Here is a 72089-nt window from a genome sequence, read left to right as displayed (position 1 = left end):
GCTTACACTCACTTTTTACCTATAAGTGGAAATAGGGATGGGGAGGGGGGGGGGGGGGGGGGTACCAATAGGCTATTTGCTTATCCTAAACAAAGCAATGCATTAGTTATGTGAGTGATGCAGAACATATCTATTCACAAAACTTTTTTTCTCTTCAAAATGGGATATGAGGGGGGGGGGGGGGGGAGATTTAACAGGAAACTGGATTATGCAACATGAAACTAATTCAAGTAAGAAGCAAGAATAAGTACTTGAAAAACAGCAACAAGCAACATGAAACCATAAGCAAGAAGCAAGTATAAGTAAACTAAAAAGAACATTTAAAAAAAAATTGATATATTTGTGTTCATTTTATTAGCTATGTTAATGATGTTTAATTTATTCTTTTTATTCATTTTATTTGTTTTATTAATATTGACATTTTATTAATTTCATTCATTTGATTTATCATTTTGAGAAAAAAAAATTATGTGTGTGAGTGTGTGTGTGCATATGTAGGAGGGGGGGGGGGGTAGAAATGCTTTATTCTATTGGGTCACTGAAATTACTTACTTTGGCCAGGGGGTGGGCACTGGCGGTAACATTTGATTTTAAGGCATGAACACTATAAATATTTGGGGGGGGGGGGGCTGACAGCTAATTAAAAATATAACACAATATCAATACTGACCATAACAAAATGCTATTACTAATAAACTAATGATACTATTAAATGCAATACCAATAACCCCCCCCCCCCCCCCAACAAAACAAAACCAACAATCTAACAAAAAACAATAATATAGTAGCAGTACTGCAGCAGTAATGTAGGTCACTAACACCAACTACAGGTGAGGTAGCACCAGCATCTAGTAGACTAGTCCGGACTAATACCATCATCCAGTTGACTAGTCCAGAGTCGTTCCTACATTGGACAATTAATCATCTATGATTTCTACCCTGACAATTAACCATCCATTTTTAAATACTATCACGTAGGACAACTACCGCCTCTGCCTCTTTGTGCACTTTGTAAGATTATTTAAACACATTTGAGTATCTCACCATCAATTGATGAAATGGCAGCAATAGCAATACCTTTCTTCTCGAGACCATGGCTAGTTGGTGACTCACCGTTCACAGTTGGGTCTCAGCCAGGCTTAGTGCCCAATTCAATAGACCTAGTAGCCATTATTTCTTCGTAAAAACTCGGCTTAAAAAAAAAAATTGTATCTGGAACATTAACAAACATCTTGCACCTATCTAGGATCTAGCTAGTCAGGGCAGGTACGTATGTACTAGATCTGGTGCATGTCTGCCCTTGTTTGAAAGCTACTAGATAGGGAACAGATGAATGTTGATTGGCCAGATGAATTCCTTTGTAAAACAGCAGCATTTTTATGTGGTACTACAGTTCACTTAGCTACCTTAGAATGAAAAAAACATCTCCCTCACCAGGAATGGCCCTTTGTAAATCTAAGTACTAGTCTTTCAGGCAGTGTACAACACCTTGCATATCTGTAGACTAAAGATCCATCTACAGTACAATTCTGCCCTGTCCTTTACTAAATACTGACACATGCATATATCTAGACTTTATCAAGTGTGGGCATCGACTTGCTGCTCGGTGTCCATTCTCAGAGTAACCAATCTGCCAGAAGACTTAGATAGAACCCAGCGCCCCATGGTTATTCTTTTTAGAGTGAAAAACATCTTCCTCGCCAAGTATAACCCCTTTGAATCTTAGTACCAGTCTTCCAGATACTGTTCAACATCTGACATATCTGTAGAATGAACACTACTGTACAAATTCTTCTTTCCACTGCCATTTCACTATTCCTGGCATATGCATCTCTGGACTTTACCAAGTCTAGTCACAGACTTGCTGCTTGGCATGCTGCTTGGCGTCCATTTTCAGAGCATCGGTCTGCTAGGCATGACAATCTTGATAGAACTCATTGCCCAGAGATCATTCTTTTTAGAGTAAGAAAACATCTTGCTCACTTAGAATGACCCTTATAAAATCTCAGTACTAGTCTTCCAGATGGTGTACAACATCTTACACACCTGGAGAATAAAGAGTTGAAGACCACTCTGCAGAATGCTTCTTTCCACTGTAAACATATCCACAGACCATATTACACATCAGGGTTTCATATATGAAAAGGTAAATGTTGCTAAATATATAACTTCAAATGTCAACTCATTTGAAATAAGAAATATTGAATATTTTTGAAATAGTTTGAATGATGGTGCTAAACATACATTAATCTCAATTTTCCAAGGTTGCAGTCATATTTTCAATAATACATGCAGACCTACAAAAGTAGTTAAATCCAGTAGATGCAAAGAACAAATATCTCTCAAGTAGATATTGCTATTATGAAGTACAAAGGGTGAAACAAAAGTCATATTTCAAATAAAATAAAATTAAAATTTGTTTACGTGTATCATGTTTGTTGTTATTGTATCATAAGCAGGTGACAGTTTAAATCTTAAGAGACCGAAGAGAATTTAGTTTTCGATATTTCTTTGTTTTTTATTAAATCTGATGCAGAAAATTTATTTGTACGGTTTCTAAATGAAAATTTCACAGCCTGGCCTATTGGCTTTGGGCAATGTGATCGACCCTGAGAACAATCATATACTGACTGGATGTACAATATAAGTTCTCATGATTCACAGACAAGATGCATTGGACTGCCTCTCTTACCCCTAGCGGTTCTTGAGATATTGCAAGAACAAAAATAATTTAAATTAAATGACCTTTGACATTAGACCTACTTACTCTGAAATTCAATCACATCATCTTCCTATGGTGATACATATTATCACTTATGCGGTGGTCACATCCCGCCGTACTTGCAAGTGCGTGCTGTCTACGTGCAAAAACGTGGGCAAAATTTGGGTATCCGTACGTGATGAGTACCGCCTCCGTACGGATTTGGGAGCACGCAGACACACCGTAGCACTTTTAGTACATGAGGAACTTTCGCTGCGTTCGGGCTGCGTTCGGCTACCGATTCACCCCAGTACGTGTGACGCGCGTTGCCGGTACTCCCTCCCTGCCTTTGCCACTCCCTCCCTACGTTTTCAGAAAAACGTGGCGACCGTGGCCTCCCCAAAAACCGTACGGACTAAAAACACGCACGGTGGGATGTGACCAACGCTTAAAGGAGGCAGAGAGAGAGGTGATAAGAGTAGAAAGACCAGCTACGCTAGAGGGTCATCTAAGTCTTCAATGACAAATACAGGGAAACGATGAAGATGTGCCAGGTAACTTATACGGAATATGGAAAAAGGTTTTGAGTCCAGTTTCTTCATATCAAATAGAAAATCAATATCATCTTGCGACACAGAACGCAGACAAAACTTCATCAATGCATCTGAACTAGACTTCACAGAGTCAATGAAGTACAAAGGAGGAAGTGAAAGAGGTGATAAGAGTAGAACGACCAGCTACGCTAGAGGGTCATCCAAATTTTCAATGAGAAATACAGGGAACAATGAAGATGCTCGAAGTAACTTATACGGAATATGGAAAAATCTATTAGGTTGGTGAATTACCAGAAGGAATTCATTTCAAAAGCCATCATATGGAAGGAATACTTTCCTTAGAATCCTGAATTGCAAGGCCTAGTACAGAGATGCCAACTGTTCAGTTTTTGCTGTATTTGTTCCATTTTTTTGCTATGAATACGGCAGAACGTTTTTTGTATTTTTTGTTCCGTTTTTTAGTGTTTTTTGCCCTGCGCTATGTATTGCATACAAGCCTAGGCCTAGCCCTGTACTGTATGCACGCCAAATGGCCATGCATTGTACGTTCTAAAAAAGATGTTTCACTGCACGATGTGAGCTGTGTATTTCTGAATTCAACATTTTACACGGAAGTGCGAACGATATACAAGTACACTTGCAACAGAAAAAGCATGTCAGCTTGGCTTCAAGTGCTGCAAGTTGTCAGGATCTTGGACAATTGTTCAAAAAGACTGATTATTCAACAATCAGAGCAGAAACCAATAGCGATATGTTAAGGTGTTTTTTTCCTTCTACAAATGTTTTTTTTTGGGACGAAGGTTGGCATCTCTGCTAGTAGAGCAAGCAGATACTAATACAGGGAAGAAGGATAACAGAGAAGAAAAAAAGAAAAGGTAGAATAAGTGGAAAACTTCTCCAGCTCCAGCAAAGCATGAGTCTTCAAAAGAAAAAGAGGCTTCCGACAGGCTGGCTTATTCAACATTGTTTGAAATAGCTCAGAGGCTACCACAGGACAGCAAGCGGCAACTATTTTACAGAGGCTTCCATAAAAAGGTTCTGAAGGGATCTCCAAGGTGATTTCTAACAATGAATATATATGCCCTAGGCCTGAAGCAGGAGATCATGGACATGGCTTGCATGGTCATGGAGATACTTGTGGACATGCTGCAAATAAAAAGGCATCTAGAGATGCACTGGAATCAGCCTTAAAAGAACGAGTTTGAGATATCATAAATATCTCCAGTAAGCAAAGAATGCATATAATAAATAAGATGTATTGCTACTCAGGATTATTGTAAAGGGAAAATGAGAATGATCAATGTTAAAAGGCAAATGTTCAGTTTTAGGCTAAGTGGCTTAAAATGATTTTAGACAATACAAAAAGAATTTGGAAAGATATATGAGTCAACATTGGTTTGACTTTTTGGTAGGCCTGCATCTACTGCTGAATTGCAATTATACTGATGATGCATTACATCTCTTGAAACTTAGAAATGTGCCACACTTTTAGATAGAAATATTACATGCATGGTGCCTCATACAAAATTACACACCAGTTGAATGTAAGGCACAGAAATATGTTGACGAAAAGACTACGGGTTAAAAATAAATCAACATGCCTGCAAATTTGCTTAAACTGTAGTGAAATCTGAAATAAATATGTGTATAATTGGTGTTCCATTGTTTTGCTAAATTGTTTGTGAAATTATGTTATTGTTGAATATTGAATAAATACCTCATTAGAGGAAAAGAGAGAAAGAAAAAAAAGATTTGTTATTTCTAACAATGGATACAGATGCCCTAGGCCTGAAGAAGGAGATTATGGACATACTGAACGTGGCTTGGATTGTCATGGAGATATTCATTGATATGCTGTGAATGAAAGGCAGCAAGGCATGCACTGGAGACAGCCTTCAATGGAGTGGGAGATATCTTAAATATTAGGAAATCAGAGCACCAATGTCATGTTATCATGCATCCATATCAGAGTATATGACTACTTGTGGTAAAATGCTAGAAATGTCCAGACAAGGACCAATAACAAGTGGGCAAGAGTGAAAAGGTTTCTAAAAAAAACTTCCAAGGGTTTGGTAAGAGGAATACACCAGACAAAAACTGGATGCTAGAGAGAGATACAAAAGTGAAGAAAGTGGCTGGATAGATGCAGACAATGTACACTGAACTGCAGAAAGAAGGTTTCAACCTTGTACCCTCCTATCAATGGAAACTACACATCATCTTGAGGCTCAGAATGTGGGCAAAAATTCATCAATGCACAAGAACTAGACTTCACGGACTCAACAATGTACAGAGGGGGAAGCGAGAGAAAATGAGAGAGAGGAGATAGGACATTTCATTTCTCTTTTGGCTCCTGCTTGCACCTGTATATTTATCATTTTCTAGATGAATATTGAGTTGAAATAAAAACAATAAAATAAATCGGCATATGACTTGTCTATCTTTTATATAAAAGAATAAATCTTTTAATCATAATCATATGACATGTTCTGAAAAAGTGTATGGCTATATATGATAAAATAATCTTTAACAACAGTATTGCTATGGGGTGTATTTGTCATCTGTATTTTATGAGAGAAGTATCCATAATACCTTTCAAGTTGGAGAAAATGAATTGAAGGCTTTTGTGGTTATACCACATGGTGGAGGTAACCCTGAAAACTTAATCAACAATTCATATTCTCCATTTAACATAGAACGACAACGTCATTTCTTACAACATTTTAATTCTAATGTAATCTTTCATAGGCCATACAAATTTGAATATAGGGTTATCTGAATGGTTTGGCAAAAATCAAGACTTCCATGAATGATAATATCTGACATTTATCCCATGACATAAAATGATAATAACCTGAATTTGATAATGAAATGGTTAAATTTTCTCAGCTAATTAACCCCCCCCCCCCCTAAAAAAAATTAAAAAGATATTACTACATGCTTGGTATTTATTTGAATTATTGTGGAATCTCTTTTAAAAAAAATTGTTCCCAGTCTGTAGTAATGGAATAAATATTACCACAATATACACATCCATCCACTGAAGAAGATTTGATATCACAATGTCCAACTTGCATGGAATAGTGACAGCTTTTGCTTTGCTTGAGATACCCAGCCATAACTGTAATCTAAGCATGTCATGGAAGAAAGTAGATTCAGCTGCAAGATCGTAGTAAGATTATGACTGGTTCTGAATAGTCATCACAAAAAAAATAGCTTCACCTCCTCAGAATTGGTCCACTTTCAAATTTCACAACTGCTGTTTTGCCTTGATAAGCTGCTGCCTAAAAGGCTTTCCAGGGCTCACCATCTGTCCAATGAGCCCATCTCACTCTCTTCTATCAATCCATGACTGTCCAACCCTGCAGCCAGGGCTAACACTTCCAACAGAGCTCGTGTCATGCTCTCCTTTAATCTGAATCTGATGATTATCCAATGTCAGTGTCACCCATGTCCAATCCAATACCTGGGCTTACTATTAATGTCCATCATGTTCATCATCTAGGTGTGTCTGAATCAGTCTGAATCTGATGATAAACCACTGTCATTTTTTTCATCATCATCGTCCTCCTCGCTCCCCTCCTTGTCCCAGTCTTTCATCCCCGCCCCAAGCATGAAGTCATCTCGTAACACTCCCCATGATGGCTGATCCCCAGATAATGGTTTCTGGGAAAATAAGGACAAAATTGTAAACGGTAAAAAAGGAACTAAGTTAAAATTTGTATTAATATTAAAGTATTAATAAATAAGCCAAACTACGAGCACGCCTCTTTCATTATATTTCTCCAATCTCTGAGTTAATAAGAAAATGAAAATTACATATTGTGTGTAAACTTTTTCAGCTTCAGGAGCAGATGACAAGTTTGCAAAAACAGGTAAAATGTAATACATTGTTGATGCCTTCCATTATTCTACTTGGCAGTATGTCATCCGAGAAGAAGAAAAATCAAATGATGCTTTTTGACAAGGTATTGAATAGGTTGCATGGAACATAGAGCCAACACAGTGAAGGCTAGCAAGTTCTTGATATTCTTTCTGTCTGTCTTCTATTTCTTTAAAACTTTAAAATAGAAAAAGAAGAAAACTACTACATAGCTGCCTCCTCTTTGGATCTATTCTTTGAAAGCAACAGCTTATTCCCTAATGAAAAATTGAATTCATAAAATTCTGGAAAAAGCAACTTTGCACCACACTGACACTGCAACGGTTCATCAATGATAGAAACTTACCTCTGCTGATGTAACGCTTCCTTTTGCCTTTGATGAAGGGTCCACACTTGAAGGTGCTGGCGTGCCTTTCAACATATCCAAGAAATTTCCCTTCGTTAGTGATGCCTCTACTTTAGCTCTCTTTCGTTGTGAGCCTCCTACTTTTTTCAGCTTATCTTCTCTAGTCTTCTGTTGCTTCTTCACTGCGTTGAAGAGTTGCACCACACCTCTGTAACATGAGGGAAATCAGAAGAAAGAAATAATTAAAATATTAAAGGCAAAGACCAGTTTTGGAAACGCCCCCTCTCAAAAAATGAAATGGAAGCTCTTATTACAAATCATGTGTAAGAATATGTTTTGACTAATACGTGATGATACAAATTTTGCAGAGAAACCGCCTACTTATTAAAGGGATAGTTAAACAATGTTAAATCTGAGATACACGGCCCTACGTACTATCAGTGTCTGTGATATGGTGTAATATTGAAGCCCTAAAAAAGTTGCGCTTCAAAATGATCAAGAAGTGCCTCAAAAAAGTAAGAATCTTTGAGTGACCGGTTTTACCATACTCGTTTTCCCCAATAGACTGTAGTGTTATGAAAACCGTCAGGCGAACGGTTTTCAAAATTTGTAATTCCTATCATAAATATCTTGATAATCAGACAGGCGATCGGCTTGTAAAAGTAATGGGGTTCCTGACTGACCTAAAGGTTTATAATTATCATTGCATCATGACCTAAATCCAGAATTTTGTTTCAGAATCTGAGACAAAGTTACCGGATCCCTTTAATATATTTGGTAAATTATCATATCTATTTAGACCTGATAGATATTACACACGTGCACGTAGTCCCATATACATCTTTCTGTGTACAGTGCTTGTAACTTTACCGAGACTTTCTTATCATTTTGATGATTCCAGAACCTTGCAGTACATAGCAACATTTTATATATGCTAGATGATCAACCTTTTCTGATTGATTCCATAACGTTTCTTTCACAATGTAATCGCATGACCATAACTGGTCTTTATCTCTAAGGGATAGACTTTATTCATCTAAACCTACTGTGTCATTGTTTAATTCATCTTGAAAGTAACATAAAAAAGCATGGTATGAAGTTGGCATAAGATTATGAGTAGTTCACAGTTTAGGATAAATCGTTCATTCATAGAGCATCATTCAAGAAATTTGCCCTTAAAAATGGGAAATATCTGCTTCCCTCATTAGGAAGATATGTAGACAGCTTTATTAAGGAAGAAACATTAAAGAGATTCATCTCTTTTTTCCACTATCACATGTTTTTTCAGGAAAAGTTGTCCCCAAACTCCTTATAAATAAGGAAATTACCCAGTGCCAGGACAGCACAAGATCAAAATGACTTACTTTGTAGCTATTCTTTGGAGAGATTTTTCAAATTCTCTGTCTGTAACTTTGGGTATCACCTTGGACATATTCTCCCATTTCTTCCTGCTTTGTTTCTGAAATGAAAAATGAAGAATTAAAACAATTGTAGAATTGTAGAAATAATGTATATTATACATTGCTACAATCTGACCAGGTCCTACAAAACCTTCTTCAGCAGCCACCTGTATAGAAAGACCACATGCCAAAGTCACATCCCTAACCCTGAACAGTATTCCACACTGAAACCTGGATGACAGTAACCTCTACAAAGACCGATTTCTTGTACCCATTCTGTAGCCTTTATATCAGGTTTGACTGTACAAAACTGTTAATAAATTGTGTGAAGCACATATGATATTCCAGGAGCTCCAATATGACAATCATAATAAATTTACCTAATATGCCTGGTTTCAAGAGAGCATGTTTTAAGTGAAGCACAAATAGTTGTGCACTTCCCAACTTCTACAAAGAAATTATAAACAATGAAAATCCAACAAAACAAAACTTTTTAAATGTTTATTCCACTCTCTGAAGTTTTAAAAGATCCCAAACTAGTTTTTTGTTGTCATGTACATAATGAGATGCTTGCTTTACCTCTTTTATTCTCTCCATATAATCCTTCATCTCTTCCTCCTTTGCTTTGGCATAGTCTTTTGACTTGGCAAGGACAGCTGAGCCCTCTTCTGGTGCTTCCTTCCTGAGGATGCTTGCCATAGCATCAGCCCATCCTACTCCTGGTATCTCTTCACCTTCTTCCTCCTCATCACCATCGTCTTCCTCCTCATCACCATCGTCTTCCTCTTCCTCGTCTTCTTCCTCCTCATCACCATCATCTTCCTCCTCCTCATCATCTATATCTTCATCGCTCTCATCATCCATCTCATTTGTTGTTAGTTGTTTCTTTGGTAAAGTCTTCATCTTTCTTTTCAAGACAGTTTCTATGATGATAGAGAAGAAAAAATAGAGTCTTTGAATCAGTTAAGGTCCCATTTGCAGGCCCCAAAAATAAAAAAGTTAAATTCCACTAGCATTTGATACCATTTTAGAACTTCCCTCAAAACGAAAGGCTTGAAAATATCTTTTTGTGGGAAAATATCTTTTTGTGGGAAAATAATGACCGATAGTTGTCGAATCGACTTTAAGGATTGCAATCCTTTTAGTGAAGAGATCTAGAACTAGATCTAGAACTAGATCTAGAACTAGATCTAGTCTGATTTTCAGATACTTGTTCAGAATTGTGTACGTTCTGTGAATGCGCAAAGCATTGATTGAAAGATTCAATACCGGTACGGCGTAGACCCCTAGAATCTACCTTTAATTTTGGCCATTACAAAGTCATTAATACAAGAAGTGGGTTGTTGATGTAGACACATGCTCATGTACCCTTTACAGCTCATTTTTAATTTTGCATGTAAGTCGGTGACAAAATAAATCTTGTACTATCATCTATGTAGCCTGTTGGGTTACTGTACAACGGCTATCGACAGCATGCCTCTGCCTGCTCGCCTGGGGAGCAACACGCAGCGGCGGCCGTGTGGCAGTGCTCGTTTTTCATTACAGTCCCATACAATATTAAATGGCGTTAGTAGGAACGCAAATAATGTATGACAAATTGAATGGTAGAAATCTTTAAGTATACGTACTTGTCTTGACATCTTCATCACTCTCAATATCTCCATCACTTCCAGAATCATATGACACTTTAACATGTGCCATTTTTCTTTTATTAACCGTTAAAGCAGACATAGTTTTTCGCACGTGGATATCAATTGAAATATAAACAACGTGGATTAAAGTTCGTTGACCTTTATACTCATTTGTTGAAAACTACATCGGTCGTGGAACGTACGAAATTCAATTCAATTTTTTTCTCAATTCAATTCATTTATTTTTCCTCTTTCAATCGTTCATATACAATGATGTTACATTTTAACATATTCACATATTTATATACATATAGATCAATTTGCACATGAAATTGAAAGGGAAGGAGGGCCGACTAAAAAGCAGAGTTTGTATGGTGTTTTTTAGCCCCCCTGTACAGTAATTATTATGAAACACATATCAATAGTTCAACATATTGATTTGTTATGAGTTTATTCTTCTGTTATTCTATAAGTTAGACATCTTTTTCTTCCCACCCCCCTCCACCCCCACCCCCCCCCCCCCCCCCCCATTCCCCCCTTTCCCCATAGGCGCTCTCTCTCCCTCTTTCTCTCTCTCTCTCTCTCTCTCTCTCTCTCTCTCTCTCTCTCTCTCTCCTCCCCTCTCTCTTTTCCATCTCCATGATCTCCCTCCTCCTTCAGTCAAATGACTTCCGAATTAACTTCTGCTATTAACTGATTTGATTTTTTTTTTAAAGAGTCTTTTACTTTTTCAGAAGTTGTCATTAGCAAATTTTGGTAATTTCACATACCGGTAAAAGTCACAATTTTTGTTATCTCTCTAGACTCTCGTCCGCAAACGGATCTTATGACTAATCCAATTTTATACACCGTCGCTCATAAAGGTGGAATATTTTAGTTTTATCCCAATTTATGGGATTATTCTAAAAATTATTTAAAAATAATAGATCTAGATAATAGTTTACATTTCCAGATTTTATTGAATAATAATTTGCCAATGTGTGCTTTACGTGACTGCTAAAGCATATGTATGCTACTATGCTTATCAACTAGAGGACCTATGCCCTTAAGTCATAAATGACAGTAATGAGGATTAATGCCCCACAAAAGGGCACTAATATAGCACATCAACACGGTTTTGATCCTGGGGCCTCACAGTTACGAGGCCATTGTTTTGTCACTGAACCATGACTATACGCAGCGGGGACTAGGGTAGGCTGCAGTTTCCATAAATTAAAAAAAACCCAGAAAATTCAATAAATTTTCAATAATTTATTGCATTTTACCCCGGTTCCCAACATAAAAAAATCTTCTGTGTACCCATGCCTTGAGCCATAATGCATGGCCTTCCAGAGAATTTTTTTTTATGTTGGGGACCGGGGTAAAATGCAATAAATTATTGAAAATTTATTGCATTTTCTGTGTTTTTTTTAATTTATGGAAACTGCCGCCTACCCTATTATAGTCCCCGATGCGTATAGTCATGGTTCAGTGACAAAACAATGGCCTCGTAACCGTGAGGCCCCAGGATCAAAACCGTGTCGATGTGCTATATTAGTGCCCTTTTGTGGGGCATTAATCCTCATTACTGTCATTTATGACTTAAGGGCATAGGTCCCCTAGTTGATAAGCATAGTAGCATACATATGCTTTAGCAGTCGCGTAAAGCACACATTGGCAAATTATTGTTCAATCAAATCTGAGAATGTATACTATTATTTAGATCTATTATTTTTAAATTATTTTTAAAATAATTCCATAAATTGGGATTACAAAAAAATATTCCACCTTTATGAGCGACAGTGTAGTTACAGGTGGAAAGATCGATTCCATTTGTCGATGTCATTTAAAGATTTTTAACAAGTATCCTAAAAATATCCTCCTTGATACAGTTCCTGTGAGTTGAAAAGGCCTGTTTGCTTGAGTGGATCTATTCATTTAATGAGGTAAAGTGCTTCTTACACACTATCTTCTCATAATATATGTTTGAAAATGACGAGATCCACCGAACTAACGAGGACAACAGTCAAACAGGTATTCCATCAAAATAGGCAGACAAGGTATATCCCCTAAGTGAATAAAAAATAGGCCTACCCACCTCAGTCAAAATTATCCGAGATTGTCTGAGGGAGGAGACTACCGAAATTATTAGCAATTGATGGGGAATTAGAAGGGGCTATTTTGTCCCTATGTATATCTGCTAACTATAATCCATACCTATAGGTTCAACATTTGCATTATTATAATAAATAAATTAGGCCTATATTCAAAATGAATGTGAGTATAAAATGATGTGCGAAATTGTGCCTATTGGTACATCGATGTCGCAGTGTGGGTCCCGAATGTTATAGGTGTCGGTATAGGAAAGGTACATCGGAGGCACAGAGAAAAGGGGGGTGCACAGTGCACTTCAGGGGCCCTGCCCCAACAAAAGATCCAATAACAGAAGAAGAAAAAAAAAGGGGGGGGGGGACGCAGAAAGGAAGGGAAAGGGAGAGAAAGGAAGGAAGGAAGAGCAAAAGTAAGGCATCATTTTTGTTACTTATTTACTTTTGCTACTTTCTTTCACAATCATATCTGGTTTCATCAAGTAATTATATACCGTCAAACCAAGTTATAAGTTTCGTTTTCATAGGGCGTTATGTTTTGTCTTTTGGGGTCTAACTTCTTAAGTCCATGCCCTCTAAAAGGGTACCCTAGATAAGGCCTAGAAACGTGCATTTTTATTACTACAGGAGGTCGTCTATTAATTGGCTGAATGTTTAGAAATACTTTTGCAATATATTCTTCCCGACTCAATCCATTCAATTTGATTAGCTTTAATGTGCCACGCAGGGAGGGGGTGCATGATCATGTCAGATGTAGAGAGATGGTCGTAGACATTTTGAGCAGTATGTTCTAAAAATACATATATACATAATTATCAATATGTGTGTGTAATGTAGACTAGTGGTTGTGGTATAATATTATTTATATCACCTATATCAGTGATATGTACGGTGAAAGTTAGATAAGGATTTATGTGTAATTTATTTGTAATTAAGAAGAGTCTGGCAGCCCCCATATATAGGCTTACGTTGGGTTCTAGGACAATCACCCCTGGCCAATTACCAACGGGACAATTACTCCGGCAAGGGCAACCACCCTCCGAGGACAATTACCCCCCGGAAAATTACCCCCTAAGGACAATAACCCCGAGGACAATCACCTATCTGAAAATTACCCCCGTTGGAGAATCACACCGGCTCTCCGAGGACAATATTACCCCAAGCCCTGAAAATTTCCCTCTTGTAAAATCACCCCTCCACCCTATAGATTACCCCCGAAATGTTTTTTTAAAACCGACTTATTATACAGGGGTAATTGTCCTGGGGGTTGTCGTCCTTTGCTGTCCTTGGGGGTGGGGGGGGGGGGGGAATTATCCTATAGGCTCTAATTTACAGAGGTGGGGGGGGGGGGGGGGATTTCCGGGGGTTCAAGTCGTCTCCGTTATTGTCCGTGGGGTATTATTGTCCTGATTTGTTTTCCTAGTTCTTCCCGTTTAAAATCGGGGATTTCATTTTTATTTCAACGAAATGTTTGATATTCTCTCTCTCTCTCTCTCTCTCTCTCTCTCTCTCTCGCTCTCTCTCTCTCTCTCTCTCTCTCTCTCTCTCTCTCTCTCTCTCTCTCTATCTGTATACTCACGAGTAGCTTGCCCTGTGTTCGATCCTTTATGCTAATCTGACTCTTGACAGCTTTTCACAATTCTCTCTTCTTTTTCATTAATGTCTCTTTTTCGTATACTGTATAGAGTATTGTGTAGTTACATATAAATATAATTATAAAATAGCAATTGAAAAAATATATAGAATATCATAAATTAGGGGGAAATTATGTCATGTACCGTACCCTAAAGAAATGTTTCCTTGCTATTGCATTGTCCGAAGCTCCGACATAATTATGCGCAATCCCCAGTACATACAGACATTAATCCTGCTGCAGAGGGGCATCAAGGTAAATTAGAAAAAAAAAGAAGTTTGAAGGATCGAGAAAAAGATTAGGCGGGAGGGACTGCACAAAAAGGAAAATCGCCTTGTTGTCTTTTGATCCTGCAACTTTTTAACATTCTAGCTTATTTACGCATTGACTGAAACTATGTTCTTAAACAAAATAATTAACTTTTGACCGCTCCCACCCCCTCCCCTCTAGAACTTCTCCTGTAAAATAGATTTTTTTTTCATGATCATGCGGCACCACAGTACCCCTTTCAACGAACAAAGATACATTTTGACTATTGTCAAGAAGGCATCTTTCTATTTTTCTTCACTTCCGTTGCAGGCGAAATGGTTTACAGTGGTTACGCGATCTTTGCCTTGGACGAATTATTTCAAATATATCTGATTTAAATTGTTGTTATACGATGGTTTAATTATTTCTCCATCATTTCTACAGTAGAGAATATCATTGGTATTATGAAAGACTAGAAGGTAAGTTGATATATTACGTATTTATTGTACGTAAATGTTGTTTTTTGTAGTGGTCTTCGATCGTGTCGAAGTTGAAAACGGTATTGACAGTGCAGTGGGCGGTGCACGATCGTAGCAAGCTCCACTGGCGAGGTGCGCCTAGTGTTCTCCCATAGATCAAAGTTAGGATTCGCTCGCGATGTGGAAGTTGATCCAGAACAATTGTCTACTCGATCTCGAGACTCTTGTATCGTTGTACATGCGCACTTAAGTCCACTTGTAGACCCTATTTAAACAAATTATAATTCTATTAATTTGTGATATCGACTTTATTTCATTTATGCCATTCCAAAGAGGTAATCTTATCAAACATTAATCTGTTGGTCATGTTAGATCTCTAGTATTGTTGTGCCAACTATTTTGTTGTTGTATTTGTAAAACATGTTCAATTTCATGATCATCCAAAATTACCCCCAAAACACCAGTTTGGATGTTACATTAAGCGTTAAATTAAAGATTTTTCGCTAATTAGGATGTTTCACATTTTGTAATTGTATTTGTTCATGTAAAAACTTTTATGCTACATCATTGGTGTGACCAAAGTTCGCGCGTGACCTAAGTTCACTATCTCAATAAATCAGAAAGATTTCAAAAATCTTAGTTATATCACCAATGGAAAGAGGCAAATTTTGCAATCTTTTGCGTCCGTTCCCAAAAATTATCAACTTCGATAATGGTCTGAAAATCTTCAATTTGAGAGCAGATCTTCTCAAAATTGTAAGTAAAAAGTGGTACCAACTAATTGTATGATATCTTGCCTTGCAAATTATGATATTACCTTATTTTTGATGGATCACATTTTTTGATAAATCAACTGTAAATCCTGTGCGTGAAGTTAGGCCTTGTTGTTTTTATGACTTTTTAAATGCAGCGCGCATGCACGATCGGACATCAAATTTTGAGATCGCGATAGCTCTGAAATCCTTTGATGATAAATTTTCTAGTTGAACCAATCTGTAGTAAAAAACTTTGCCGTTCATTTGGTAATAATTGAATTTGATTAGAATATGAGAAATCATAGATTGAATATCACATTTTGTAATATGTTCTAAAATGTCCGCGAACTTTGGTCACCCCTTCATATAAATTTGCGCACTGGGCACGCGCTAAATGTATACATCGCTCGTGCTAAAGCCGTCTTGTCTGGCCAGGCTGTTCATGCACGTACCTCATTCTATCACATGCAAGAAATGTTTGGAGTCAATGGAGATGGGCACTTGCATGCTTCATTCTGTCACACCAAGGAGCTATTCTTGGTCACACACAACTTATGTTTAGAGTCAATGGAGTAACATTGAGGAAACCAATGTGTGTGAAAGAATGAGGCACGTACTGTGGCGGTGCAAAAGCATACTAGCGACAAAACTTTAATACCAAGCAGTAAACCATATGTTTTTATTATTTCACTGACATCTCTTTGACTAATTTGTCTCTATTTTACTCTGTAATTCTCAGTCAATCTCACTATGTCTTTCTACCTACCCTTTTGATCTGTCTTTGTAGAGGCCTACCTTCTAACTTGGCTGTTTTCTTGTATTAATGCATGATTCTTATAGTCTGAAATCATCAATCACAGAATGACATTTATAAATGTTATGCAATTGTAACCTTTTGTTTTTCAATAATTTTTCAATCTTAGATTGGGTTGCTGCATGCCACTGTTTCATATTTCTCTCAAGTCATCCCTTTTGCAAAATATCACCATTGATCATCATTGATAAAATACATGAAATGTAGATGATTCTATGAAAATTTAGTTTTCAGTCTTTAAAATATTTAGAAGGGACTTCTTAAAATGCATTTTCCCAAACTTGCCATTTTAAAACAAACCATCCTATTTGTTTGGCCTGCCAAGGGGATACAGTATTTAGAAATGTTATTATGCAGATCAGCTTATACACCTAAGCAATACAAAATGTTCCAAGTATTCCAACAATGTTTTTTGTTGTTTTCGTCATTTAATAGCTGACTGATCTTCCAAGATCATGGCCTCTGTAGGGTCAGGCCAAGGTGCCAGTCACTTTGAGAAGGGGCGCATCCATGCTCTACAAGAGGAACGCATTGCCATTCAAAAGAAGACTTTCACTAAATGGATCAACTCACATTTGGCAAAGGTATGTACATCACATGTATGTATGTCTGTTTGTAAAAATGCTTCTCTAATTTTCATGGTCATACCATATTTTCTACAGGGGTGTTGTAAAGCACAAGTGCTTTTTTTCCTCCATGATGTCATTTTTTTTGTTATTAGAAATATTACAAGTTTTACAACAGGCATTTTATTATTAATATTATTATTTTGTTATTGTTGTTGTTGTAGTTGTTGATGTAGATTTATTTAGAGTGTGGTGTATTCCTCACTGTTATTAGATAACACACTTTAATACACCTGTCAGAAAATATGATTTATAATAATTTGTTAATTAAACATGTAACTAGTTATTTCTCATTAGTCTTACACCACACTTTATTCAAGGCCAGTTATTATTTTAGTTAATATTAGGATTCAATGTTTCTGGCTAGTTTCATCACACTATAGAATACTCCTCACTTCCCCCCACCTTGCAGGCAAACCTTCACATTCAGAACCTATTTGAGGACCTCCATGATGGTAAGGCTCTGATGCGTCTCCTGGAGGTCATCTCTGGTGAGTCAGTAGGTCGACCCAACCATGGCAAGCTTAGAGTACAGAAGATGGAGAACATCAACAAGGCACTCAAGTTCCTCTCATCAAAGGTTAGTCAGGACTGTCAACTTGATTCATTGAAATTGAATTTGCTTTGACATTGGTAGAGATAAACTAAAATATCACATTGATAAAAGAAAAACTGTAATGCCTATGTCATTATTACTAATTTTGAGATAAAACCAGATTAAAATTCAATTTATTATTGTTTCACGTGATTAAGGCAGTTCACGTTTTGATTGATGAACACAGATTGATTGAAAATTGACTCCAGGACTTTCAATAATATGTTGCTCTCATGAAGATGCCCCGATTGTAGGCAAACATCTATCACAATTTGGTTTTAAAAATCTTTAACAATCACTCTATTAGCCTGATGATAGTAGTTTATTGGAGTAAAAAAGTATATTATGTTAATGTCAAAAAGAGAGAGGGAGTGGACTAATTGTTAGCTATTGTTTGTGTACTTTGTGAAGAGGATGCATCGTCTCTTGTTCTACATTTATTGTTTTGCATAACCATAATATACGTAGCAAAGAACTGTGCAATAATCATTTGCATTTATAACGTAAGAAACACAGTACATGTACATGTGCAGTGTGTGATTTTATGCTGGTTCAAATCAGAAAGGAACTTTGCAACAATAAATCCAGTACTCTTGTCTTGATAATGGATTGATAATTGATTGATAATGGGAGTCCAGAGTACAGTTTTGGCTTACTTATCTGAGCTGCGCATAAAATAAAATTATGTGGCTCCATTTAACTACTTAGATTTGATGGTTGCTTTGTGGAATCACAAATCCTCAAGAAACAGTCAATGTTGTTGAAATTAAGTCAGTTTATTAAATGTGTATTCAGTTGATAAAACTTAATTGTTTAGGAATAAGTTTTTGTTTGTTTTTTGGCTTCTTATAAAAAATATATTCTTGCAAACTGTGTACCTACCGGTATTCAAAAGCTAATTTAGCAGATGCAATACTTTCTTTACTGAAGAAATATCTTATGAAATAAAATTTCAAACTTCTTTACACTGTAAAATGTTAAGGTGTTAACGGAGAAAATTCTGTGCAATTAGGGAACAAGATATCTGTGTTGATAACATTTAGGCCTATGATTTACACTTCATATGTGTATGGTGTGTAGTCCAACCCTTGTCCCTGTGATTCTTTACTTTGGAGCATTTGTAAACATAACTACAAAGCTTGTAAAATAGGAGTGATTTGCTATGCAAATATCAAGACTCAAGAGCAATTAACAGCAGCACGAAAAACAAAGAGAGCGCTGTGCAGTCACACTACATTGGTGCAACTAACCTTATTGATCTTAAGTCTCCAGAAACATGTGTTACTAGGTACACAAAGTTTGTTGACATTGTGGTCCTAAGGTGGAAATCAGGAGATATTGATTTTTTTTTAAAGTTTAATTATTTCCTGTACTGCATGGCTCATTAGTCTCTTTTAACCCGATGAATACGGTTCCATTTAGGTATCACCTATGTTTACCATATGACCCCACATGGAGTTAATTGGCTCTAGCTGTTGTCATTGTTAAGATTCATCCTTTTTAAAATCTTTCTTTATGTTTGTTTTAGTAGGTAAGGGAGAGTTTTACATTTAAATTTAAATTTGGAATATACATGTAAATATGAAATGAAATGAAAATATAAGTTTTGGGTAAGCCATTTAAGAAACTTGTGTCCAATATTATCTTATATACTACTTACATAATCTTTCCATTTTGATTCTAAACAGCATGAATATGACATATTATCATGTTCATTCAAACTTTGCTATACTCTAATAATATACTTATATATTACTGCCTTAAGAGCGTTAATAATACACACTTTAGTTTTTGAAAGGATTTTAACTATGGATATGTCTCTACATAATTATGCTACTTGCAAATATGATAATTGTTGCTTTTTAGTATTTTTGTGCATATATACAATGTCAACATGTCTGTTTTCATGCATTGATTTAATTGTCACTTGTGTTCTTGCAGAAAGTACGTCTTGAGAGTATTGGTGCTGAGGACATTGCTGATGGCAACACTCGTCTCATATTAGGGTTGATCTGGACTGTTATTCTTAGATTTCAGATTCAAGATATCCAAGTAGAAGTGAGTATTATATTGTCACCAAATAGAGATGATAAGTGATATTTATGCACGTTTTTACAATGTTGGAAGAAAATCTTGAAATTCAACTTATTCATTAAAGATTTTGAGGTCATTTTAAAGTTTTCTTTTTGGATATGAAGAAAGTTGATTCCAATCAGAGTGTTGTGGAATATATTATGTGTGTCAAATTTAACTTTTAAAACCAAAAGATAGAAAGAAATGCTTCTCTACATGTGTATTTCTGTTTCTGTTGAAATAACAAATGTACACTAATATAATCCGCAAGATGAAGTCCAATAATGGATCAGAAAATGAAGAGAAAAAAAGAGAGAGAAAGAAAGAGAGAGAGAGAGAGAGGGGGGGGGGGGGGTGGGAAGGGGAGTAAAGGCTCATATGTACATATACTCTTTGTGTTGGCAAGACATATTTAATACACGTATATAATTTTCAGAGCGAATATGTTTTGGTAAAGAAGAAATGATTCTTCACAACACTTTCTTTTTCTGAATGTTGTAACTTGTAATGAAAATCTTATGCATGTATTTCCTTTCTTCTTTAAAAAAAACCCAACAAACTCTTTTAGGATGATGGCTCAACAGAAACCAAATCAGCCAAGGAAGCTTTGTTGCTGTGGTGTCAGAGGAAGACAGCTGGGTAAATATTGTACCTTACTCTGAGCTTGAACAAAATCACAATTATGAAAAATATTTTGTTTCCATGTAAATTATCAATGCAAATGGCTATCAAAATTTGAAGAAATGTGAGAAGTCAAATTTCAAGTTTAATTCTTAACAATGGGAACAATGGTCTAGGAGGGGTGAATGTTATGACAGTTTTGAAATGTGTTCCAATCAATGCTATATCTTTTATGAGAATTTGCCTGTTACTCCTAAAGTATTATCATTTTCAATCGTTCAGGTATCCTGGTGTGGATGTTCGTAACTTCACCAGCAGCTGGCGATCTGGTTTGGCATTCAATGCACTTATTCATGCTCACAGGTAAGAATGAATGGATATATTATACTTGATTAATCACATGAGGATACATACAAATTGGTAGAAAGTCAATTTTTCAGATTGTGCAAAAACATGTCTATATACCAAAGTTGTAGCTAATAATTACAGTAACTGTTCAATTATTTTTACACAATAGTTGAAAATTTCATCTGAATTTACCTTTGTAAAGATTTCAGTGCAATTGATTTTATGACCACCGGTCAACCTTCTCCATTGTTGAAAATTTTATTTTTTAAAGTAACTTAATATGAACAGAAATGAAGTATAGAGAGGAATTATTGGACAGCATATTATCATTAAATAGTAATAGTACCGGAGTGTTGGCTCAGTCAGTAGAGCGTCTGCCTCACAACCGGGAGGTCGTGGGTTCGAACCCCAGCCGCGTCATACCAAAAGACGTTAAAAGATGGGAGTTGTTGCTACCTTGTTTGGCGTTCAACAATAAGGGATAGAGCAACGTCAATCTGGCGATGCTCAGTGGCTGCCGGGCTCATGATCAATTGGGCAAAAAGAATTTCCGTTTCGGTTTAATAAAATTTGGAGTGGACTATTAGGCTATTATTATTAGTAGTAGTAGTAGTAGTACAAAGAAATGGGGAGTGCATGGTAGTAATGTAACCTACATGTACAGTTAATGTTAACTCATTTATGTTTTTCATTTATTTGTATCTGTATAGACCAGAGCTATTGAACTTTGAGGTGTTGAAGCATCAGAGCAATATAGATAATCTCAACAATGCTTTCAAGGTGGCTCATGAGAAGCTTGGTATAGCCAGGCTACTTGATGCTGAAGGTGATTTTATACTTAGCCAGTACTAGTGTTGTATGGCATGCGCTTACTGTACAAATCAAATTACATGTATATGTAGGGTGAACTTACTATTTATGCAGTTTAGGCGCAAAAGAAACAATTTTGCTTTTTAATGCAGAAGTACTCAATTAACATGTGAGTTGAATGTAGATAGGAATCTCTCCATGTACTCTGGAGAAAAAAAATTGCTGTGTTAGATGAAAAATGATTTTGACTTACATTATATAAGGCGGAGAGGCTATTAGAAGTTGTGATCCAACAAATAGTTATATTAATAATATTACAAAAATAACATTGCCTCCAAGCCTTATATAATTCTGTTATAATACTATTATAATAATATAATATTGTTATTATTATTGCATTACATAAGGCTTAGAGGCAACAAAAATTGTGATCTAGCAAGTACTACAGCTAGGGCTTGTTTCATCAAAGATTTAGGATAAGAGTTTTGGTCGTATTTGTGTTTTTTGTTAGTGTTTTATTTAGGGTTGAAGTGAGGACTGAAGTTTAAGTTGAATGTGGAGCAATTGTCATAGGAACAATCATGAAAAGAGTTGCAAATATAAATGTCTGTTCCTTTTCTCTAAAATAGATTTGGATGTTGACCGACCTGATGATAAGTCGGTGATGACATATGTTGCTGCCTACTATCACTACTTTGCTAAGATGAAGACGGAGAAGACAGGTGGCAAAAGAATAGCAAAGGTATGATTGTATTTTACAACATGCAGACACATAGTTTGAAATTGAAAAATTATATATACGTATCATGTTTTGGAACATGCTTGAGAATTGTGAGGAGTGAATGTAGAATTAAATGTTATAGTGGATTAGAAATATGTGTATCTGCAAACATAGACCAACTATTCTGAGACATACAATTTGATACCTTATATCAGAGTAATATGCATGTTGAAAGGGTATATCTAATTTAATAATAATAATAATTTTCCGCTTATAGAGCGCTTAATACAATGTTTTTAAGCGCTTTACAGATATACTATTACCCCGGTCATTGGATTTAGTGCTTGCCCGCACACACCGTGTGCACAATCTCCACTTCCTGGGGAGCATTCCAGCCAGGCGTTACTTGACGCTCAAAAACTGTTTGACCAACAATTTTCCGTCTAATTTGTAGATCATCAGTCAAATCAAGCAGATAGACACCCTTCAGGATGAGTATGAGAGACTTGTGACTGATCTGTTGGAATGGATCACTAGTACCACTAGGAAGATGAATGATAGAGATCTTCCCAACCTCCTGGCTGGTATCCAGGAGGAGATGGCCAGGTTCAAGACATACAGGATGGCGGAGAAACCTCCCAAGTAAGTTAGCTTTGGCCAGGATGGATTAGACCTCTCTGCATGGTCACCAACAGGTTGTTTTCTCATCAAATCAGCTCTCAGTTAACATAAGAAAAAGGGGACCATGGGGGACCAATGGTCACCTATTAGGCATCATTTGCTATATAGAGTGTGCAAGTAGCTATAAGTAGTGCAGTGGGGCTTTACCTAATGTGGCTTGAGAAGCATTATATTGACCCCATTCATTTGGTGACAAGTATTGCTGAAGGAGCTTGTATTAATTCTAGACAAAAAACTAAGTATCATCTAACATAAGGGTTTTGTGTCTTTTATTAGACCAGGGCCCTGTATTATAGATAGTTGCACTTGATTCAAACCAGCATGAACATCACAATCAACATTACCATTATCACCACCATCATTATCCAAACCACTACCTATCTCCACAATCACCATAGCAGAGCTGCCAACCATTACGTTTTTCCCGGAATTATTTTGTTTTTCCCCTCAAAATTCACTAGTATGATTTGTAAATAAACTAGAGGTCCTAATATGGAAATAACAGCATGAAATCCTTTTTTTGCTTGAAATTCCTTTTTTTTTGCCATCATGGTTCCTGTTTTTGGTTGCACAAGGTTGGCAGCTCTGCCAAAGATGCTTGTTATCATACTTACCCTTCTGAATTTCCCAGGTATGCTGAGAGGGGAAACATAGAAGCCACATTGTTCAGTATCCAGACCAAGATCAGGGCGTGCCGTCGGAAGATGTATGTGCCGCCAGAAGGCAAACTCATCAACGACATTGAGAAGAAATGGGCCCTCTTGGAAGAAGCAGAACACAAGAGGAAGACTGCACTCCGAGAGGAGCTAGCTCGGCAAGAAAAACTGGAGAGACTGGCTGAGAAGTTTGAGAGAAAGGTAGGGTGAAATCTTGAATCCTCTGATGCTGATACAGTTGCTTGTTCCCAAAATAACTTGAATATTAATTACAAAAGGAGAGTTAACTTTCTTGTCTTGACCATAGATTGTGTGTATATTTTTAATAGAATCTTGTGCTCATATGTAGTCATTGGATGATTTGGATTTATGAAACTAGTTTCTTAAGCAGTTGGTATGTAGATAATTATCCTTTTTACAGATTCACTGCCACATTGAACTATACCATTCTGTACTTCTCATTTCTGCACTTGGTGCAACTTTATCCAAGTCTTCATGATGACTATGTTTATTGTGATAATGACAGAGAAGTAGTACTGGTACTAGTGTACTTTATTGAAGGTCTATGAATGAAAGTATTCACATACTAAACACATATTAAATATAATTTTCTAAAAGTGAATTAGTCTGTGGTAGAGGAATTCAGAATATTGTTGCAGATGGTCATGTTCTAGATCATCTTGTTCCTCATCACATGTTTAATCTTTTATACATTCCTTTAAATCATCATAAGAGAGTATGCTTTCTTTTTATGTAACTATTCCAAGTTTTTATATGTATTACTCAAATAAACAACTTTCTTCCATAATCGCCTCTTTTTGTCCAGGTGCTCTTGAGAGAATCTTGGCTAGAGGATATGATGAGTGTATTGACGGAGAGTGTCGTCCCTAGCAGTGATGTCCATGCTGTGGACGCAGCTACAAAGAGACATGAAGCTATAACAGCAGATGTCATGGCAAGGGTATGTATTGATGTCCTTGAAATTTCAGCTTGGAATTAATCCTCAGGAGTGTATTATTTATTATCCGGGAATCTAAGAAAAAATGTCCTCTTGTAGCCATGGATGGTTTGTGATGGTTAAGGGAACAGCACTTAAAAAAATATTTTTTCTACCTTAAATCCAAAATTTTGTTGAAAACTAGCACAGACTTTTTGTCACTAGAAAAAATCTCCATTTCAACATTATTTTTTCAATGTCTTTTGTAGCAAGTAGCTTTAGATGAATTTAATTTTTAGCAAACTTTATAGATTGAATCTTGAAAATTGAGATAATGACATGAAGGTTGCATCTACGTTGTGTTGTCTTCAACCCAATTGTGGCTTTGGAATTTCCTGTGTACAGAAAGAAAGATTTGCTGACTTGGAATCCATGGCACTGGAGCTCGCCAAAGAGGGCTACCACCGAGAAAGAGAGGTCACTCAAAAATCGCAGGAGGTCAGTCGGAAATGGAAGGAGCTTCTGAGGCTGTTGGAGAAGAGACAGGAGGTACTGAAAGGGATCAATGAGCTGATGGGCATGTTCCGAGAGGTGGATGGCATCATGGCGGAGATGAAAGAAATACAGGTTTGTTATTGCTTTGTTTTATTTTATATCTTGTACATACCTCTTACCATTACTGTCGTATTTATGGCTGGTTTATCGAGTATTCTGTTCCAAACGTATCTGATATGCTAATTTTTATTCCTCATTTTTTTTCTCCTTGATTCCTGAGAAATTTTGCGAGTGGAGAAATCAAGAATATACACAAATCCAAGCAAACATGAAGTATGGGTAGTAATTGTCCGATCTCTATTTATACAACTTACTGGTTTTGCAACAATTTGCAAAGATATAAAAATGAACACAATTGAGAATATGTGGCAGTGTCCAGATTGATGAAAGGCATTTTAAAATTAAAAGTGAATAATTAGAAATAGAATGCAATGTATTTCCTTAAAATTTTAAAAGGAGGAGGGGTCAAATCAGTCCTGTCATAGCCATGTGTAGATAGCTTGATCTTGGAAAAACTAGAAATTAAATGAAAAATATCTTGCTTTTTGCAGGTGACCTTACAGTCTGATGAGAGAGGGAAGCATCTGCAGGCTGTGGAGGACCTGCTTCAGAAGCAGAGCCTAGTGGACACCCAGATCCTGACCCAGGGAGAGAGAATCAATCAAGTCAACGTGATCGCTGACAGGTGTCTCAAACAAGACCATCCAGAGAGCTCTACCATCAAGCGCAGAACAGTGGACCTCAATGTCACTTACAATGCGTGAGTATATAGCCATTTTGGATGTGCCGCCATTTTTATTAGATAACCTGTTGTCTGTATCCAGCATTTTGTACAGCTTACATCCATTTCTAGCATTCTGTTTTTTATTGAGAGCAAATAAATTGTACTGTTCTTGTACTTTTTTATCTGCATATTGAAAACAAAGTGGGCAGGTAAAAAAACAACTGATAGAAGTGATCTGAATCATACTTGCAGTAATGCTAACATCAAATAAGTCACTCTTTAAAAAGTTACCCTATCACCCATAACCAGTATTAATTTAAACAAATTGCCTTGGTACTATGAAATAACTTACAGAATATTGGGGGTCAGGCCATAACAAAATTTAATTGAAAAGTCCATGTAAATTAATATCTGGCCTTCATTATTTAGACAGTTAAGTATTGGCTATGTAGACTTATCTAGTATCTGGTTGTCTGTTTCCTATCTTTTCTTGTAGAATCAAAGAGATGAGTCATTTGAGAAAGTCTTGCCTTGAGGATTCCTTGAAGTTCTTCCAGTTCATGAGAGACAGCGAAGAGGAGGAGTCTTGGTTGATGGAGAAGCAACGTATTGCCAAGTCAGCAGTCACAGGTCGTGATCTGCGCAGTGTGCTCAGCATGAAACAGAAGCATGCAGTAAGTAGACCATGAATAGATGAATGAATGAGTGAATGGATGAACCTTTATAGCAATGAAGTGATGATACATTTTTCAAAATTGTAAGGATCGCCTGATGTAATTATTTAGAATTAGTTGGGGACTCTTTATTGATAGAAAAAAAAGATTTATGTGATGTGGAGCCATAGACTTTTGTTGTTTCCAAAATGTTAGTTCACAAATATTTCCTTTATCAAATATCAAACAATTATTTTATGAGGGAACAACCATTCAAATTAGAACCATGATAATCTAGATGAATTTGCACACAATAATAACAAGTGATAAGTTCAGGATTTAATGAAAATTTATCAGTTATTGATCTAATTATGTATACTACTGCATAAGTTAATGTGTATTGGTGTAGGAACAAAAATAGACTTGCTACATGAATGTTTCCTTTCAGAACAGCATACAATAACATTTTATCCTCACTGATTCTTTTTACAATTTTTCTGTTCAAATTTCATTTATCTATTCCTTAATGTATTTCATTTCCAGAGTAGTGAGGTTACAAAGAGAGACCCTACCCATAACAATAATGTGCCTTATCTCATTCCTAGGTGCTTGAAGCAGAGGTGACAGCCAGACAGCGGACAGTCCAGGGGGTACTGGACACTGGTCAAGAGCTGATAGATACCGGTCATCCATCTAAGAGGAAGATCAAGACCAGGATGGAGAGTGTAGGAGAGAAGATGGATAAGCTGAGGGAGTATGTGGAGGGAAGGAAATTGAGGCTACAGATGGCTGTAGAGTCTCATGAGGTATGTGTGATAAGTAATGAAGATCTTTGCAAGGTCTGAGATAAGAATGCAAGTTTTCATTTATCGGAACCATGTTTGTACTATGTTTCACAAGCATTGAGAAGTTTATAGCTTATCTTGTCTTGAATAGCAGTTGCAAAAGAAAGATAAGATGATTAACACACAGAAAGTTCAAAACCTTTTAATAGAAAAAAGCATTAGCTTATTTTTTGAATAACATTTTACTGGAAAGGTAATTACAGTCACCTATGCTCGTGATTACAATAAAAATGATATTTACACATTTAACACTGAGCCATAGGAACAGGCTAGTTCCAACTTATTTTTAAGTTGCTACTTTTCTATCACTAATGCACGTAACTTCAGTGACACATTGTATTGGCACCTTGAACTCTGGGCCAGCAAACCTGCATCTTCAAACTATTGGTATGTGTGTTATATAAGAATAAAACCATATTCACTAGATTAAAAGTGATTCTTTGATATTTGATCCTAGTACTACATTGATGCCAACGAGGCTGAGTCCTGGATGAGAGAGAAGATGCCTTTGGTGTGCAGCGATGACTACGGGAAGGACGCAGACTCGGCCAAGGTCATGCTCCAGAAACACACAGTACTTCATGAGCAGATCCAAGCGTATGAGAATGAGGTCGTTCAACTCAGAGACAATGGGCAGAAGATGATGGCTACCATCAAATCTAATCAGGTATATTGTCTTGTCGAGAAAAAAAAGGAAGGATGAATGAAAAGGATTCCAGTAATGGCAAATTTGGATACCTACTAATTTTTCATCTATTTTTATTTTTCTTTGATGAAAATTTTGATCATAACAATTCAATGGAATATTTCCAACAACAAAGCCTTCTTGGCCATGGTTGGACAAATAGGTTTGTTGTAGATTTTCGTTCACTTGCAGTAAAAGCTTGATAACATTGGTTTCTTTATGTAATTCCTTTGTTAAATTCCTTATGTAGAAGTACACAGATGGGGATCTAGGGACTGTGCATTTTTTGGATAACCTTTCAGTTGAGAGCTGACATTAATGTTTCTAAAGATTTATTTGGTCAATGCAACATTTTACATTGTACCCTTTACCAGGCAAAGATGCAAGACAGGTCATCACCTCCGACTGATGAGGAATCCTTCACGACAGAGACAGTGGATGTACCTTACGAGGTCGAGGAGGAGGAGATCGTCGAGCGAGAGGTCATCAAGGAAGTGATTGAGGAGAGGAAGTACCCTCAGGTCAAGGCCCTGTATAACTACAAAGGAGAAGACATGCAAATAGCCAAGGGAGAGGTAAGATATGAGAGCCCCAGGGTTACTATTAACCCCTTAAGTGCCACTGAGTATACATTCTGGAGTCAAATGTTTAAATTTAATCCCTTGTTTCAGATGTTCTCAGGAAAAAGTTTCACAATGCATGTACCTGTTCCTTGTTTCACTAAGAAAGGCAAATTTTCTTAACCCCAAAATAGAGCACAAAATGGCAGCGTGGTGTGGGGGTAGGGGCACCCGTGTACATTTCTACTCTGCTGGGTATAAAGGTATGATAAATTTGTCTTTGCCATGTGGTACAATTCCACCCCTTCCACCTTTATCCCATACTGCTGTAATTTAGGGAAGTCTACATTTTCCCATTGATTTCCATACATATTGATTACTTAATACAGTATCTGAGATGTAATATCTGCTTTCTTGCTAAATACCTCCTGAATTTAATAGAATTGCATTCTCTCTTTGCACAGATCATGATATTAATAGATAAGACCAACAATGATTGGTGGAGTGTGAGGAGAGGTAACGCCCAGGAAGGCTTCATCCCAGCAAACTACATCAAAGAGGTCAGCCCCAAGGTCGTCAAGAAGAAGGTCAAGAGAAAGGTCAAAGTTCCTGAAAAGGTCATGGTCAAGAAGACCAAGATCAGACAGGAGGTGATCAAGAAGAGGATTAAACCGAAGGATAGGAAGAGTATGCTGTCAAGATCAGGGAGTGGTAAGAGCTTTCCTACAAAAGCTTCTATGTTAGGAGGAAGGGCATGTTGTCTTTTAAAGTAATGTTATCAAGGGGAAATAAGATGATGTTATAGAAGCAACACAATCTCAGGTAATACAATTTCTAGAAATGTCAGCATTCATTATTTTTTTTTACAAAGTACAAATTTGTCAACAGAATAAATATATCAGTACATGGAAGGAATGGTTGTAACAGAAACCTGATATTTGATTATTAAGCAATGTTTTGTTTTATCACTTATGAAGTGTAAATCCAGCTGTCCTTTGAAGATCTTCAGCCTGTCAACTCTGCCTTTTAACTCAAAAAAGTGTTTAAATAACATGAAAGTATCAACAGCATCAATCACCTTTTGGTAAAAAACTGGAAACAAGCGAACCCCCTCCTCTCTGTGAAAGTTTAGAAGAGCTCCAAATCAGTATTTTTGTCTCAAGAAGAGCAAGTTCTCAGTTAGTCTTTCCTATCACTTCCTTTCTGTACACAATAGTGCGAAGACAGAGTCATCACTTTGATGAGGACAACATTGAATTAAAACTAGCCGCTATCAACAGCACCTACAAGAGACTACGCAAGCTGAGTGAGGCCAGGTCTAGGTACTTAGAGGATGCCATCAAGCTCTTTACATTCTACCATGATTGTGATGAGTTTCAGGATTGGATGAAAGAGAAGGTCAGTACTGCCTCAAGGTTACCAGAGCATATAATTTAGACTCACATTTAGTTATGAATATTATACTGAATACTTGTTTCCTTTTTGTATCATGCTCTGTAAGATGTCATCAAAAGATGTGAAAATTCAGACAATAAGGACTCCCTTAATTTACATGTAGCAGTAACAGGTTTTCCTGTTTTTCAGCTAAAAGAAAAAAGAAATTGACTATTTTGTATAAAGTAATTTCAGACATTTTGTCCTTGTTTCATGTCAGTAGACCTCATACAGATATTTCTCTTTCCTTGATAAGAGCCTTTGGAGCACACTCTGAAAAAGGAAACCTTAATGATACCTGAGGAAATTTTATGTGAAAAGTTGTCTCGGTTATGTATTTACCTATATGATGTCCTTTTTCCTCGTTCATACATAGGAGAAAGCCCTCAAGAAGAAGGAGAGCTTCTCAGAACACGTCGAGGCAACAAGGAGAAAGTTTGAGAACCTTCTCATTGACCTGGTGGCAAACCAAGGCAGGGTTGAGAGGATCAACAAGATGGCCGACAGGTTTGTTGAGACGGGTCACAGCAAGCAGGGAGAAGTAAGGAGCAGACAGAAGGAGGTCAAGGAGCAGTGGAAGAGGCTCCTGGAGCTCAAAGCTGAGAAGGAGAAGATGCTGGAAGGAGCCTCCAGGTATGACCTTCCAAGTGTTGGCAGAAAACTTTATTCTGGTTATATACATAAGGATAGAAGCATTTCAGTCAGAAGTTATAAATGCATTGTCTAATGTTATTTGTTTATGTTTTTGTTTTGTTTAGCTTTGAATGTATCATGACCTATTGTGATGTATTATTTACACCAAAGCTTCATATGACTGTGTTTGAAATTATTTTCTTACAGAAAACATAAAAAAGTAAAATATATATTTTGGTAAAATTAAATGTTCTTAATCTGGCATTAACAGGTTTTATGATAAAAGACATTGAATAATTAAGAGAATCCATCATACCATTCACTATTCAATCATCTCCATGTCAGTAAATTTGATCAGATATCAATCTTTGTGCTTCAAACTTTTATTGTAGCATTGAGCTGTACAATCATTCCTGGGGTGAGACCAAGGAATGGATCATGGATAAGTTCAAAGCTCTGACGTCCGATGATCCAGGCAAACAACCCCTGCCAGCAGAGGCTCTACAGCGCAAATATGAGAACCTACAGAGGGAGCTCACACCTGTCATGGACAAACTACGCAAACTGGGACTCCTCGCTAAGGCGTAAGTATATTTGATTCAGATGATATTTGGAAAATATATTCCTTACTAATGAGGACGCTGCTCAAGGGTAACCAATTTCTAGTCATTATTAATTTTGTTGGAAAATTATTAAGGTAGCAAGATATACATCAGTATGATTAAGGACAATGTCTTACTTGAAGAAATGATGTTGAATGAATTCCATGACTTGGAGACCTTTTCTTTACATTTAGTATTGTTATATATTTCTTTGACTTGTTCAAAGGTAAAAAGAGGCTAACTTTGCCCTACTTGACTCCATCTACATTGTATGTTATCATGCAATTGGTCCACACTATTGGTCTAGGTCACATTTGTTTTAAAGGTGATAATGTAATTGATCACCCTCTGTCTTCCCCATGTTCTTTGATGTGATTTATACTATTTTTACTGTATCTACATGATTTTTAGTACTTTTAGAGTTAAGCCATTCTACCCTGATGAAGGTGACCATATCAGCAATCATCAGGATGACATCTGTAAGCCTTAGGATAGTCGAGATAAACAAGGCTACTTTGTTTATTTTGTTTACCATATTCCTATGTTTCTTCTGTAACTTGCAGAGTGAAAACCTCCTACCCAGATGAGGGTGATCACATCAGCAATCGTCAAGACGACATCCACAAGCTTTGGGATAATCTGGAGGATAAGGCTACAGAGAGGAAGACCCAGCTGGCTCAGTCTAGGGATATCACTACATTCCATAATGAATCCAAAGAATTGGTGAGTAAAGAATGTTTTTGGCACTATGTTTTGTACTATTATCTCATGTATTTAATCATAAATGCTTCAGATGATATTTTAGGGTTTCTACACTGCATTTTGAAAATAAGGGCTGAAATGGGGATGTTATCTGCAGGATAATTGTTGGAATGTGCTAATCGTGGGGGGGGGGGGGGTGGGGGGCATATGCAAGAGAAAGTGTGATACCATCATAACTGTACCCAAGGAATGATTAATTCCAAATGATTGTAAATTGAAGAATTAACATTTTGCAGTCATAGTCATTTGATCAGTATTCGAATACAGCCAACCCCTGTCTATAGAAGCCACTTAAAGGAACAAAAAAGTGGCGATAGTAAAAAGGTGTCCTTTCAAGACAGGTTAAATATATATCTTCAGATAGAGAGACTAAGAGAGAGAGAGAGAGAGAGAGAGAGAGAGAGAGGAGAGAGAGAGAAAGGGAGGGAGGGTGAAATATATATGTAAGGAGACACTGTTGACCAGTGACCTCTATGTAGAGGTGGCCACAAGGGTTTGACTGGTCTCAATAAGCTGTAGAATAAATGTGTAGATTCAGTGAGAATATGCTTGTTAGAGATGGTATCACTGTTTCCCTGTCTGTCCTGTAGATTGCATGGTGTAATGAGATGAATGGTAAACTCCTAGACACTGAGCTGGCTAAAGACGTGGCAGGCTCAGAAGACTTGCTCAAGAGGCATGGTGATCTACTTCAGGACATTCAAGCTCATGGAGACAAGTAAGTTTGAGGAATCGGCCTTTTGATTTGAAGTAATGTGGTCCTTATTAAAGACATGGAATGTAATTTATTTTCTGTTTTTGTCATTTAGGAAAAAGATGTCAAAATATCAACATTACCCCATTCCACAAATTTCATTCTGATTCATGATAAAAGCGATAAAGTCTCTTCACTCACACATTGTTGCACCTACATGTATTCTATGAATGTTTGAATCAACATGGGTTTCAAAATTGGCATTCAAATATTCTTTAAAGAGTAATTGAAAATTCTTTAATAAAAAATTATTTTGATTAATTTAGGCATTACCAAAAAATGATAACATAAAAATATATCCACTTATATCCACAGTTCGGTTATATTGACACTGAACACAGTTCCATATTTAATTCAGTACTCATTTCTCAACAAGATAGATTTTGATTACTGGGCTCAGTAATTTACTTGTCTCTAATGGTATTACTAGCCTGTAAGAAGTATTGATAGCTTATTTTCTTATAACTTTCATGCATAGGTTCACCAAACTGACCAAATTGGGAGGGCAGCTGCTGAAGACCTTACCTGATTCACTGACCATTGCACACAAGGTAGAGAAGCTATCAGCCATGAAGGAAGGTCTGGGAACCAGATGGGATAAGAGGAACACACACCTGGAAGATGCTCTGGACTTAGCTGTAAGTTCACAGTTTTCTTGACCACAGAGTGATGACCTTCCCTGCAATCCACAAATTATTGGCTTCCCCGCCGTGGTCTTTTGTTTAAATTTATCAGAGCTCAGTCAAGAAGGTTGATTAATTACAACGGTTTGATATTTGTTTCAGAAGTTTTCTTCAGAGCCGTTGGGGGAATAGTGTGATACTTTCATTGTGAACATGCTTCAATAGATTCTTTATCATTTATTATGTATGGAGAGCAATATGGTTATTGTTAATTTAAAAAAATTGAGTTATTCATTGTAAAATTCTACCTTCTGTCTGATTATAAAGGAAACAGCACATCAAAATGTTTCTATCAATATGAATGTTAGTAATGAATCACAATATAACTGTTTCTAATGATAATGTACCATTGATTTAGTCAGATACATTAGTTGTACCATGAATTTCACCATACTGCCAATGAATGCATTAGTCCAGGTATTGATTTAATTCCATTTCTTGATGTTGTATGACAGATGTTCAATCGAGAGGCAGATCAGATTGATGTAACCACCAGTGGTCATGAAGACTTCCTGGACTTTCGTGATCTAGGGGTAAGTTTACTCTCTATCGTCAAAAGTGTTTCTTTTTGTATGCCTTTTAAAAAAGCTCAATTAAACTCAATTAAAATCATTGAAATCATTTATTTGAAGAAATGAATATTAGAGAGTCCCCAGCTTATAAAATGTGCTTTTAAAGTTGAAAGTGATTTAATTCTGTTTTGTAGTTATTTAATATATATGTTCTGTAGAATCCCAAAATGTCTCTGCATTTCCAGAGGCTACACTTGTAATTTTGTTCTGTTGGGCATGTAAATGTATGTAGTGTAGTTGGAAATATGCACAAATTATCATTAAAAAAACCAATATCATCATTTTACCTACTCAGTGATTTGTAGATATTATGTTTCAGTTCTGTATTTTTGTTAAATCATTGCAGTATTGAATTTCCAAATATGTATTTCATATTATACAGAGCACAGTGGAGAGTGTCATTTCACTGCTGAAGAGACATGGGGATTTCATGAAGAAATTTGACCTCCAAGAAGAGAAGGTCAAGGGCTTGCAGGATATGGCTGAATCACTCATTGCCAAACAACACTACGCAAAGAACTTGTGAGTATATGAACATTGCCGCACCAGAAAAGAAGATGCTAGTAATGGATATTGTGTTAAAGCAGCAATATCAAGACGTTGTAGGCAAAGTGGTGGTATACCGATTCAATGAATGTAAATATTTCATGTCAATTGTACATTGAATTTACATACAGAAAGAATATATTCAGTGGAGAGAATGGCAAATATCAAAATGAGATGTGGCAATAATTGTTAATCTTAGAAATGAGCCTCCCCCTCTGATATACAGAATATTTGTATGGAGTTGATTTGAGTTCAATAGTGATAGCTAAGACTCTAAAAATTCATGCTTGTTCATCTATCAAAAAATTAAAAACAACAAACCATTAACCTTAATTCAGTTAAGTTTTTGCTCCTTTCCAGTGTTGGTTCTCGGAGAGATGAAGTGATAGAGCGAAGGAATAAAGTGAAGGAGAGGAGCGAGCAGAGATGCAAAGCCTTGAAGGAATCTCAAGAACATCTAGAGTTTGTTAGAGATGCTGATGAGGTAAGATTATTATGTAGAGAATTGACTGTGGATAGGGATGCATGGTCTTCAATTTAATAGACACCTTAGAAACCACAATTCTTATTCATTTGTGGAGTTTGGAATATCAATATTGCCAACCATAACCATTCATGCACACACTTGCAGAAGAACAGCCATTAGCTGAAGCAAGTGTCTCCATGCTGAAATAAAATGAAATGAATACTTCACTCAAAAGTTTTCAGACAATGCATTAAGCAGATAAACATCTAAAAGTTGTTATTGTGCCATACGTCCAAATATTGAAACTGACAGAAGTGTAGCTGTGAAATGTATGTCATTGGCAGTCGTATCAAGATACTGTAATTCACGAGTACTGTGAAACAAAAATATAATCTTTCACAATTTTTAAAGATTTAGAAATCTGTAAAATATGATAATGGGCATATTTTCAGTGTATTTTTCTTAGAGAATGTAGTTGCCATGTCTGGTTGCATTGTATGTATTTAATTTTCCATTCCATTCTGATCTTTTGGAACAGATATCATCGTGGCTTGCTGAAAAGTTTGAAATCGCTGATGATGAGTCCTACAGAGAACTCACCAACCTCCCAGGCAAAGTGAAGAAACATCAAGCTTTTGAAGCAGAGATAACAGCCAACAAGGAGAGACTAGATAAACTCAATGAGGTAGGCCAGTGGTACACCCCAAAATATCTGTATGATTGTCAAAATTACTAAACTTACATTATGTACAACTAACAAGGAGTAGGAAGTAAAACAGGAAATAAAAATGACTGTAAGAATCAATACTGTATGAGCATGCAAAGACATATCACCTTTTTACATTGATTAATAATTGAATGCTAGTTGTATATGGCTTTCAGAAAACAACCTGCTTATTAAATACAGGCATTATAATATGGCAATCCATGTGAGGCACAGCAATAGGGTAATATTTGATTAAACTCAATAAAATTACAAATTTTGGGTTCATATTCTATGTTTTCTGTTCAAACTCTCTCTGCTCATTCTCTTTACATTAGACTGGCGCCGCTATCGTTAAGTCCGACAATGCCAACTCGGAGGAGATCCAGGTCTTACTGAAAGCCATCAACTCGCGCTGGACGGATCTGACCGACAGGTTCAAGGAGAGAGGGAAGAAGCTCCAGCAGGCTGTGGAGGAGCAGCAGCTGATACGGGGTATGGAGGATGCTGCGGGTAACATCCAGGAGATAGAGGTTGCCATGGCATCGCAGGATGTGGGTCATGACCTTCGAAGCGTCAAGAGTCTTCTCAAAAGGCAGCAGGTAATTTCATGAATGATATTTGCCCTTATTTATCTTCCTGATAGCAAAACAGCTTTCTGTCTTGAGGAATTGTCTGCTATCTTGGAATTTGAGGAATTTATGTTCAGCTTTGAAACATATGTAAATCTATGAGTGAATTGAGGGGCTTCAGTAACGTTTCATACAATTATAGTAGTTCTATATTTGATTAGCTTTTACGCAGATATTGCCCTAGGCCATCTGAAGCAGTCCACTGCTAGGAGATGTTCCATGATATATATGTAACACCTCAATCATCATAAAGCTAGAGAGAGAACTTCCATTGATTGATTACAAGGCATACTTCTTAGTGAGCATACATGCTGTGACACTGCATCACATATTTTTATTCTCTTTTGTAGGTGTTGGATACAGAGATGTCTCTGCAGGCCGAGAGGATGCAGAAACTATCCCAGGATTCCAAGGAGCTTGCAGACCAAGGTCACTTTGACACGGACAAGATTAAATCTGAGACAGCTTACGTCACACAAAGGTATAATTGTGAAGACTTGATACCTGTATTTGTTTGGATTGATTATTCATAGAAAGTGTTTCATGTTGACACCAAGAGAAGTGTCATAGATGAAGATAAAATGTTATGTTAATTTGATGGTTTGATATGATATAATGTTTTAAAGGACAAGTGTAATAAGGACTGTTCATTAATGGCTGAAAGAGTAGCCTTTGACTAGACAATTAAAATCTGCATAACCCACAAAAGAATGAGTTGCCTGTTGCAAGAGTGCTCGTAGATATTACCTGGAGTACGTACATCACAATGCCTGTTAGTTAGTTAGTTACATGGGTTCTTTCACATTTTACATGGTCTTCATTTCTATCCTAGTTGTAGAGCCTCAATATTGATGATTATCAACTAGACAGCTGAGCCTCAGTTACAACTCAACCAGCTCATTAACACAGTGGTGGTTGAAATTCTGCTAATCACAACACCGGCATGAGATACAGACATTACTTCATTACTTAAAGCCTCACTGTACTACTTGTAGTTACTTGCTCCCTCTATATAGAAAACAATGCCAAAGCGGTGCCCGTTGGTCCCCCATTATCCTCTTTTTCTTATGTTAATTGAGAGCTGAGTTAATGAGATCTGTCAGTGACCTTGCTGGGTGGTCTAATTCCTCCTGGCCAATCTAGTACAGACAGGCTTTAAAGGTTATTACCATATGACCTCATTCCTCTGTGTTCTCCTAGATTCAAAGAGTTGCAGGCTCCGGCTGAGAAGAGGCGCAAGAAGCTTGAGGAATCCCTCAGGGTACAGCAGTTCTACCATGATGTCGACAATGAGCTTCAGTGGATCAAAGACCACTCTCCTGCAGCCAGCTCTACCAACTATGGAAGGGACTTCACTTCTACTCAGAGCATGGTCAAGAAACATCAGGTATGCATGAGAATATTATTTACCATAAATAGATCTTGTATAACATTTTAAGCCATGATGTAACGTAATCATTTGATTCATTCTTTTTAAGTTGACATACTTGCTTTTTCATGAAACAAAGAAGTTTGATTGTGCTTTCTCTCAGGTTTCAGATTTGCTGTGGAATACAGTAATATGAATCAGTTCTTTAGAAATATTATGAATTTGTATATACATGTAATTTTGTTTTTTCAAATGCATACAATTTGAATATTCTAAAAAATAGTCTAATTCATATACTTTTGTAGGAAATTATATTTATTTGAAACACCACAGGACTTTTGATAAATAATATTGGATAAGTAATAACATGCAGTAAGTAAGTAACTAATATAAGTAATATAGATGATGATGATAATAATAATAAAAATAATAATAATAATAACAATGATAATGATGATAATAATAATAGAAATAATAATAATAATAAGCCCACTATGTTGATAACCTTTCTGATGGAATTGATTGTAAGAATAACGATTTAACTCAATTATTTTGTATATGTTATGTATGCATTTTGTCTCATTATGTGTATGTTTATATTGTATTACTTGTACCTACCAGTGGAAATTGAATTTCCTAATATGGACAATAAATTATATACTTAAAACTACTTATAGTAACTTATACGTAATCATTTTGATGATTTTGCCCTCAGAAACTTGAAGCTGAGATATCTGGTCACCAGCCTGTTATTGACAAGGATCTGAGCACCGGTCAGCATCTCATTGACTCTGGTCACTTTGCCTTGCATGAAGTCCAGGAACGATGTCAGGACCTGTCCCTGTCATGGGACCAGTTACTAGACCAGGCCTTGGCCAGGAAGAAGCAACTGGATATGGCATTTGAAGCCCAGAAAGTAAGCAGTGCTCTGAGAATTGAGAAGAATTAACAATCTGTATTTGCAGCAGTAGAGTTATGTGAGAATTTAGAAGAAATCTTATTTAATAAATAGTGATGCAGTACAAGCGAAAACTTGCCTAGATTACTTTGTTATCGAAATAGATAACCTTACATTCGGATATTTTCATTTGGGTGAAGTTCAGAATAACATACTGCAACAATATATTTCTTAGTATCAAAACATGTAGTTTCATGAGATGTGTTGTATAGATCCAACAAATTCATAGAGATTTCATTGAAAGTAAGGTTTGGATTTCATAGCCGGATATTTTAGATGTTGTAATTTAGATCTATCTTCATCAGTTTATGTCAAAGTACTGTTTCCTCTCATTAAACATGAAGGTATTTACTTTCTTTTTGTTGTGAAAGACAACAATACATGTATATGCCTTTCTCCATCTGAAATTGATGTCTCTTGCATTCATGATTGTTTCAGTACTACTCCGAGGCTGCTGAAGCTGAATCCTGGATGATTGAGAAACTGTCCTTGGCGATGATCACTGACTATGGCAAAGATGAGGATGCTACGGAAAAGATGCTTGCAAAGAATAAGGTGCTAACCCAGGGTTTTTTGCCCGTTATGTTCCCCTTTTCCTTTACTCTTCAGAGGTGTTGCTCACTTTGAATCGTTAATGTATTATATATATATATATATCTGCTTTAAAATGAATATCATGTTTTCAAGTGTTCTGAAGGCAGTAAAACATTGAAAGGATATAGTTGCATGCATATGTATATACATTAGAAATGCTTTTGCTCTAACTTTTCAAATGTTAAAGTCTATGAAACTTGACTAATTTATGATGATGGAACAAACACCTTGTTTATCGATGTAAGAACCACTTCCCATACGATGCATTTCAGTAAAGGGGAATCTTGGGGCTAAGTTTGAGTATCCAGTAGAGTAAGATGTCAACTTTTCAACAACAAAATTATCCTCATAAGGTCTGGGAAATTGTGAATATTGTGGTGTTTTCATGCAGTGAAGCTGTGAGACATTCACTACCCTCATAAGACTTGACCTAATTTGTGTGTCTTGTGTTTATCCAGGCCCTAGAACTGAACATAGAGCACTATAACAGTGTGATCAGGGCACTAGGAGATAGGAAGGACCAGATGGTTTCATCAGGGAACCCTGAGGCCGAAGGCATCTCTGAAAGACAGGTAAGTCTATTCTTGAGTTTCTTCTCAGGGGTTTAAGAACCCATTTACTTTTATTTTCTTGTTCTTTCGTGACTTAAACTAGATTGATATGGAATGGGGATGTCAAGTGAAACATGAGACTGAATATACAAATTGATTTGTCTGGATGTATTTAAATTTGTGCATAAACTTTGATTCCTTCCCATCTTTATCAGTAGTCTTTCCTTCTATACCAAATCAACATTCACCTCCAGTATTTTTTTCATCCTGTCTCATCTCTAGTATTATTGTTATTTTGTTATGTATATCTGTCTTCTTATATTATTGTCTGTCTCCTTTTAATTTTCATCTCTCCCTCTTTTTTTTTAAATCTCTCAATATCTCTGCCTTTTCTCAACGATGATATTTTTTCAGGTCGAGATGAAGGCAAAACAATGAATAAAATGTATTTCAATAAACCAAATATAATCACATGGAAATGAGTAACTCTGTAAGTTTGGTTTTGTTCACCAATACTTGATTTTATCATGTTTTTTCAGGATGAGCTTCTTCAGCAGTACAAGAACGTGATGGACCAGGGTACCCACCGGACCTTCAAGCTAGAACAGACCAAGCTGATGCATCAGTATGTGAGGGAGAGCGATGAGCTTGGTGAATGGATTGAAGAACAGTATCAGGTGGCCAGCTCAGGGGAGTATGGTCAGGACTATGAACATCTGGAGGTAAACAATGTGTGCATGGTGTATTTTGTTTTTGATGGAGAAAATGAATATTCCCTCCAAATTATGTAATGAATATATCGTCCTTGTTTTCACGAAGTGACGGTAGTGAGGAAAATCGTAACGCAAAGTGAATGCAATTTTTTTCACTACCGTCACTTCGTGAAAACAGCGACGATATCTGCAAATGATGTTTTAGATGTAAATTTCTCTAGCATGATGATCGGCAATAGAATGTAGATATTACTGAACTGACTTCAGAAAAACTTCGAAGATAAGTGAGGAATTACTGTGTGGTATCAGATAAGTTATAATTAAAGTGATGAATTCATAGCTGATATTATTATTTAGATTTAAGACCAAATTTCACATCATGCAATCAATATCATTGAATATAATATTAAATTAATTGGTATAGATGAGCTGATGTATATATTGTTATATGCTTCTACTAAAAAGCAAAGAAATTAATAAGAATTATGCAGTTGTGAAGGATGCAAAAAAAAAAAAAAAAATATTTTTGTGTGGTTTTTCACTATAGGAGCTGAGCAAGAAGTTTGATGAGTTTTGTCGCCATGTAGAGACAGGCATGGATCAGTTCAAGAGATGTGATAAGCAGGTCCAGAGCCTTGTCGCAGAGAGATATGAGCAGAGTGACTCATTGATAGAGAAACAGGATAGCTTGCAGTAAGTAACGAACATGGCCCTGTTTCACAAAGCCTTTTTTCACTGAATAATGACAAAAATCAGTGACAAATCTGCTGATAACCCATCAGAAGCAAAGATTTCAGTAGCTTATAACAAAAACTGTCATTTATAATTGTCACTGATGACAAGTTTTATGAAACGGGGCCTTTTTGGCCTCGATCACCACCAAATAAGGTGCTAGAGGTATCATTTTCGGAACGATTGAGCACTTTAACCAATGTTGTCTAATAACTTTGTCTGAGGATGGAATAATGAACTGATTAGATTATTGGAACAAGAGGTGGAAATTTAGAGGTTTATGAAAAATCATTTTTTTAGAGAAAATATCTTTCTTTTGAATGATATATGTTACACTTTTCCTTGCAACCTTGATGAGTTGAGGTTAAATTGATATTCTTGATGTCATTTGACCTTATATGGTTTGAGAGAGAACTGGGTCATGTCAGGTAATATACCTTTGTTTGGCATTAAACAGGAAATACTTGAGTGAAATACACATGAGCAGTTGTGTAACTGACAAGCTTGACCATTCAGAGGTTGCAATCTACTAGAAATCTACAAGAAACCAACTAGTGATGAATTTCTAGGTCAAAATTTGTAAACAAGGAGGAATGCATAATTTACGATCCACCAGCTATGGATGTAAAGCTTGTCCAAATGAAGCTTTTCGCATTTGCAAGCCAGGTTTTTTTATGTAGTGTGTGAGATAAATTCAAGTTTATTGGAGGGATATTTCATGACACAATGCCAAGACTATTATTATGTCTGATTTGAGGGATGAAAGTTGTTTGAGTATGAGTGAGATTATTTGGGCTAGGGATTCACAAAGTGAATTCTGCTCCACTCATATCAAATCTGCACTTGAGTACCATTCCATCTTAATTGCCACTATAAGGTAAATTCAAATAATCATATTGTACTTAATAACTTGCATCAACAGTAATTTCATATCATCCCATTTATTTCAGACAAGCACTGGATATGTTGATGGATAGGTTAAACAGTAGGAGAGAGAAGCTAGAAGCAGCAAGACAGATCCACCAGTTTAACAGAGACTATGAGGAAGCTATGTCTAGGATACAGGTAAGCTCAGGACCCCCCTTCCCCCTTCCCCCTCCCCCTCCCCCTCCCCCTCCCCTTTTAATAAACAGATTATGATCTTTCTTAATGCAGTCATTTGTCAGTCACTTTATGTTTGCGTAGTTTACATTATTTTTCTGTTTGTGCATGTAGTGACTAAAACATTTCTTCCTGATTTAATAAGCATGTAAATAACAGTTGCAGTCTCATACATGATCAGTGTGCCAGCTAGGCTGGATACTTATTTAGCTGTTTGAAATTCAATTGTATAACTATGATCTAATGTAAAATGGTGATTCCATGCCCATGTTCCCTATATTTTGAAAGTGATTAGATGAGCAACAAACATGTTACAACTAGTTAGCAGTGTATGCTGCAACATATGTGTAGTCATCCAGTAACTGTACAAAAGATGTAAGTGATGCAAAAAACCAAAAACATTTATGTTCTTTTTGTTGTGTAACAGGAGAAATATGCCATTATACCTGAAGAGCTTGGTAAGGATGTGAACGCTGTACAGTCACTGGTCAGGAAACATGAGGCCTTTGAAAGTGACCTGGTAGCTCTTGAAGGACAGGTAAGTTTATTCTATGTCTACCATTATTTATAGTCGAGACTCTTTTTGATTGATATTCTTTTGCTGGTGAGACAGTTGTGCCCAACAATTTGTAGCTGTTGCTTATTCCCAGAGTATTACAGTCCCTGTGGAAAGAAATTTTCTGTTTATCATTCACTGATAACGAATAAGAAAATAAATAAAAAAAGAATAGTAAGGACATACAGATTGTAGTGATGCAGTGATTATATACCACCTCTTTGTCTGTACATCACCACAGTTGTAAAATACATGTTCATGTATAATGAAAGGTGTTTCCATTTCATTGGTTGTATATTCCTGAATAAAAAGATGTCATATCCTGTGTATAGCCTCCCAGTTGCAATTATTTCAAGAACAAAGCATGATGGCTCAGGATGACTAACCCTAATGGTCAGGAAAGCAGTGCTAACACTTTCAATGTGGCTCACAGTACAGTACCATATGGAATACCCTTTCAAAGCCCCTCTGCACTAGTTAAGCATGGACCTCCATGCAAGGTCACTGGTTATCTCATCAAATCAGCTCTCAATTAACATAATAAAATGGGCATCATGGGGGATCAACGGGTACCGCTTAAGCATTGTTGGCTGTATAGAGGGCACAAGTAGCTATAAGTAGTGCAGTGGGGCTTTAAATGATCATTGGTTGGAAAATGGCAGCTCACACCTCTTATCCCTTAACCATACGCTCCATACAGTTGCAGACCCTTGTCAACGAGGCCGTTCGTCTTCAGGAGGAGTATCCAGGAGAGAACGCCATGCAGCTTGATGAGCAGCAGAGTGTGATGGTAGCCGACTGGAATCTCCTTCAGGAGAGAGCCACAGAGAGGAGATCAAGTCTTCAAGCAGCAAATGACTTCCACAGACTCATGGCTACCGTAAGCCCCTTACCGTTTGCATGCTCATCCATAGTACAGTCAAACCTGTCTATAGCGACCGCCCAATTAGGGAAACACAAAAAGTGGTCTTTGTAGACAGGTTTCTTTAGTACATGTTTCAAACAGAAACCATTTTTAAGGGAAACAAGAAATGTAGTCTTTGTAGAGAGGTGGTCACTAAAGCAGGTTTGACTGTAGTTGGAAGCCCACTTGCATTTGATTATTAAGCAAATCACTTGTTAGCAAATCACAGTGGGATCCTTACTTCTGGTTGGCTATTGAAAAAGATTTGAGTAAATCCTAATAGTTTGATATAATATAAAATTGATTCAGGATACTAAGAAAGCAAGTACATACTTGTAGGTTAGCAGACAGGGGACCTACAGCTTTACATATAAGTCCTATCTGAAGTACCATATAAATGTAATTAATCCTGAGGGTCAGTGTCTGTTTAAGAGATGAGACAATGTGAATGTAGAGGTATAAGCTGATGAACTATTCTGAGGAATTTCACCTATTCAACCTTTACTGACTAAGTTCTTAAATGAAAAACTTGTATATCCATCATGGGTCTTTATCAGAATTATCATATGTGTACATTTTTAACGGAGGTTGTGTGTGTAGTCTCTTTTCTTTGCCCTAATCATACCATATTGGAATAGGCTACCTTTAATACTCAGACAATCACCATCTGTCTCTTTATTCAAAAAGGGAATTCAAACATTTTTTTTTTATAAACCAGATTTTTAAGATTCTGTAAGTCTTCATTTTCATTTTTGTAGGATTCTTCTTGTTGTAAGCACTTTGGGCCGCTCTGTGAAAAGCACAGTATATAAATAATAATAATGATAAAATTAAATAATAATGATAATATTTGTGTTCTCCTATATTCTGTCCTCAGTGTAAGGACCTGATCAAGTGGTCAGACAATGCGAATGCAGAGATACAAGCTGAGGAACCTGTTAAGGATGTGTACACTACTATGAGTATGATTAACAACCATGTACAACTCAGGTCAGAGATTGAGGCCAGAGAAGACAACTTTAGCTCCTTGGTACAGGCAGGAGAGATCCTCATTCAACAGGGGCACTTTGCCAGTGAAGAGGTAGGGATTGTAAACTTTATGTGAACTTTAAAACTTGCTGAAAGCTGTGCTACATGAATCGATATTAATACAAGGCTAGAATTGATATTTTATTTAAAAACATGCTAACTATTTGGTGGTTAGATTCACTTCTGAGTCCTCTGACAATAGAGAAGGAGGATTGATTTATAGCATATGTACCATATATGCTTATTTTACTTTTGTCAAAATGATGACTAGTTGATATTAATCACTGTCGGGAGGTTCTGTATCCCTCAAACATGATACGTATTTGGTTGAGAATTTTATGAGAAATGTATTCATGTAGGTGGGTGCATATTCATCTAACTTCAGCCCCCTTTAACAAATTAAGATGGAAATAGAATTACTTTAAAGAACTCAAAGCTGCAATTTTCTGTATATTTTGATGACACCCATGGATAGACTAGTATTTGAACATAGGTAAATCTGTTATTGTTGTAGATCCAGGAGAGAATTGAAGCAGTCTTACAGGCCAGAGAGGACCTTCACGGAGGCTGGCAGACCAAGAAGGAGAAACTAGACCAGGCTCATCAACAGCAACAGTTCTACAGAGAGGCCAAGATCCTAGAAACCCTTAGCAGCCAACAAGAGGTAGGCCATTTTTTCTTCAGGCAATGCGTTACAGCTTAATGGTCCTATGTTGATTTTTTTTTGCAAAAGATTAATGAGTCTACTCAGGATTAGGTATATATTTCTCTCTGTTGTCACTCAAATCCCATTGGGATAAGCAACTCTGATTTTATACAGTACTTACAAAGGTAAGAGTGGATAACGCTAGGTCTTTGCATGAATTAATTTGATATTGAAAAGCTAATGATGAAATCAAGAAATATGAAAGCTAACAGATACTTATTGATTATTGATGAAATAATTAAATGTTGGATACTCTTTTCTTTTGTAACCCCAGGTCTATCTGCAAAGCAGTGACATGGGAGCAACAGTGGAAGAAGTCGAAGCACAGATCAAGAAGCATGAAGCTTTTGAGAAAATTCTTGCAACTCAAGAAGAGAAGGTGGGTACAAACACTGCCATTTAATGCAGCATTGTCTGAAAAGTCAAAGAATTTAGAATATTTTGAATTTAAAACTTGTCAGATGAATTAAGATCCCTATTGTGAAATTTGGTGGTAAGTAGAAACCCTGATCAATAGCGTATGTTCCATTATAAATTTGATTAGGCACTAGTTTTGTGGAGCTCTAAATAATTTATATTAATTTAATGTCATTTTCAATGCAATTATGTTATTTTTCTTTTGTAGACAAATACACTTCAGGTATTTGGTAGTCAACTGATGGAAGAAGGTCATTTTGATGCACCTGGTATTCAAGAGAAACTGAAAGAAGTTACAAAAAGGTAAGAACCTTTTAATTTCTCCCTCTTTCTATCTCTTTCTATGCACCCCTTCTCTAACCCATTGATTCTTTTTCCTTCTCTCTTGTATAATCTTTTGTCTGATTGGAAATAAAGATGGTGTTTAATATTTCCTTTCCTTTATCCAGGTTCTTTATCCAGGTCTTTTTCTTCCTTTTTTCTTTCTTTATCTATTCTTCCCTCTCTGGTTGTTGGTGTTGGATTTTTGTTGTCAGTTAACACCACTTCTCATTTCTCTTGTAGGCGAGCAAGGCTTCGAGATCTGAGTGCAGAGAGGAGACAGAAATTATCATCTGCTAAGCTATATGCTCAGTTCAGCAGAGACATTGCAGAAGTAAGTATTACCTGTATTTGTTCTGATGAAACTCACATATACCTGTATTTTCTTTAATAAGTGCTTGTGATTACTCTTCTCATAATAGCAAAATAGATTGATGACAATTGCTGTATTTGTCTAAAGTGGCTCATTACATGTATATTTATGTGGACTTTTTGCAACAACTTTTTTTTTTTAATTCTAAAGATACATTTCATATTCCTTAATATATTGATGATTAGTCATAACATGTTTGTAAATTATCGTTAGTCCACTAAAAGTAATGTATCTATTTCTGGCATTTTTTTCTTTGATGCCAATATTAGTTTCTCCTGACTACTTTTTTTGTTCTTTGACACATTTCTATGTTTTCTATTAAAAAAAAAGAGTTTTATTCAATTTCAGTTCATTCATTAACTAGTAATCTCATCATTTTATGTTATCTTTGTTTCAGGCTCAGGCATGGATCGGTGAGAAGTGGAAGACCTTTGGAGATGATGACCTGGAATCCCTCAGTAACCTGAAGGAGAAGATGAAGAGACTGCAGAAACATCAAGCCTTTGAGGCTGAGATCAAAGCCAATGAGAAGCTCATCTCTGATGTCAAACAGGTAATAGTTATCCCCATCTGAAATGAACTAGCTTTAAGATTAACAAATTGCAATATTGACCGTCAATGGCAAACTCCATCTCTATGTCCATTTAATAAAGGGCGATTTTTCACCTAGGTTGCCAGATTTCTCACTATGCATTAAATTTAGAACTCATTGCCTTACTAGGTCTTTGAAATAACCCCTCCCCCCCCCCCATTTCATGGGTATACAAAGAGATGTTGTGGAAATAACCCCCTCCCCCCACGAACACAAACACACACACATCTTTTAACAAAAACATTGTGCAGGTGATCTTTGTTTTGTATTGATGTTTAAGATATGCTAACAAAGATTCTCAAATTAAAAAAAAAGAAGGTTTGTGTGACTTTTTGCTAAAAGTGTACTGCTATTTGTTTTTACCTTTGTCAGGAAGGGGAATCGCTTTTGAAGCAGCATCATCCTGACTCTACAAACATCAATCAAAGAATGTCCGAAATGATGAAATCATGGAATGACCTGAGACAGGCATCCATCAAGAGAGGGCAGCATTTAGAAGAGGTCAGGGACTTGCTGGAGTACAACCAAATGGCAGAGAAGATCGAAAAGTGGACGAGAGAGAAGGTGGGTAGAATTCAGATTTCAGAATCAATATCACTCCTTAATGTAAATATCTTCACTTTTAAACTTCTGGATAAGTGGATATTAATATTGATCTTATCAAATACTAGATGACATGAATCTTATCATCATTTTGCTATGAAAACCGTATGATATCTATGATTTTTCCTACATTTGAGAGATTTGAATTGCATATTTGTGTAACCCGCAGGAAGTGATGGTGTCTGCACATGACGTTGGGAATGACTATGAACACTGTATGGAACTACAAAAGAAACTCAATGATATTGGTTCAGTAAGTACACAAACATTACATTACCTTTCATATACATGTATTAGCTCCAACAACCCACTTGACTGCAAATACAATTGTTGGGTAAAGAACAATGCCAAAGTAGGTAAAACAAGCAGTCAGTTTAGAGTTTGATGTTGATCTAGTTTTCCTTCAGTTTCTCTCTTTTAATTTCTCTTTCACCAAAATATGTTGTACATGTCACACATAGCATTTTTAACAATAAATGCTACTACCGATAATGTTGTATTGACTAATATAGCTTTTGATTAAAAGAAATTGAAGGAAAAGTGTGTATATCAGAGAATTTCAACAGCTGAGAAGACATTTGGGTATTAACTATGAAGTAAGATCAGAATAGCTCATCCAATTTGAAATTCTCCATGTCTCTTTTACAGGATCTATCCGTGGATGACGCCTTTGTGAAGCGTATGTGTGAGATGGGTGAGAGACTGATGAAAGAAGGCAACCCAGATCAGACGAACAACATCAGAAAGAGAACCAAGGATATCAAAACAAGGTGACAATTAAATCTTGATGCCTCTTCAGTGCTCATTGGACAAATTGTGGAAATCTTGTTTTGGGTGTCAAGTCTGTCACATGTCATAAGAAAAGTGAATCTTGTTGTTGTTTTGGTTTAATTGTACATTGTAAAACAATTATCAACCAGGGGGGTGATTCACAAAGATTTGAAGTCGAAATTAATTCTAAATTGGACTTAAATATTATGGAGAGCCAAACATGTAGCCTTATTTTGAAATATATTCAAAAGCAAAAATTCAAGTATTTCAGACTTTTCGTAAATTCCACATCAACAACATGAAATCTCCCATGATAATAGAAAATATGAATGATTTGAATCAACATTTTATGCCTTTTGAAATAACTTTTACAAAATATTTTCAAAGATGCTAATGGCTTTCCATAATTGTTAAGTCCAACTTAGAGATAAATTCAATTTAGGATCTTTCTGAAACACCCCCCAGGTATCTAAAGCTTTATTATTCTTTTTTCCTTGGGACCTAAAAATATATGGAACTTCTTAATTATTATGTCCATACTTATGTTTAATGTGGGGAGAAAAGTGATGAAACTATTCTTTTAACAGACTAGAACTCAAATAAGCATCCCCAATTTAGTTGGAATGACACCTTAATCGTTTTTTCTAGACTATTCGGTTCAAAAGTTAAGCGTGTTTGTACATTAGACCATGCGGACTGACGGCCATTTTGGATTTGAACTCTTAGGGTCATCAGAGGTCAAATCTGACTTCCCTTCACATCTGAAAATAAATCTTATGGTGAAAGCTAAATATGCTAGAAGTTTCATGCTTTTCTCAAAAAGTGCACAATTTTCTTGCGAAGCCGCTGCATTACATAGCAATAATGTAAATAATGTAAACATTGATACAATTTGATTCCGTTAGCTGGCAAGGTCTTCAGTCTGGACTCACCAAGTATCGCAAGGAGCTCACCAATGCTGCTGAGATCCATGCCTTCAATAGGGACATGGATGATGTCATGGAAAGGATTAGTGAAAAGGTATTAAATCAAAATCTGAAGTATAATAGCTGTTTGCTTTTGTCTTTCACACTACAGTAATAATGATACCCTTATTTGTCTAACTGTATAACCGTTATTGTTTTCAAGTGGTATCTACATATTTCAAGGAAGTCCTATTTATGGTTAGTTTATTTGTTTGTAGAATTGTCATGTAATTTGTAGAGAAACTGTGATATTTTCCTTGTTTTCTTGGTTCATCCTAAGGAATATCAGGAAACAGCTAGGTTCATATGGCTTGGGTTTTTTGTTTCCTAAGGCTATCATCAAATGCCTTTTACAAATTGGTAATTATTTGCCATTATATATTTTTTTGTAGAATTTTACCTTACCTTTTGATGTTCACTGTTCAAGATGGAAGCTAAGACATTAATGTGTTAATAATAACTGAATGTATTTTTTTTTTTCAATGTCAGAGAAACGCTATGGACATTGAGGAAGTAGGTAAAGATGTGAATTCTGCTGAGTCACTTCAGAGAAGACATGGTGAGCTTGTCAGGGATTCTACAGCTATAGAGACTAGACTCAAGGTGAGTTGTTGGATATATTTGATTGATTTAGTTTTATATTTCATTTTAGTGTTAATATTGCGAGAGATCTAAAAGAATATATATATATATATATATATACATATATATGTATATGTATATATATATGTCCCTATTGAAGGCATATATATATGTATATATATATATGAGGGAGGGGGATTCTTGAAACACTTTCTTCATGTTCCTCACAAATTTGTTTGAGTCCTTGAAGAAACATCCCCCCCCCCCGAATGCTACTGAATGATTTGAAAGGATTAGAGAGTGTATTTTGCATGATTTGGTTTCAAACCTAATATCTTACAATAACCCCAACTCATCTACATTTTTTACAAATAAGCTCATGAAAAATATGTAGAATAAGAATCAGGTTTGATAAAGAACCCCTGTCAATGAATTTACCTATTAAGGCATTTATGATGTACTAGAGAAAGTCTAGCAAAGGGTAAAGATGAAGGATATAGATTTACAAACTTTTAAATGTTTCATTATTTTTCTTCATTTAGGAGCTAAAGAAGACTGCTGCAGAGCTCAGCAAGAGGCAACCTTCTGCAAAAGCCTCAGTCCTAGCCACAGAACAGGAAGCAGAGAAGCAATGGGGCGCCCTCTGTGAACTGAGTCAGCAGCGACAGGAGAAGCTTGACAACTCCCTCAATCTGCAAAAGTTCTACAAGGACTACAGAGAAATGGTGAGGAAAACTTGCACATTTGCAGTAGCTCATTAATTTGTCATGATGATTATGACCTGGATATGAAGGTTCTCTAAAAATGTCAATTGTTTTAGATCGATGAGAAATCTGTAGTTTCCCTTCATTGTTTGTGCCTTTTTATAAAAGTTCTAGTCCTGTAGTTGGAATTAAATGTGCATGAATAATTGATGAGGATTGAGTTTTGTGACATCAAATAGTTACTGATTCTGCCCCATAAAAAATATTGCCTGTAACAGGTTAATTACCAATTCTGGGAGCAATTATTGCATGGTGTACAATTTTCATTTTTTCCAGTCAAATCATGTTTGTAATTCACAAGAATTTATTATATTGTTTTTCTTTGCTCTTTGTGACAGATGGGTTGGACTGGTCAGGTGATCAATCACATGACTTCCGGGGAGCTCGCCAAAACATCTAGTGAAGTGGAGAATTTGTGTGAGCTTCACAAGGAGAGAAAGGTATGTTGGTCAAATTGATGTGTCAGATTTGCTATCTGATCATGTCAAGTTTCATTAAAGGGATGATAGTCCCTGAAAAATGATTAACTGTATTCATTTCAGACAGTGCATTATTTAACAAATGAAAAAGATGTCTTCTTTTCCAAAAAAAATAGTATTGAATTTTTATCCAGAGGTAAATCAGAATGAGAGCCATTGAAATATATGCTCAATGGAAATGAGTCCCTCAAACTGATTTATAATGGTTTTAGTCTTCAATCAGCATAATAGTACATGTTCACATCATACATTTATGGACACGTGTATGGATAAATTGACCTTAATTTCATTTCTGTTTTCCTAGGCTGAAATTGATGGTCGCAATGCCAAGTTTGAGTCCCTCTATGAGACAAGCTCCTCCATGGTGGACCAGGGTCACTATGCCTCTGAGGACATCAAGCAGTGCCTTGACCAGCTGACCGAGGCTAAGGCCCAGGTGGAGACTGGCTGGGAGGAGCGTAAGACACTCCTGGCTCAGTGCTTTGATCTTCAAGTCTTCCAGGAGTTCACGGAGCAGGCAGAGAGCTGGCTGGCATCCAAGGAGGCCTTTATCACCCAGGAGGATGCGGGGGTAAGTACTCCTGGGGGGTGTTTCACAACACTTGTCATCAGTGACAAATGAAAGTTGTTGTTATAAGCTACTGAAATCCTTGCTTCTGATTGGTTATTAGATTTGTCACTGATTTTTTTTCATTTGTCATTGAAAAAAGGCTTTGTGAAACGGGTCCCTGTTGAGGATGGTGATGAGGGGGAATAATGAAATGAAGTATGATACAAAGATGTTATTGATGATGAGCTGGAGCAGGAGGAGGAAGATAAGCATTGTGATGAATGCAAATATGATTTGGAGCATGAAAATGAAAGATAGTCATAATAAGGATTTTTTATGGATTCTGGGGGGACTACTGCTATTGATGTTGATGATGAATATGATAATGATGATGCAGATAATGATGATGAAGAGGGGGAAGAGGATGTGATGATTAGCATTACAAAAAATAAAAAGATGATTTGAGGATGATAATGATGATTTTGATGATCCAACTCTACCCATTTTTAGTGTAGTAGTGTAAAGCGGGTATCGTCTACAACAAATACAAATTCACACCATCGAGATATGAGAAGATTATTCATGCATGTCAGGATTCATTCACAGTGTACCGTAAATTGTCTTTCAGGATTCCCTCACCACGGTGGAATCTCTGGCCAGAAAACATGACGGTTTTGAGAAGACGCTAGAGAGCCAGGTTGAGAAGATTGATGAGCTCCAGGTATTTGCTTCCCAGCTGGTGTCCGGAGGCCATTACGATGCTGGATGGGTAGAGTCGAAATGCCAGGCCATCGCAGACAGGTCAGTGTCAAAGATCATATTGACAGAATGAATTACATGCATGAACCAGCGTATGTTAATGGACAGAAACAGAAACTCTATGATAACAAAACTATGGCTCACACATTGTTTTTCAAGAGATGATGATATTATAAACCTTATGTCATTTGTTAATCTTTGAGTAAGTAGGCATAAATGGGTGTGGTTTTGGCACACTGAACATAGCAATGATGTCAGGAACAGAGTATCCAAGGTTCAAGACCAAGCCAGTACTCTAGTTTCCTTGGATGAGGCATTCATCCTCAATGTCTCATTCTCCTGCAGTGATAGGTCTTGTACAGCATACTTTACAAAGGACATCAACCCTGAGAACTTGGGTCACAGAAACCATTTTATAAGTCCTTCCATGCTCGCTTTTCTGTGTATGTTGTGTAAAACACTGGGGTTCAAGCAATTTGCTAGAATAGAGAAAACTATTATTCTTTCATGTCTACCATGCGTAGGAGAGACAAGCTATATCAAGAGACAGAGGCAAGGAGGAAGCGTTTAGCTGAGTCCCTTGAGATGCACCAGTTTCTACAGGACATTTATGAGGTGGGCTCCTGGATCAGCGAAAAGACCCAGATCGCTTCTGATGAATCCTTCCGTGATGAGAGTAACCTCACCCACAAGCTTCAGAAGCATCAGGCCTTTGAAGCAGAGCTGCTCTCCAACAGGGGCAGGGTGGATTCAGTTCAACAGGTTTGTAGATTTTCTTTCTACTCTTTCACCAGCATCTTTAACAAGAATATGTATTTTTAAAGAGAGTGTTGCAAAACTTTGCAGTGAAATCTTGTTCGTTTGGTAGGTACTCATTTTAGTCAGAATATTCTGATACTCTTGGGAAAGAGTGGTCTGAACTAATCCTCCTTGAATGTCTTTCACTTCATCACTAATTCACCATGCAGACTTTCAGTCTCAGGTTTCATCTTGAAATTTTGACAAAATATTTGTTAAATAATAATAATAGTAATAATAATGGGTTCTTGTATAGCGCTCATGTCAGTCAGATTTGACCCTCCTGGCACTCCCGAAGATACCAAAGACAATATTTATTTTTCATATATAACTACATCTGTCAAGGTCACAAATCTAGTGCTCTCCATCCCGCTACTGTAATGTCTATAACAAAGTCCAAAACATTACATAAATAATAATGCCTATGATATAGAATATGGATTATTTTATCATTGGAAGGAAAATTTTGTGAATGATGATGGCGATAATAAAAGTATTTGCTTTCGACAGCGTGGCAAAGCTATGATTGAACAGGAGCATCATGCATCAGCTGACATCAAGGAGAAACTTCTCGAGCTAGAACAGAGATGGCAACATCTTATGGATCGGTGTGCCTGGAAACAAGATCATCTACAGCAGGCATACAAGGTAGGAATCTTATTACAAGTATTGTCTACTTATCATTGGCAGAAGGTTGCAAATGGATGGTCAGCCAGCAATTTTATATTTCTAGAAATAGACATGAGTTAGTATGTTGAGACCCTATACAAAACGGAACATGGAAGAGTTTTGAATATGTATTGTAACCTGTGCAATGTTGGACAAGATCAGTTTAGTAGAAATTAGCTATATTTATGAACTATAAAGGTAAAATGTAGAGGTAAAGGATAGATCCATGATATATATTTTTTAGAATTAGAAAAACTTGGGATTTATTTCAAGAAAATGTAACTCTATATATCCTTTGAATTATTACCATTTAAATTGTATTACATGTGTGACTCCAGTTACATTACACGACCATGACCAGAAAAACTTGGGATTTATTTCAAGAAAATGTAAAGATACCCTTTTAATTATTACCATTCAAATTGTTATTACATGTGTGAATCAAGTATCATTTAATCATGCGAGTTGACTTTACATGTTTCACGACAAGAGCCTTTCTCTCACACAAAGTTGTTGTTCTTTGATCATCCAAGGCCCATGTCCTCCAGCGTACTATAGATGATATGAGTGGATGGTTGAGCGAGGTAGAGAGCCATCTTCAGTCCAGTGATGTAGGCAAGGACATGGCCAGTGTCAAGCATCTCATTAAGAAACATCAGGTAGGAACAATCAAACTTTTCTTCAGTGTTCATCTCTATAAAATAGTTTCTTTGGTTGAATCAAACATTATTGCAAGGAAAAGTGAAACTAGATGTGCAGGTACAGGGGTGTACACATTTAAGAATGGTCATTGCTTATAGACTTATGGTATGTCAGGAATAAGCATTGATTTAAAAAAAATGAACATCTTGGTTTGAAAGGTCGTCTAATAGAAAGGTTCCATAGCTTGAGAGAGATAGAATTCAATTTTGATGTGAAAAACCTGTTGTAATTGTCTTTTATCTAAGATCACTTTCTGTATGAAATTGTCATTGATATGAATCTATTTAACTGATAATGCAAACCTATTTATATTTGTGAACCATGCAAGCAAGAGAAGTCCCTCGATACTGAAATGTATTATTTTGGAGTGAATTTAGCGGTGATATGATTTTAACCCTTATTTTCCCTTTTCTTTATTACTAGGCTCTAAACCTTGATATTGAATCATATGAAGAGAAAGTGATTGAAATCAAGCAGACAGCAGGGACACTCAAAGAAGAAGAGAACTTCCTAGCAGATGACATGATCAACAAAACAGATTCGGTTTATGAAAGGTAAGGCTACAGTCTTCCATTCCTTTAACCCATTAGCAACTACACCGCCCGAAATCGTCCCTCCTTTTACTCACTGAACCGCCCGAAACCGCCCGTCCGTTTTCAACGCGCTATAGTATCTGTTCTAGGGTCTACCGTGATAATGTTAATTGTGCGTTATCCTAACGATGTCTACAGTAGGATTCTGCATAGAAACATAACGCATGTTTCATTTTGTTCAGAACAATGTCAAAATAAGAGCAATATTGCAACATCTTCCAGTGAGTAATAGGCCATTTTTACAAAATCTCTAGTTGCTAATGGGTTAAGAAATGAAATTCCTTATCCATGACATTGTATCTGCTTGTAGAAGAGAGACATTTATAGAAAATGTAATGGACTTCATCCACTTTTCCAATTCACTGTTTTTCACTTTTTTTAATATAAATACATTCTTTTTATTTTATATGGACCTATACTGGTATATATATATGTGGTAGTGGTTAATTTACCTGACTGCTAAGAAAGCATAAATGCTTGTTAGTAAGCAACCAGATGGCTGACGGCTTTACATCCTCTCCGATGGACCTGGTAATGAGGATTAATGCCTTACCAAAGGGCACTAGCGCATCGACTTGGCTTTGAACCAGGTCACCGGATTACGAGACCACTGCTCTACCAACTGAGCTTTCGCGCCTCCTTATATATGTCTATGAATTTGTTAATGTATGATGAGAGAAAAAGGACATGATATTTTCATTCCCTTCAGTTGTAACCCTCATTAATCTCTCTCTTTCTGTATTGCAAGGTATGATGCAGTCACCGAGTTGGCTGTACAGAGACAGAATCAGTTGGATGATGCCTTCACCCTCTACAAGTTCTCAAGAGATGTTGATGATGAGTTGTCATGGATACAGGAGAAAATGAACCTAGCATCCTCCAATGAATATGGCAACTCCCTGACTGCAGTTCAAAACCTAGTCAAGAGACATCAAGTAAGTGATCACTTTTTTTCTGTTGTTCATATACAAATGAATTTAAAAAGAATATATAAGATAATTAGTTACCAAGCTGATTTTGAGTCTTTATTTTATTTTGTCCACTTTATTACCCCCTGCCTTAAATTGTTCACTCTTTGAATAATGATGGTGTCATTTTTGGAATGTTCATTCCCCTTTTTAAATGTTTTCACATTGTATCCCATGTGGGCTATTTATTGAGATAATTTTTTGCTTTCATCATAGTTCAACAAATTGGAGACGACTTGTGACGTTAATACATTCTAATACATTCTTTAAACCTGTTTAAAAACTTTTATTTTCCTCACTAGATGCTGGAGAGTGAGATAACAGCCCATGAGCAGTTGATCGGTGCAGTGTCCAACACTGCTCATCAGCTGCTGGATATGGGTCACTATGGCAACAGTGAGATCAAAGACCAAGAGATGAATCTGAACTCAAGATGGAGTCAACTCAAGGAGGCTGCTTCTGAAAGGAAAAGGAAACTCTCCTCTGCACTTGATATTCAGAAGGTAGGAATGGAAACATATAATTGCTTTAAGTCCATCTATTAGTGCAATAAATTGAGTAAATATGAAAGATGACCAACAGTCTTTTTCAAGACTACACCAACAGTCCTTTTCAGGACTACACAAACTCAAGAAAGAAAGATTATCAAGAGTCCTTTTCAAGACTTCCTAATCCCCTCTCTTTCTCACATGGTGCAACCGCAAGCCTACTGTATAAATATATATTGTAATCAATCAAACAGGATTCACAGTGTTTTGTGTAAAAGGGCACTTCCTGTGGTGAAAGGACCTGTACCTTTTTCATTCCATAGTGTTTTCTATGTACAATTTATCAATGTATGGTAAGGTTTGGAATCCAGCAGTTGATAATTGTTTGCATCACATTAGAAAAGTAATATAAACTTGGCGTGATGTCAGTACTGCAGATCAGGGTGTTCCTCAAGTGGATCACTATTTTTTTTTGTAATGAATGTTCGATATTGAAGATACATGATATGAAATGGTCTAAGCAGGAAAAAACATTTTGTTCATTGCACTTCTTGTTACTTTGCCTTCAGTTCCTCTCTGACCTGATGGAAGCCGAGTCCTGGATGAATGACAAGCGCCCTCTAGTGACGAGCACAGACTGCGGCAAGAACGAGGACTCTGTAGTGTCCTTACTGAAGAAGCTGGATGGTTTGGAGCTAGATCTAGAAGGCTACTCTGGAACTCTGCAAGCTTTAGCAACGACAGCCAGTAACCTGTCTGATCCATCTAACCCTCTTATGAAGGATGTACAGGAAAGACAGGTTCGTAGATAATTCCATTGTATCTTTTTCATGGAGGTCACTATTTAACACATATTTTGCAGTAGATATTTTGAAAAGGATGAATATTTGTTTTGTCAATAATTGATATGTCTGAGATTGACATAGGAAGAGAATTAGAAAAAAGGATTTGAATTTTTGACAGTTCCATTCACCAATCTCATTCAGGGATGATGGCAAATATTTTGATAGGAATTTATTTTATTTTTTCAAAATGTGTTGTTATTTGACAAAAACATTAAAAAACATATTTTTGTGAACTGGAACAATCATCTAGTTCTCAAAGCAATACAGGCCCTTTTTTGTCAAAAACTTTGGTCTTACCTGTAATTTCATAAATCATGAGGATATGAATTCTATGACGTCTTTTTTTGTTGCTCAAGTTATCAAGAAGTCTGAACTATGAAAATGAAAGCAGTCAACTTTAAATTATCTTTATCTTCTTTTATTGTTTGTTGGTTAATGCTAGAATGAAATAGAGACTCAGTACCAGGATGTCCTGGACCTACTGGAGGCTAGGAAACATGTCCTGATGGGCCATCTCAAACAGTTTGAGTTCCTGAGAGAGATGGATGAGATGGTGGATTGGATCCAGGAGAAAGAGGTCCTGGCCCTATCAGAGGACTATGGCAAGGACCTGGAACATGTTGAGGTAAGGGATAGGAGGCAAGGATGTCAGCTTTGTTTTTTCCTCTACATTATGTTCCCCGGAATTGTACTTGATGCAGGGCGAAAATTGGAAAATCAATGAATTACTTTGATTGGTATTTTAGGTAGCACCTGTAAATGAGTTAGTAGAAATAGACAAAATGTCACCTGCAGTTCATGTTTGACCAGTGAAGGTTACTTAGAAAAAGGAAATACCGATATGCCTTATTCTGACTCTGGAACATAACTAGATAGATAAAGGGGCTTAACAAAAGAATGTAATATAAAGTGCAATATGTTTTCAATGAAGATTCATTAAAAGAGACCACCAAACTGTCTTCAGTATCAAAAGTGTGATGTTCCTTCAAAATCATGTACATGTAGTTCATGTGCTTTAGTATGTTACATACACAGACATAGATTTTCCTTTTTTCCTTTTTGTCAAATCATTTAGAAAAAAGTCGATATTTCCTATTCAAGTTTTTCTTATTGTATAGGGATGTTTTAATTGTTGTCATCATTTGTCCTATCTTGCATTTATCAGATCTTGCAGGCAAGATTCAACAGTTTCACCAAAGACATTCTCACCAACGAGGGTCGTATCAGGGCTATCGGGAACAAGGCCAACACCCTTATCAAGAGTGGCATCGATGAAGACGATACCATAGCAACCAAATGTCAGGAGCTTGAAGTCAGATGGGATGAACTGAAGGAGGCTACAAATGCTAGGACACAGGTGAGATCTAAAATAGCAAAGACTAGAAGCAAAGACTAAAACCTAATACTAGACGCAAAGACTGAAAACTTATACTAGATGCAAACTCTGAAACCTTATACTAGAAGCAAAGACTGAAAACTTATACTAGACACAAAGACCGAAACCTTACACTAGAAGCAAAGACTGAAACCTTATACTAGAAGCAAAGACCGAAACCTTATACTAGATGCAAAGACTGAAACCTTATACTAGACGCAAAACCTTATACTATACACAAAGACCGAAACCTTATACTAGATGCAAAGACTGAAACCTTATACTAGAAGCAAAGACCGAAACCTTATACTAGACGCAAAACCTTATACTAGACACAAAGACCGAAACCTTATACTAGAAGCAGAGACTGAAACCTTATACTAAATGCAAAACCTTATACTAGACACAAAGACCTAAACCTTATACTAGAAGCAAAGACTGAAACCTTATACTAGACGCAACCTTATACTAGACGCAAAGAAGCAAAGACTGAAACCTTTTACTAGACGCAAAGACTGAAACCTTATACAAGACACAAAGATCAAAACCTTATACTAGACTGAAACCTTATACTAGAAGCAAACTCTAAAACCTTATACTAGAAGCAAAGACCGAAAACTTATACTAGAAGCAAAGACTGAAACCTTATACTAGAAGCAAAGACCGAAACCTTATACTAGACGCAAAACCTTATACTAGACACAAAGACCGAAACCTTATACTAGAAGCAGAGACTGAAACCTTATACTAAATGCAAAACCTTATACTAGACACAAAGACCTAAACCTTATACTAGAAGCAAAGACTGAAACCTTATACTAGACGCAACCTTATACTAGACGCAAAGAAGCAAAGACTGAAACCTTTTACTAGACGCAAAGACTGAAACCTTATACAAGACACAAAGATCAAAACCTTATACTAGACTGAAACCTTATACTAGAAGCAAACTCTAAAACCTTATACTAGAAGCAAAGACCGAAAACTTATACTAGAAGCAAAGACTGAAACCTTATACTAGAAGCAAAGACCGAAACCTTATACTAGACGCAAAACCTTATACTAGACACAAAGACCGAAACCTTATACTAGAAGCAGAGACTGAAACCTTATACTAAATGCAAAACCTTATACTAGACACAAAGACCTAAACCTTATACTAGAAGCAAAGACTGAAACCTTATACTAGACGCAACCTTATACTAGACGCAAAGAAGCAAAGACTGAAACCTTTTACTAGACGCAAAGACTGAAACCTTATACAAGACACAAAGATCAAAACCTTATACTAGACTGAAACCTTATACTAGAAGCAAACTCTAAAACCTTATACTAGAAGCAAAGACCGAAACTTATACTAGAAGCAAAGAGTGAAACCTTATACTAGAAGCAAAGACTGAAACCTTATACTAGACGCAAAACCTTATACTAGACACAAAGACCGAAACCTTATACTAGATGCAAAGACTAAAACCTTATACTAGACCCAAAGACCGAAACCTTATACTAGATGCAAAGACTGAAACCTTATACTAGAAGCAAAGACCGAAACCTTATACTAGACACAAAGGCCAAAACCTTATACTAGAAGCAAAGACCGAAACCTTATACTAGACGCAAAACCTTATACTAGACACAAAGGCCAAAACCTTATACTAGATACAAAGACTGAAACCTTATACGAGACCTGAAACTAGACACAAAGACTGAAACCTTATCCTAGACGCAAAACCTTATACTAGACACAAAGACCGAAACCTTATACTAGAAGCAAAGACTGAAACCTTATACTAGAAGCAAAGACCAAAAATTTATACTAGAAGCAAAGACTGAAACCTTGAACTAGAAGCAAAGACTGAAACCTCATACTAGAAGCAAAGACTGAAACCTCATACTAGAATAAACCATTACAGACCAAGTCACTGTCAAGAACACTAATATTTGAATATACTACTACTGGGGTCCTCCAATATATATGTATTGAGTGAAGTTATTTTTGTTCAGTATTCCAGAAGGCCATTCATGTATATTGCAAATGCAGATAGTATTGCACCAAAACCTGGTGGGCTATATAGATAGTGGAGGCATTCAAATTCTTGAAATTGACGTTTAAAAATGGACCATCTTGTGACTATCTGTGATTCAAGCATAGCATGTGATTATTTTAAGTACCTTGAATTTACACAAACCTGGATGTCTTAATTGTAGGTTCACATGTGAAGAATATTATTCACTCAATTCCGTAAAGAATTAAAATTGTTTGAAAGGCATTGACAAAATTGCCTGCTGATTTTATTTTATGATATGATAACTTTTGATACGTAGGCTCTAGCTGATGTGCGAGTAGTGCATGCCTTTGATCGAGATATTGCTGAGACCTTAGCATGGATCCAGGAGAAGGATACAGCAGTGTCCAGTGAGGATTACGGCCATGATCTACCCAGTGTCCAAGCCCTGGTCAGAAGACATACAGGCTTTGAGGTGAATATAGACTGACCATTGCAACTTCTCTGTGGTTATCTTTTTCTCCAGACATGATTCACTTTTACATCATAGACATATGTCAACACTATCATACAGAGATAGAAGCAGATACCAAAGTACATTTTCACTCGTGATTAAACATGTGGTTTATACATTTTTTAGGAAGAATGTTGATTTTACTCCCATTAAAAGGGAGTTGCAGAAGAATGTTGTTGAAGAATGTTACAACAAATTTTAATGATGGAAAAGAGTTGATGAAGGGGTAAGAAATCACAGATATCATGTTGTATTTCTTTGATGTTCTTGGTGCTCAAAAAAGAAGTGAAAAAATGGAAGGGATGGCAATTGAAATACTAGTCATAAAATCACACATCCAACTTACTCTTGTTGAATTGCAGAGGGATCTAGCTGCTGTCGAGGAGAAGGTAGAGTCCACCTCAACCCAAGCAGCTCAGCTGGTAGAAGAGTACACTGATGCCTATCAGCATATCAGCGATGAGAATGATTCTATGGTGAGTGCGTGGAACATGTTACTGGAGAGAGCAGCCCTGAGGAAAGACAGACTGATGCAGGCAGAACAGCTTCAGCTCTACTTCAATGAATTCAGGGAACTGAGGTAAGGACATTGATTGCAGAACTGTTCTTCCTCATTGTATTTATCGTATGACTGTGCCTTATTGGCAGGTTGGGTGTGTTCTATGTAGAGAATTTGTTTGGAACTCTGTGATATGTGTTGTGCTGGCTTTTTTTCTTTGTGCAAATTTTACCCCAGACGTGAAAAAGGGAAAGGCTCTCTTGACCTACCATATGAAAGCTCTTATACCTTTGGTGAATTGTCAGAATATGGTGCAATCATGACCCAACATTTGAGGAACTTCAATTTGTAGATCTTCACTTCTGTTTCTGTTGAATAAAAGTTTGAATAGAGGAAATGTCACTGTAGAAAATATTTAAACCCAAAGAAAAGGGTTGAAAGTTGCATTGGAAAATTAACATACAGGTAGTGTTTTTGCTCTATATATCATTGCAATTACTCACCATTTTTCTTGAGCCCATCAAATCACTGAACAGAAGAATTAGTGTACAAGAGTAAGATTTAATTAACATTTTAACCAACTAATTGTCTACACCTCTTGCACCTACAGCACATGGATCAACGAGATGAATGCTCTGCTTTCATCAGATGAGACCCCCCATGATGTGACCAGCGCTGAAGCTCTCATCAACAAACATTCTGAACATCAGCTAGAGATGTCCCTCCATGCTACCAACATTGCTGACTTCATTGAGACTGGCAAGAAGCTCATTGACGAGGATCACTTTTTAGCCAAGGAGGTAAGTTGCTTGGCATTTACAGAAAAATGTGATTATTTCCTGACTAAGAGATAAAAAAAAGTCAAAGTGTTTATCTAGTGAAATTTGATTTACATTGAATATTACATATGACTGTTATTTACATAGGAATTTGACATTAAGTGGTGAATGGCTGTATGATTGATACATAAGACTGATGAGTTAGTATTCTCTTTATGTGGAAGGAAATTGTACTTGTGAATGTCATGAAACAAGTCCCAGGAAATGTTGAGTCACTGTAATTAATTTGTGGGAAAGCGTATGAAATTTCTCAAGCAAAATGAATATTAGGTGAGTGCCTAGATTATAATTATTTTTTTTGTAGTTATACTCTTATTCCATATCTGTTTGAAGATATTATAAGCATATGATATTCTGTATGAACTTGCTGTTCTAATCTAATGTTTATATTTTGGCATGAAAAATATTTGACTTGATGTGTCTTTTGTTGATGGAACAGGGAATATCTTTACCCCGTATTTTCCTGAAAACTAAATTCCTTTATCTCAATGATTGTTATCCTAAGGTTGAGGCTAAAGTGCGGCAGCTGGACCAGGCGTGGGTCAACCTGAATGCCAAGTGTGAAGAGAGGCAGAACTACTTTGAGGCCAAACTAGATACCTTCCTGTTGCAGAGAGACCTTGAAGTGGCAGATTCCTGGCTCAATGATAAGGACCCTATCCTTGTAGACCAGTCATTCCTGGTAAGTTGCACAGGTCTCATTACAGGGAGGGAGAGGGGTGGGAGTGGTCCTTGAAGGAGCCAGGTCCTGGCTCAATGATAACGATTCTATCAAAAAGGGTCAGTCATCCCTGATATGTAGTCCAGGCCTCATTTACAGGGAAGGGGATCTTGAAGGCTTGTTTTTATAAAAAAACGTGTTTAATGGACATTTGATGTACAGATTCAAGAGACACGTTTTGTTCGTTGTTGAAATTGTGTATTACTGGTAATTTTGAAACCTGTATACATTATACATTTTGAAAAGTATGTATTACCAATCTACCAATAGTGCCAATACTTTTGAATTACCATAAGAAGGTTTAAGAAGTGCTGAAAGTAGAGACTAATCTCTTGGTCTCTCTCTCTCTCTCTCTCTATCTCACTTCTCTCCATACTACATCTCCCTACTACATCTCCCTTTGCCAGCTCTCTTTTCTTTTTTATCCTCCTCTTAGTGTATTTCTTTTATCCTGTCGTTCTCTTCCTGTCAGTCACTAGCTCACCCCATCGCCCCCTTCCCCTCTCTCTCTCTCTCTATCTCCTCCCTTTCTATTGTTCCCAATACGCTTTTCTTCCCATTTTTATGACCAAAAGGATAGAAATCAGGATGTTGGAACAGTATGCAATATCCGAGGATTTTAGAAAATTTGCTTTTTTTCTTCAAGATAGAGCAAGGTCTTTAAATACGGTACCATACATAAGATTAATCCAAAGAAAGAGTTACTGAGAGAGTGGGGAAAGCGAAGAGCAAGGAGATTTAAAATAACTCAATAGAATAAATGATGAGGCAAGTTTTTCAAGCTGGGGTTTTCTTTAAGCTAGGGGAAAAGAGACAAAACTTTTCATTTGTAACTTTCTGACAAAGAAATCTTTATTGAAAGATTTCATGGTCCAGTGATTCTAAGAAGGATTTACAGAAGCCGTAGAAGATTTCAAATTGAAAAGAGACATGGGAGCCCATTGTTTATTGTGTTTACACCTGGTATATAAATACTGTCTCAAAGACCTGAGTGTTGAAATCTGTCAAAAGCTACTGAGGGTCCTTATTGTACCACTTGAAGAGCTAACAACCCGCTGAATTTTACAATGAGGACAAAGCCTCTTTGAATACCAAATGTATAATGAGTTTGTGTACAAGTGACTTCTTGTATTCCCGATTGCTTCTTCATCTAGCAGTTATCAAGCGTATAAAGCTACATGAACATGTTTCTGTTCTTGTGGTGTTATTTGATGTGATTCTGATTATTTTTTGTACAGGATGATTCTTGCGATATTGAGGAGCTATTGAAGAAACAGGAGGACTTTGAGAAGATGATCGAAGCACAGGAGGAAAGGTTTGCTGCCCTCACAAGGCTGACCAAGGTAATTAGTTTGGGTGTGGTCTTCATGCACTCAAAACCACATGTTTCTTGTGATTTCTTGCTTGATATGACAAATTAACCAGTTCTTAAAATTATTTAAACAAATATGCATATCTTGAAGAGTTCTTTGTGACAATGGAAACCTTGCCTGAGGCTTCACAGTACAGCAATATATACAATGTAGATTCCATTCATAGACACATTTGAAAGGTGATAATTTGTATTGAAGACCTCATTTTATTTTGTGAGGACATCTGTGTGTTTTAGCCGTCCCTTCTTGTACTTGTATGCAAATGATTGGCCCAACCTACAAAAGAGGATTATCCATTGACTGTTATTATATTTTTACATGGATTAACATGATATTTCAAGGGGTTATTAAGTCCAAAAATTTCATTTATCTTTTCTAAACATTCAGGCTGAGGCAAAGCGTGATGCTGGCCATACAACTCTAGATGATGTCCTACGAGAATTTGACAAAGTGGAGAAGATGGGAGCACCCCCTAATGGCAGAGGTCTTCTTAACAAACAGTTCACAATAGAGGAAGAAGATGAAGAAGCAGAGGAAGAAGAGAGAAAGAAAGTAAGTTTTTTGAAAAAGTGGTAGCTCCTTCTGTTTCTTGATAAACCTGTTACAGAAGACAACATCTTGTGCTTCCTTAATTTTTTGCAGTTATGTTCATGGTGATCTACTAAGTCGAACAGATTTTGGCTATTAGATTGCTAAATGTATGCCTGATGAATAGACATCACAGCTATTTTGAATATTCAGAGTCTCATTTTTCTTTCAACTTTTACACCTCAAATAAAGCATTGTACAATTTTGCAACAAATGTTATAATTTGCTGGCTGTGTACATATTTTATTGCAATATTCTATATCGACCCAAGTTTCATCCTTATTAACACATTTACTTGCCTTAATCTTTAAATTATTGTTGATTTTTGTTTCTTTCTTTTTTATTAAGACTCTTCAAGATGAAAATATAAGCAACATGCTTGATGATATGGCTGGCATGTCACCAAAGAATGCAGGCATTCATAACACAGACAACTTGTTTGATCAGACTGACTTAGTATCATCTAAACAAACTTCCAGTCAGGAGGCTGCCATTCCCTCATCTGTTGCTAAGCAACAAGAGGAAGCCTCTCCACGTCGGCATGTACCAAAGTCCTTCAGACCACCACTCACATCCTCAAAAATATCATCAAGGACCGGTGGGAGCGAGATGCGATCCGATAAAATTGATGATGATGATGAAGGGAAAGAGGAGGAGGAAAAGAGGAAGGAAGGAGGACAGGAGGAGGCTGCAGAAGCACTGGACCGATCAAGAAGACGGATGTTGATCCCCAGGATAAGCATCACCATGTTTGATGATGAGCTTCCAGAGACCTTTGGTGTTCCTGAGGATGCTGATATCAAGAAGGATGAAGCAGACCAGATTGAGCAGATTATCAGACAGAACTCTATAGAGGAGGAAGCAGGAGACAATGATGGTGAGATGATGAAGATGTTAAACATGGATCACTCGATGTTATATGCAATGATCATAGAAATGACTTCATTAAAAGCAGGACTGCACTACTTGTAGCTTCTTGCACCCTCTTTATAGAAAACAATGCCTAAGCGGTACCCGTTGGTACTCCATGGTCCCCTTTTTCTTGTGTTAATTGAGAGCTGATTTGATGAGATAACCACCTGTCAGTGACCACGCAGGGAGGTCTAATCCCTCCTGGCCAAACTAGTGCACATAGGCTGTAACATGTACAATACACAAATCAATATTTGGTGAGGTTTTCAAGGAAATGTCTGATATCATTACCTTGGTTTAAACTCAGCTGCACTTTAACCGTCCTACAGTTTTGATGAAGAATTTTGGTTGAAGAGTGGCAAATATTTAAAAGTTTGTGCCAAGGGCTGTTATACTCTCCATTCTAAAGTGTGAAACTAACATTAGCTGGAGTGATAACCTTTCCCATATGTTACATCTTACTATACCTACTGCTCGATCCAACAGTGTAAAGTTAAAAAGTGTTATATTTACCATTTGAAATATATGACTCCCTTTGCCCTTATGAATCTAGATTTTACAAATTCAAGTGTAGTGTTACTCCTGGAATTCAAACATAGTCATGATATTGTTTGAAGGATACATATGCTTAAATAAGTGCAAATCTGCATGTACTTATATAGATAATTTTCATCATGTTAAGATGTCCTCCAATTGAAGTTTTTGTTGTTGTTTTGCACTTTAATAGATGATCTCCTGGATGAAGACTATCCCCTTGATGATGATGATCTTGCTTTTCAGGACAGTGATGAAAGTGGTCCTGTTGATGACCCAGACTTTGATGATGCTGATGATTTACTGGGTAAAACAACTCTCAGCTCATTCTTTCTTTCCATTAACTGTTTCATACTCCTGAAAGGGTTTATGTGGGAGTTATCCTATCGGCGGGTGATCGGTATTAAAGTCCATTGTAAAAAATTTGTGGTGCAAATTAATTCCTTGGTTTTAATGGGATTCCATTGAAAGCATTTAAACTTGGTTGCAATGAAGTGTAGATGTATGGGATACATGTATCTGTCTCCTTTATATTCCTATTCTTCCTTTTTTGTTGCAGGGTTCGGGGTTGGGGTTAAGTCATTGTCATGGCACTCCATCTCATCTTCCTTTATGCCTCCACTTTTCTCAAATTACACTGCAAATACTCAAGATTGCCTTACATGTGTTTAATGTGTAGAAAATTACATTTTCCATTCCCTTTCTTCTTAGTTCCATTACAAAACAATATTTACATTTTAGGCATCTTGCTCATGTCACTTGTATCCTTTGTTCCACTTATTACACTTCATTACATTTCATTTCATATCATATGTTAGATCCACCTGACACAGCACCATCTGTAGGCTCAGTGAAAATTAAGGTAAGTCCAAGTTGATAGCGGAAATGTCATTAATAATGCCATAATGAATACAGCCCAGAGCCACAGGGCTAATCCCCATTCATTGTGCCAAGCCTCAAATCCCCCTGTGCCAAGTTAATTTTGAGATAATCGGATTAACGCGATGGTACTATCAATAGCGCATGCGAAACACTAGGCACAGTGCAATGGGCATGAACAATAACTGCTATTACGAATGCGAGCATGCATGCACAAAGCAGATAAGCAGTAGCTCGCTCGCTCGCATGAATGAAGCAACCAATCGATAGCGTGCTTGCGTGTACAAAGCACTATAACGATAGTGTGCAAGTAGCCTTATGGCAGGATATGAGTTAAAGTGGATTTAGTAACAAATGGATGTTTTCTTTTGATACATAAAAAACTACTGAAAGTTGCAATTCTTTGTAAAAAATAATTTCTGTATACCCCCAGTGGTTACACTATAGTTGTACTGTATCCAAAAATTTCTTTCAAACTACATACAACGTTAGTTCTTTTACGTGATCGATCATTCACCGCCTGTACATCGAGATTGTGAAATGGTCTTCCCCAAATCCTTCGCTCTTGTCACCAGTTATCCACTTTCAGAACTTAACTAAAGACATACCTATTTCAGATTGCTTACAATTAGTCACTGTTTTTTTGTGTCTTTCCCGGTTAGAATCATGAACAGACATTTTTGGTAGTTTTTCAGTCTCATTAGCGCCTTTGATTAGGCAACGAGATATTGGGGCTTTATAAATTCCTGGATTGGATTGGATTGGATAGGGATCTAAGGTTATACTAGTATAATGAGGAATTAAGTCCATATCGGCACATGTTTCTCATCACTTCATTTCATTGCATTTCATATTCACATTTAATTGCTGTATGTTCCCCATGACATGAACATGAAGTAGAACTATGCTGATTGCGTGACAAATAACCAGTTGACATTTGAATTAATTTTTAAAAATACAAGTAATTTTCCCCCCCAAAAAATATCAATGTAATCAGAGCCTGGGAATATTTTTTGCAAGGAACCCTTACCAATGAATTTGTGAGAATTAAATTTTTATGACCTGTTATAGATTGAGTTGAAATCAAATCTATCTATCTCTAATTATCTCCTCAGCCTGAGACTAAACCACCTCCTCCATCTAGCAAAAAGCCGGAGATTACCAGACGCCCAGCAGGACCAAGAACCCAAACGTTGCCCCCCTCTCCCCAAACCTCAGACCCCCAACTGCAAACGTTGCCCCCTTCTCCCCCAACTTCACACTCCTCATCAAGCATCTCATCTTCCAGTCACACAAATGGAGCTTCAAGCCACCAAGGAAACAGTGGAGATCAAAGGTCACCAAGGTTATCCCAAGATGCAACGACTCCAAAGCCGAGGGTGGGGCGGGTCACGGCGGAACCCCCGCCTCCGATACAGGTGGTGGACCTGAAGGGGCGTTCCCCTCCATCTGATGGCAAAGAGAAGAAGATCTCCATCAGTAGCATCTTCAAAAAGAAAAAGTGATTACAGTCACTTGAGGTAAAGTGTGGAAGATCATCAATGACAGCATCTTTTGTTTTAAAGCCTATCTGCACGAGATTGGCCAGGAGGGATTAGACCTCCCTGTGTGGTCACTGACAGGTGGTTATCCCATCAAATCAGCTCCCATTTAACATAAGAAAAGGGGGACCATGGGGACCAACAGGTACCCTTTAGGCATTGTTGGCTATATAGATGGTGCAAGTAGCTACAAGTAGTGCAGTCCAGCTTTAAGTTATGGATCTTTTATGGAATTGCAGCCGATGGTTGAGAGAAGACTGTATAAATACAGTAGGAGTATCTTCATGAAACGAAAAGTATTAAAGAGTCTTCAACCATCATCTTTCTTTGAAGTATAATGATAATAGAATGTTTTATGCAGTAGATCTAGAGTTATGAGAGAGGCCTAGCCGATATCATTCACATTCCATTGAAAACCCATTTTCACAAAGAAACAGAAATTCCATATTTTTTGCTTAATAGTTTATTTCTTCATTGATTGTGTGTATGAGATTTCTTTATAAATTCAAACCAAACAGTACAAAGATCTACTTAACTTTTTAGTATGTATATATATTCTTCTGTATTATGACAGCAAAAAACGTTCTGCTTATATTATCTGCCTTTTCTACAAGCGCTTTCTCATTTTGTACTGAAATATTTGTAATATAACATTTCCAAATTGTTATCTTTTGACCTATATGGCAGCAAATAATTTGTGGTTAATTGTTTATCATTGTTATTGGTATATTTCATAATGTTTTTCATACTGGCGTTATCACTTCTTGGGTATTCACACTTTTCACTCGATTGTGGCTTTTCCCCAAAATTCCCTTAATGTTTGTTTTTCATCCTGAATCTAAATGTTTACAACACATTTGTACATTTAATTTAAAATTATGATTATTTTCCTCATTGTATATATTACATTTTAACCTCTTTCTCCATTTCAACATTGATGTACATAATTATATGATAAGATGTTGGCTCTGTTATCTCCTCAGGAAAATTTGAATTAAAAAAAACTAATCAAATCTAATCATAGAACTGAAATAATTAAAGAAGTGGTGCAGATTTGATCATGTTAATCAGTCAATCAATGACTTTGTAAAGCTTTGTGTATATAATTCAGTTCTTTTGTCTCTTAATTAATATCATCTCAATACTGTGTGTGAATAATAGTACTTTTTAAAAATTCTGATAATCATTGAGTCATTTTTGTTTTTCTTGTGACATTTTCTTCTTAGTTAGGAAATTATTTTGTGTAAAGGTACAAGTCAAATCATTTTGAGCTATGATACAAAATTGATCCAAAATGAAGAAACAAAGCCACTACTCTTTTAAGAAAAAACTGGTTACATCTTTCATAACTTCAATCATTATGTTCTCTATGATTATTCAAAGATAGGGAATACACATTTTAAAGTTAGTTGCTGCATAGCGTACGTGATCAATATCGGAACAAACATTACAAATCAAATATTCATGGGTAATTTTGATCTAATTTCTTGTTTTTTTTATATTACCATAGTCAAGTGAGAGACAATTATTTATCAAAATTGTTCAAATGTCAGCTACTTGTATGCTGTTTTGTTAAATTATCATCAGGATTCTTTGCAATCGAAATTAAGTCAATCAATTTTGAGATTTTTCAGTTGTCATATAGAAGAATATTGTTACAAATACACTGTATTAGCTAGCGGCCCATGCTGTTTTGTTTAGTTATCAAAACTGCTTGCAATAACAAATTTATTCTGTCAACTTTGAGAATTTTCAATGATCTCGAGGAGGAAATTTGTATTGTTACAAATACATGCTATTAATTGATAATTATCCAGTGGTGTGTATGTATATTGCCTTTATTAGAAAATAATTGTAATGAAATTTCCTCAACATGTGACATGAAATAATAACTATAACTTTCCTGCATATCATCTTCTAGTTGCAATATATATAAAGATATTTGTGAATATTGCTTTTTTATCAATTTTCAATTGACATTTCATTTTCTATTGACTGTCTCTTAAATTTGTAATTGTGCAGTGAAATTTGGTTAAAGTTATATGGGAAATATTTAGCTATTAGTTTGTGGTGGTGAAGTTTATAAATTGTTTTGTGTGTCTGTATATATAGCAATCATTATTTGTAAAATTTGGTTTGTTTAATTTATCAAGGAATAATCAAGGTAGCTCTAAGCATTTATGTGACTCAGAATATAATTATATTTCAAAATAACTGTGTTATAAATTTGTAGAAATAATTTAATGGAAATTAATCAACCATTCAATTGAATGCTTCTTACTGATTGTGTGCTTATTAGACAATGCTTAATAATATTGCTTGTAATTGCACTGTGGCATGTTATATATGATTATGGAAGTAATAATTAACAGTACATTATAGTGGGCATAGCAAGTAGACGCAATGTAGTGAGTGTGCTAAGCTTTGGGAAACCCAGCCATCTCATC

General features: G+C 36.5%; 2 protein-coding genes across 2 annotated transcripts; one reads left to right on the top strand and one right to left on the bottom strand.

Moving 5' to 3' along the window:
• Positions 1-6236: 6236 nt before the first annotated feature.
• Positions 6237-10674, bottom strand: LOC577322 (RRP15-like protein). Its single transcript, XM_777557.4, has 5 exons — positions 10513-10674; positions 9464-9807; positions 8849-8943; positions 7485-7692; positions 6237-6921 (listed from the first exon to the last, which is right to left on the bottom strand). Exons 1-5 carry the CDS (start codon positions 10613-10615, stop codon positions 6772-6774), a joined length of 900 nt encoding a protein of 299 aa, XP_782650.3. The 5' UTR covers positions 10616-10674; the 3' UTR covers positions 6237-6771.
• Positions 10675-14819: 4145 nt separating this feature from the next.
• Positions 14820-69752, top strand: LOC591796 (spectrin beta chain, non-erythrocytic 5). The gene is made up of 73 exons (XM_030998840.1): positions 14820-14963; positions 16968-17116; positions 17571-17738; positions 19695-19811; positions 20395-20465; positions 20730-20810; positions 21506-21621; positions 22235-22347; positions 22781-22968; positions 23639-23864; positions 24490-24624; positions 25006-25227; positions 25707-25915; positions 26376-26553; positions 27138-27338; positions 27835-28044; positions 28437-28637; positions 29087-29333; positions 29839-30020; positions 30433-30689; positions 31082-31273; positions 31855-32014; positions 32644-32771; positions 33286-33445; positions 33946-34023; positions 34445-34584; positions 34969-35092; positions 35613-35759; positions 36116-36379; positions 36760-36890; positions 37610-37796; positions 38494-38694; positions 39175-39291; positions 39789-39902; positions 40421-40603; positions 41142-41287; positions 42277-42391; positions 42855-42965; positions 43684-43863; positions 44765-44968; positions 45431-45580; positions 45897-46001; positions 46248-46342; positions 46604-46694; positions 47131-47286; positions 47698-47889; positions 48098-48181; positions 48577-48698; positions 49605-49719; positions 50154-50267; positions 50789-50971; positions 51349-51450; positions 51794-52060; positions 52668-52840; positions 53323-53560; positions 54107-54244; positions 54799-54924; positions 55391-55521; positions 56309-56495; positions 56831-57031; positions 57586-57816; positions 58304-58486; positions 59027-59218; positions 61562-61717; positions 62119-62336; positions 62866-63055; positions 63600-63776; positions 65054-65158; positions 65576-65740; positions 66125-66653; positions 67416-67529; positions 68041-68084; positions 69217-69752. The coding sequence occupies exons 2-73, from the start codon at positions 16988-16990 to the stop codon at positions 69604-69606; spliced, it is 11997 nt and encodes a 3998-aa protein (XP_030854700.1). The 5' UTR covers positions 14820-14963; positions 16968-16987; the 3' UTR covers positions 69607-69752.
• The last annotated feature ends 2337 nt before the right edge of the window (positions 69753-72089 follow it).

Source organism: Strongylocentrotus purpuratus, unplaced genomic scaffold (assembly GCF_000002235.5).
Source record: "Strongylocentrotus purpuratus isolate Spur 01 unplaced genomic scaffold, Spur_5.0 spur5_scaffold_5, whole genome shotgun sequence".
NCBI lineage: Eukaryota > Metazoa > Echinodermata > Echinoidea > Camarodonta > Strongylocentrotidae > Strongylocentrotus > Strongylocentrotus purpuratus.
This window is presented reverse-complemented; position numbering and strand designations above follow the sequence as displayed.

What these genes read in the sequence shown, in the direction of transcription:
- LOC577322 (XM_777557.4), bottom strand. Translation starts at nt 10,615, where the DNA reads ATGTCTGCTTTAACGGTTAATAAAAGAAAAATGGCACATGTTAAAGTG. An exon ending in TGATGAAGATGTCAAGACAA is followed by an intron (nt 9,808 to 10,512) that starts GTACGTATACTT and finishes CTATCATCATAG; the next exon opens with AAACTGTCTTGAAAAGAAAG. An exon ending in ATATGGAGAGAATAAAAGAG is followed by an intron (nt 8,944 to 9,463) that starts GTAAAGCAAGCA and finishes TTTTCATTTCAG; the next exon opens with AAACAAAGCAGGAAGAAATG.
- LOC591796 (XM_030998840.1), top strand. Translation starts at nt 16,988, where the DNA reads ATGGCCTCTGTAGGGTCAGGCCAAGGTGCCAGTCACTTTGAGAAGGGG. An exon ending in TCAAGTTCCTCTCATCAAAG is followed by an intron (nt 17,739 to 19,694) that starts GTTAGTCAGGAC and finishes GTGTTCTTGCAG; the next exon opens with AAAGTACGTCTTGAGAGTAT. An exon ending in TTGTTAGAGATGCTGATGAG is followed by an intron (nt 35,093 to 35,612) that starts GTAAGATTATTA and finishes CTTTTGGAACAG; the next exon opens with ATATCATCGTGGCTTGCTGA.